The sequence below is a fragment of the Castanea sativa genome, chromosome 6 (genome assembly GCF_040712315.1).
Source record: "Castanea sativa cultivar Marrone di Chiusa Pesio chromosome 6, ASM4071231v1".
In the NCBI taxonomy this organism is placed as follows: Eukaryota; Viridiplantae; Streptophyta; class Magnoliopsida; order Fagales; family Fagaceae; genus Castanea; species Castanea sativa.
Window position 1 is genome coordinate 17,049,164 of NC_134018.1, and position 72,089 is coordinate 17,121,252.

The 72,089-nt window shown below is 36.8% G+C and overlaps 3 protein-coding genes and 1 long non-coding RNA gene across 5 annotated transcripts in view; 2 read left to right on the forward strand and 2 right to left on the reverse strand.

Moving 5' to 3' along the window:
* The window catches only part of LOC142641775 (uncharacterized), a 9,634-nt gene extending 6,280 nt beyond the window's left edge, over nucleotides 1–3,354 (forward strand). The window contains exon 5 of one of the 2 annotated variants that reach the window (XR_012845464.1): nucleotides 2,940–3,354. This is a non-coding gene — a long non-coding RNA (uncharacterized LOC142641775). The other variant, XR_012845468.1, reaches the window with a different exon arrangement.
* A 780-nt stretch (nucleotides 3,355–4,134) lies between these two features.
* On the reverse strand, nucleotides 4,135–12,512 carry LOC142641776 (G-type lectin S-receptor-like serine/threonine-protein kinase At4g27290). The gene is made up of 7 exons (XM_075816253.1): nucleotides 11,180–12,512; nucleotides 10,862–10,978; nucleotides 7,711–7,868; nucleotides 7,430–7,640; nucleotides 7,063–7,300; nucleotides 4,566–4,716; nucleotides 4,135–4,462 (listed from the first exon to the last, which is right to left on the reverse strand). Exons 1-7 carry the CDS (start codon nucleotides 12,495–12,497, stop codon nucleotides 4,169–4,171), a joined length of 2,487 nt encoding a protein of 828 aa, XP_075672368.1. The 5' UTR covers nucleotides 12,498–12,512; the 3' UTR covers nucleotides 4,135–4,168.
* Nucleotides 12,513–27,444: 14,932 nt separating this feature from the next.
* Nucleotides 27,445–33,641, forward strand: LOC142641432 (cytochrome c-type biogenesis ccda-like chloroplastic protein). The gene is made up of 13 exons (XM_075815872.1): nucleotides 27,445–27,463; nucleotides 27,556–27,646; nucleotides 28,216–28,350; nucleotides 29,292–29,347; nucleotides 30,121–30,251; nucleotides 30,366–30,451; nucleotides 30,568–30,599; nucleotides 31,309–31,470; nucleotides 31,789–31,861; nucleotides 31,958–32,058; nucleotides 32,651–32,743; nucleotides 33,089–33,135; nucleotides 33,405–33,641. Exons 2-13 carry the CDS (start codon nucleotides 27,556–27,558, stop codon nucleotides 33,475–33,477), a joined length of 1,080 nt encoding a protein of 359 aa, XP_075671987.1. The 5' UTR covers nucleotides 27,445–27,463; the 3' UTR covers nucleotides 33,478–33,641.
* Nucleotides 33,642–36,041: 2,400 nt separating this feature from the next.
* LOC142641689 (glucan endo-1,3-beta-glucosidase 11-like) lies at nucleotides 36,042–37,295 on the reverse strand. The gene has a single exon (XM_075816167.1). It carries the CDS (start codon nucleotides 37,253–37,255, stop codon nucleotides 36,116–36,118), a length of 1,140 nt encoding a protein of 379 aa, XP_075672282.1. The 5' UTR covers nucleotides 37,256–37,295; the 3' UTR covers nucleotides 36,042–36,115.
* Between the last annotated feature and the right edge of the window lie 34,794 nt (nucleotides 37,296–72,089).

Here is a 72,089-nt window from a genome sequence, read left to right on the forward strand (position 1 = left end):
GGTGTGGCTTCAAAGTTGTTCTTCAAGCTCTGGTTCTTAGCTGTCAACCCGAGAATTACGGATAGTTAGTTATAGAAGTTGTTATGAGTTTGTTAGAACAGAATTTGTTAGAAGGTTCTAGTTTTATCTAGTCAATTGTATATAAATAGAGTGCCTTGTAATGTATGAGTCAAGGTTGCATAATCAAAAAATATCTTAATTCAGAAATCTCTCTCTCTCTCTCTCTCTCTCTCTCTCTCTCTCTCTCTCTCTCTCTATATATATATATATATATATATATGTGTGTGTGTGTGTGTGTGTATTACTACTACAACTGTTATTTTCCGCCATTGTTGAACCTTTTGCAAGCTCAAATCTTTCAATAATTTTTTTTTTTTTTGGTTGTCATTGTATTTCCATTTTTTTTAATTTAGAATCAATGTCACTTATTTATTTATATATTGGTAGATATATATATAAATTTGATTTGGATTTGTTCATTTTCTTCCTTTTCAAGATTTGGGTTTTGCTTCCTCAAAAAATGATTTTTTTTTTCTAATGGAATTTCAGCTTTAAAAAACCCCCAAAAAAAAAAGAGTAAGAATAGCATGAATGACTAACAATATTATTTGTACTAGTCGCAGACCTGCGCGATGCACAGGAAAATATGGTATGACTAAAATTAGTGATAACTAAAATTTTATTTTATTTTAAAATAAAATAAAATATTTTTAATATTTTTTTAATTCTGCTGTTTGCCACGTGTGCATTTTTCGTCTCTGATGTAACGGCAAGGACCAAAACGGGAAGTGTTTTTCAGGATAGGGACTAAAAGCGGTAAAAATAAAATCTAGGGACCAAAGTGAGAAACGCCTGAAAATGTAGGGACGAAAATGTGATTTTCGCCTATTTTTTATTGGATAATTATTGAATTAATATATTAGATTGTATATTATTAAATATTCAATATGTGTTATTTGAACTTATGTTTAAATTAGAAATTTTTTGTAGTGTAACAAAATATATTTTGTAGTCAGGTATTATATATAGTGAGATATATATGAAAACACAATGCAATAATTTTTTTTTTTTTTTTAATTGATAGTGTGAGAGCTATTAGATCAAGTTGTAACTACATATAATTTGTTTATTACTATACAGATGTATGTGATTTAACTCTTATAGATATATTTTTCTAAAAAATATAGATCCATGTTTCTTTCTTCCTCACAATTGAAACTTAGTGAAAAAGTAAATAAAGATAACTATCCATTAGATCATTATCAATAAATCATATATAATAAAGTGGAAATATAAAATAAAATACAAAAAGAAAAAAAAGGAAAAGCTCCTTAAGTATCTATACATAAAAACATTAATAGCATAATGATGCAATAAGTAAATTATTTTTTATCTTATTCTCTATTTCGCATTTTTAGTAAAGATGATCAACTAAGCAAAGTAAAAGCTTACCAAGAAAGTAAAGATTAACTAAAAATTTGATGGTGGAGATGATAATTATTTGTAATAAAATTACCAAAATAAAAATAACAAATAGATTTGAGAAAAACATATAAGATTTCTAAAAGAAATTTTACCAAACACATGGGATGCAATAATACAAAATTACTATCCTGAATATTTTTTTTTACTTTTTTGATACTCTACAAATAAAAAAACATTATTAACTTTTTGTCAGAGCATAGACTATAGAGCGATTACAAAATAACAAAAAGTCAGGAACTTCTAGCAAAAGGGTTTCTATACAAAATTCCAGTAGAAGGGAGAGTAATAGGCCCTCCACTTTTTTTAAGACATAGGGGATTATGAAATTAAAGACCATACATCTTTTGCCTACCTTTTTCTTTTTCGTAAATTCACATTACCAAAGAAGTATATGAAGCTAAAAACATTGTGAATATATCTCTGTTCAGCGGAAGTCCATTGGTAGGCACATTCAAATTTTTAGCCATGTATATTTTGTTTTGATATAAACTCAAATTTCTATTTTTTTTAAAAAAATACATATTAACCCAAACTAAAATTCAACCAAAGCTATAAGAGTGATTTGTGATAGGAAATTTAAAAAATATAACAAAAAAATAAATTAAAAAAAAAACCATCAACCTAAATTAGAGTTATAAGAAAGAACAATAATTGAGAGAGAGAGAGAGAGAGAGAGTATACTCACAGTTTTTGTGTGGAAAAAAAATGGATTGAATCAAATAAATAATATCAAATTTATACAAAATAAGATGGTGAGAAGAAGGGTTAGAATATAAGAAAGAGAAAATGATAAAGAAAGTTTAATGGTAAAGTAAAGAGTAGTAAGGAGATAAAGAGGCAAAGAGGGAGGGAAAAGGTTGAAGGAAGAGAAGACGAGTTTTTTTCTTTTTTCTTTAGAGTAGGAAGATGAAAAGTTTAAATATTCAATTACTTGAAATTAGAAAGAAGAAAACGAAAAGTTGAAATCAATTTGGATAGCTGAATATAGTTAAATATTTGCATCTAATGAATAGTAACGTTTGTAATGAATAGTAAACATGTTCATATATCCACTAAATGATAATGAATTATTTGATTTTAACAATTACTTGAAATTAGAAAGAAGAAAATGAAAAGTTGAAATCAATTTGCTAAATAGTCAAATATTTGCATTTAAAACAAATGAATAGTAACATGTTGAATAGTAATGAATTGCTTTAACAAGTTTGTCCATTAACTATATTTAATTATTTTATATAGAATAAAATAGAAAAATCATAAAGGAAAAAAAAAAAAAAAAGGTATGATATGGCTGATGAGGTGGCTCAATAGGAGTACAGCAACATTAAATTCTACGTCTCAACTTTTAGATATATATAGATTTGTGAATAAAATGTTTGTTTGCTTTTGTGTTTCAATATGACATTTACAATCTAACACAAATGAACCTCTCAATTATGCATTTCAATGTGAAGGTATATATATATATAGTGCCAATAAAGATACTTAATAGACCTCCTAGAGTTGAGGATGATCACGAAGATGGGTGCGGTGCCACTGGACACGTTGGATTGCGTGGACACATGTCCATATCCTGATGTGTCCAGTGGCAACTACCACTGAACACAAGCCATTCCCCACAAAAATAGTTTAGTTTTGTCAAAGAATGTTGGAAATAGTAGCTTTCAAGTTGCGACACTTGTAAATGCTATTGCAGGTAATGTCCTTTACCCTTTGCTTTATGTGAAATATGTTGCTACTATAAGTACTTTTTTCCCTGTAATAAGTTTGTAATATTTTTTTCTTTTCCCTCTCTTTCTCTTGTTTTCATGACGAGGATTTTTCTCATTTCTATAATCATTGCTTGTCAATTGAAAGATTCATTTATAATGTGGAAAGTTTAGACTAAGTATGCGTTTGGATACGCGTTTCATGCATATCCAACGTTTGCGTTTACTTTTTTTCTTTTTTCTTTTGAAAAGTGTGTTTCAGCCTTTTTGTGGGTCCCATGCACTATTCACAGGACCTATAAACCTCTTTTTTCAACAATTTTTTCATTAAAAATATGTCTCACGGCACTATTTTTATATTAAAAATTATTTTGCTATAGTGTTTTTAGTTTTCAGTTTTCAGCAAAAAAAAGGTATCCAAACGCATCCTTATTTATCATTTGTATCACTTTTCTGAGTTTGTTTGTGATAAATTAACAATTCTCTAAAAAACTTAAACTATTAGAAAATGGTAAATTTAATCATTTAACCATAGATCTAACACTCTCTCTCATATGTGGGCCTAAATTCCCCCTTCAATAAGTGAGGCTCAGAAATAATAAAAGGTACTAGGAAAACACCAAATTTAATTTGTTTGCTTAAGTGCCAATAGGCAACCTGTTGATCTCCTAATCCTTACCTTTTTTCACGAAGCTCCATTACCACTAGATTTAACCAGCCACTTTAAGGGGGAGAGATTTTTAAATGACAACTTTGAAGTCTCAATCAAATTACTTCTTTCTTCTTTAAAAAAGTTGGTTAAATGGATTATAAGTAGTCTGAAACCTCTTAAATATTGAAGAAGCCATTTTAAGTCTTTAAGGTTCAAATAAGACTCATGTCACATTCTTGGAGAATATAAATGTGTACAATTTGCAAAATGTAAAATATTAATCACAAAATATGTAATATAGTCAAATTGATATGACGCTTGACTATCGACCATCTAACAAGGTAATTGTCATTTCATTGGCTGAGGATGATTGATTCTTGCTTGATGAAGGTGATTTTTTTCCCACATAGAAACCCGGCTCTTTGGGTTCTAGTAGTGAACTCTCACTATGCAACATCATAACCACAAATGACATGTTAGGCCGATCCTCATGATGTTGTTGCAAACATAAGAAACTAATATGGAGGCAACGTTCAAGCTCCGACAGGATGCAAGAGTCCTTTAAGCAAGTATCAATTAGCTCCAAAGTCCTTCCTTCTTTCCATGATTTCCAGGCCTAAAACATTTGAAAATATCTTGTAATTGTTTGTATCATAATATGTATACAAAAGAAATAGAGAAAAAAAAGGAAAAAAGAGTTAAATCTTTTGAGAACTCACATGTCCAACAAGGTTTAGACTATATTCTGGATGGAAAGACCCTCGATTTTTCTTTCCACATATTATCTCCAACAATAATATTCCAAAACTAAAGACATCAGATTTTACTGAAAATAAGCCATCAATGGCATATTCGGGTGCCATATAACCACTGTAAGAATGGAAATCTTTGATTAGAAAATTTTTCAATAACAAAACATGTTAGATATAGGCAAAATTACACTATTGGTCCTTGAATTTTACCTTGTAATAGGAATTGGTCCCTCAAGTTTTAAATGTACATTACCAGTCTCTCATGTTTCAAAATGAGCACTATCAGTCTTTTACAAACTTGGACCAACCAAAATAAAACAAATCAATTAAAAATTCAAGTCAAATCCATATCTGTAAAAAAAAAAAACGAAACAATCTCTTTTATATGTCATTCATCCCTCATATCTTTCCTTCCTCTATCCCAAATAAATCACAACCTTCTCTCCATCATCAACCTCTAACCCTTCGCCATTCCTATATCTATGGAGCTCTTTGGACCAAATGAGAAGGTCTTGTTTGGGTTGAAGAAGGAATTGAGTTTGTTGATTGTGTCAGGAAGTCAAAGTCGGAGCATATCTCAGTGAGGATGCTATTGGTCTCCTCGATGACTCTATGACTAAACCCATAGGTTCAACTATGGAAAAGGGTGAAAGAGGTGGATATCCATCATGATCTTTGATGGCCATGATCGATGAAGGTTAGGATGTGTAGGTTTGGGTGAAGTGGAGGATGATAGAGGAGATGATTGGGAGACTCTATAGACACCACATTTCATTTTGGCCTTTATCTGAGAGCCCCAACCCCAATGACAAAGAACTTAACCACTACAAAAATGATCAACATCATATATGAAGCCCAACAACAAACAAGCCTAATTTGTGGCCATAAAATTCCCAAGTCCTAACCCAAAAATCTTTTTCTATCCCAATTTGCAAATTTTCCCAAAGTGGCGTATGCTAGGAATTGGTGGCGTATGCACCAATTTACCAACGTACGCCAATATGGGACAGCAAGCCCCATTTTACTCTTTTTCCATTTTGGTGAGATTTCGGGTTAACCAACCTAATCAACGGGTTGGCTAGATGTCCCATTGAAACCTTACAGCCTAAAAATTTCCCTAGAAAAATCACTCGAAAAATTGGAACCCATCAATCCAAACCCACTACCAACCTCCAAAACCAGCCACCACACCCCAATTAAAATCAACACAACCACAAAAAAAAAAACCCACAGCAACAACCCAAAAAAACCACCACCACAAACAACCAACAACTTAAGAAATTCACTTCTTAAAACCCATCCCAAAAACACAAACAAATCCAAAAAACCTTAACTCACAGATCAAGGAGACATTCGGCGGCATGGCGTGACGAGGTGGGTGAGGCAAGGTCGCTAGTGTAGTGATCTGAGGCCAGCAAGGCCATCGGCTTGGCGAGGTGATGCTGCTGGTGTGGCCAAATGAAGTGACCGGGTGGTGAGGCTGAGAGAGAGAGAGAGAGAGAGAGAGAGAGAGAGAGAGAGAGAGAGAGAGAGAGAGAGAGAGAGAGAGAAGAGAGAGTGATAGAGAAGAGAGAGACTAGTCTAGAGAATAAAAAAGAAGAAGAAAGAGAGAGAGAAGAAAGAAAGGAAAGGAGAGGAGAGAGGAAAAATTATTATAAAAAAAAAAGAATTTTATTATAGCATTTGTGACAGTATTGTTCCAAATTTGGAACAGTACTGTTCACCCATGCCAAATTATTTGGCATTTAGAATGCCTCATGTAATAGGTTTTCTAGTATTGGTGTGCCAAATGCCAAATATTTAGGCACACTTGATGCTAGTGCTCTTATATGAGCTCTATTTAATCTCAGATTTAGTAACAATATATGACGGCCAACTATGACTAGGAAGGCTTGGGGTGTTCCACCTCTTCCCATCATGTACCCTAACTCACGACTTAGTCTAGTAGGTAGACCTTCATCAAGTCATTCTTTGGTTCCTTAACCTACAATTAGGCGGCAACTCCTCCATCTCTTTCTTTAAGATGTTTGTGTACTCTCGAGCTAGCGCTATCTTTGGGTTCCAATTGCTTTAGGGAGATAGAGTATTGCATACCTTGCCTTCGCAAGAAGCAATCGACATGGACACAAGTCAAAAAGGAGGTATAACCCATGGCACTCCATAGACTCTAAAGTGAACAGCGAAAGAAAAATAGCATTCTGTTATTTTTGGTGAGTTGGAGATTTTATAGTTTTTTAATTGAAGTGGTTGCTTTTTATTGGAACAACTTAGTTAAAGACACCAAATTATTTTTCAGTTAGCCACATAGGCAATAGTACTAAGTACGGTTAACAAAACTGACTAACAATACTTATTTTTTAAACTTGAGGAACCAATAGCACTCACTTGAAACTTAAGGTACCAATTGTGCTCACAATGTAAACTTAAGAGACTAATAGTGTAACTTAGCTTAAAGAATACTTACTAAGTTCCAACCACTCTATTTGTATTTCCTTCAATTTGATCTCCACCAAAGGACCTAGCCATGCCGAAGTCAGAAATTTTTGGGTTCATCTTACTATCAAGTAAAATGTTACTTGCTTTTAGATCTCTATGTATAATCCTCAATCTAGAGTCTTCATGAAGATAGAGAAGCCCGCGAGCAATCCCACAAATAATGTTGAAGCGCATAGGCCAACCTAAAGTATTAGATCTCATCTGATCTGTCAAGTTTCTTATTTATGTTAATACTAAACTTGAATAATGAAACAAGAAATTGAAATTTCTTTAAAGAACAATAAAAAATCTTCATGAAGTTTGGCAATAATTATAAAGTTTTGAGAAGTTCAAACCAAAAATGAAGGAGTCCAAGCTTCCATTGGGCATGTATTCATAGATTAACATTTTCTCCTCTCCTTCAATGCAATAGCCCAAAAGCCTAACAAGATTTCGGTGCTGTAATTTGGCGATCGACATAACTTCATTTTTAAACTCACTCAATCCTTGTCTAGAATTTCGTGAAAGCCTTTTCACAGCAATTTCTTGTCCATCTGCTAGTATACCCTAAAAAATCACATTTGTAAATAGATTATATTGATGTTGAATATGATGTGAATTGGTCTATTAGAGTTACCTTATATACGAGTCCAAAGCCACCTTCACCAAGCTTGTTATTGCTTGAAAATTTGTTAGCGGCAATAGCTATTGTAGCTAGGCTGTAGAATGGGAGCTCAAGGTCTTCATTTTGGCCATCAATATTCTGGTCTATCATCCCTTTATTCTTCATTTTCTCTTATAAGAGCAAGATGTGTTTCACATTAAACATATGAAATAGAATATGGCAACTCTAACTGATTAGTTTGGATTGAATGCACGTTAGTCCAGCCTAAACTATAAATTGATCATAAGCCATTTTAACCATCACCAAATGGAAACCTTGCTCTCTTCACTATGCTACTCGAATAGTGACAAGAAATAGTTTAAATTACATTTTATGATTTTGATATCAAAATTGTAATTACCGTTGTCACTTAATAGAAAATGTAATACTCGAATAGTGACAAGAAATAGTTTAAATTACATTTTATGATTTTGATATCAAAATTGTAATTACCGTTGTCACTTAATAGAAAATGTAAGTCCTCCTCCTTTGGTTATAGCCAACTCATATAGGTTAGAATTAGATGAGACAATAATGTTAGAGCTTGGTAGGTGTCGTCAAAAGATTGAAAATAAATGACAACGTTTTTAGTCTATGTATATTTGACATGAGATGACATGAAGGACTACATATAAAGAGGTAGAATGCAAGAGGTGAAAATGATGTTAAAATACAAAGAGTTTTATGTGTATATGTGAGAGATGAAAAGTCTTGAAATATTGAACCAAAAGATACAAAGAATATTTATTTTTTAATTAGAAAAATCTTGAAACATTGAACCAAATGAAACAAAAAATCAATATTTAAGTTGTTCTTATCTCTGATGTGGCACTTGAGAATATTTCAATTCTCTTTGCATAAAATGCACCACTTGGCAAATTCTCATGTTTTCTCACATGAGGTCTTTACTATTATATATAAATATATATTAATAGGGAAGTTAAATCTTTCATTTCAAACCACAAGCGAGGTGTTTCTGCTAAGCAATTGACACCTTATGCCCTAAAAAGGTCATCATTTTTTACTCTTAAAAATTGTGTTACTTTGATATAATGTTAGTATTACACACTTTTGTACACATTCAGGTTAATACGGTATTGGAGCTCCTATTTTAATCCCTACATTTTAAACTCTTTCTCAATTAGTTTCTATCGTTATCTTAGTAATAGAAATTGTCTATGTAGCACATAGTGTATAGGTGGCACATTAAATGCTGCTAAATACTAATATACACACACACACACACACATAAAGATGAAAACACTATTTTGGTCCTTACATTTTGGGGTCACAATCAATTTAGTCTCTACATTTAAGAATGACAACGAGTCGAGTTCAAGACTGGTTTCTTTATACTTGAACCCGCCCCGCGGGCCGCCCCCGTTACCCGAACCCGCCCCATATAATAAAGGAGCTTTTTTAACCCCCAACCCGCCCTGTTGAGTTCCGCAAGCCCTATCTCGTCATGCCACTTCAGGACCAATCTAAAGGCCCCTAAACCGAACCCAAAAATGAATATACACCCAAAAATGAATAAAAATAATTATAACATAAGCTTCATTTTCTTATATATGGAAAATAAATAATATTAAACAAATTTATATCACATTTAAATAATGCCAGCATTTTAAATTTTTTTTTTTTGAAAAAAAAAATTAATTTCTTGATTCTAAAGGAGAAAAGAAAAGAAAATTTGAACAGAAAAAAAAATCATAAACCCAAAAAAATAAAGAATAGAAGAACCTGAACCCGGAAGAACAACATGAACCCAGAAAAATTAATTTCTTAAATTAGAATTGAAGATTTGAGGTCAAAAAGTATCAACTTTGTTGGGTTTGCTGGTATGTAACTCATAGCTTCTTGGATTGACTTTGCAAACTATTGTGATTCAAAAAATTAGAAGGAAAAAAGCAAAATTATCCGAAGAGGAAATCCGAAGAAACGGTTAAAATCGAAGAGAGCACAAGTCAGATCGCTCAAGTGGGTCCACGAATTTCAGTGGTAATGGTTGATTTTCAAAAAGAAATATTTGCAATCTATGAAAGAAGTAAGATTTCAAGCAAAACCAAAGCAAGAAAACCCAAATCAGAACAAAATACCCACAGCGTGTAGCAGAGTTTATTCGCTTAACTTTGTGGACCTGTGCTTTCCCATCTCATAAATTAACAACAACAAAAAGGTACAGTTTGACCAATCTGATGTACGGAGGGATTCAAAACATTGCATCAAATGCTTTTCTTCTTCCTAGTTTATCGTTCAATTTGGCGAGCTGGCTTCCAAGGCAAAGGTTTTGTTTTGCTCTAAGTGGGTATGGATGAAAAAAAAATAGGGTATAACACAGAATATGTTCTTCCAAAGATGATGTTGAGCTTGGATTGCTGGGTTATTTTTGTGTTTAGGAGAGTTGGTGATTGGTAAATATGATTTTTGTGTTTTGGTGTTGGTGTGTTCGGTAACTTTGGTTGCTACAAAAATGCCAGAAAAGTTGAGAACATTTTTACAATTTTTTTTTCTTTCTTTAAAATTGAAAATTTTATTAATTAAAATTATTTTTTAAATTTAAATGCTAATGTGGCTTTATTTGAATGTCAAATAAATTTGTTTAATATTATTTTACTTGTCACGTATACTTAAGTGAGCCAAGAGTATAATTTGTTTGCCATGTAGGCATATTTTATTACTAAGATGAGGGTAATAACTAAATTTACTGCAAGTTGAAAATAATATAAACTAAATTGATTGTTACAAAAATGTAGAGACTAAATTAATTGTGATCCCAAAATATAAAGACCAAAATAGTGTTTTCCCTTATAAAAAATGTTAGAGTCATAAGATATCTTACAAATTTCTTTACAAACTAATAATACGGTGAGTAGTAATTGGTAAGTAAAAAAATTTGAAAAAAAAAATTTTAAACACCAAAAATTTTAATTTCTCAATTTTTTAAGATAGAAAAAAATTTTAGGAATCCCAAATTTTCTTGTATTTTTTTGAATTCTGACAACCAAACAGAATCCTGGACTAGTGACATGTTTGACTTGCTCAAAAGCAATCAAGAGCAAACTCAATTTTTCTACTTCACCGTGTTATTTTTTCCAAAGTGGGTCAAAGAAAGTAATATTACCTCTGAAGTTTTTCCTTTTGCAAATGCAGTAGGCAATCAAGAGCACCCCGAAAACTACGGCAATGGCAATGGCAACGGGAATGACTTTTTTTTTGTTTGGAGAGACTTCCTGGTTGACTTAGCAATAGAAAATCGAAAATATTTTAGATGCAGCAGACTCTAATGCCATAAAACCAATGGAAAAAAAGATGGAACGACATGGTCAAAATCTCTTAGTAAAATCTCTTACATGGTCAAAATTCTGTTGTATCTAACAAAAAGAGAAAGGCATTATTTCAAAATACGAGTTAAAGAGCAACCAAGACAATAGACCCATACCTTTCTTTGAAGCAGGCATTCGAATATATACATCCTGCCAAGTAGCATCCTGCCAATTAGCATCCTGCCCGCCATCTGCAACCTTTCTAATATCAAGTAGATCTCCATACCAGATGGCGCAGCCACTTCCTCCATCTCTAATGTCAGTGTTCGAATAAGCCATACAAGAACAGTTGTTCAAACATTTGACCTCGCATTCGCTAAGATTCATACTTTCGTTCACCCAAGAATACGTGGTATCTGGCAACTTAAGCCCAACAAATTTAACAAACTCAATTTTATCTTTATCCACGCAGCTCAAATTCGTAGTGCGTATACATCCCTTAGCCCAGTTGTCTGGGTTCCATCTTTCTGGTGACTTAGGCTTAAATCCCTCTACGCATTGGCAGATAGGTGAGTCACCAATGATGCAATTTCCATTAGCACCACATAAATTGTAACTGTCACATTTGTCTTGTGGTACAGAAAAGTACGGGATCCATTTTTTATCTGCTTCGATCCATATGTAGCGCTCGTACACATAAAAAGTTTGGTTCAAAACTGCTCTTGTGATTAGAGACTTGTTAATCGTGTGGTACATGAAGTATAACTCGTCCTTGTTGGAGACAGCAGTGAAGTTATAGACTGGGTTGGCCTTTAACCATAGTGCACCACTGAACCTAATGCCATTCCATGGGCCAGTCCGGCCGTATATCTTGGAGCCATTCTTCATGACTATCTCAGGATAATTATGAAGTTCAATCCCACAACTCAGTTCTCCAGGAGATGGATCATCTGGACTCTTCCATGCAGTTAGGCGCCTTTCCAGACCGGTCCTTAAGTCCCATCCAAGTTTCATCCCTGGTAGCCATGTATCAGAAGGATAGTCAAAGCTTTGCCACAAATAACTTTCTGGGTTTTCTTCATTCTTTTCTCTTAATACTAGATTTCCTGAATCTAAAAGCTCAACAACTGGACTCCCTGCCTCTTTTGTGGAATTCGCCGACCAAACAACAGTCCTATTCTGGCTGAGAAGAACAAGACTACCTGAACTGTTTAACATCAACACGCCAGACGAGTCTCTAATTGGATTGCCCCGGTTTGCTACCCAAACAACCGTTCTAACTGGGATATTGTTGTACCAAATTCCCAAGTAACGGTTATTGGAATTTCCTGCACTGAAGAACCCCAAGGCAAAGCCTCCATCTTTAGAGACCAGTTTTGTGCCCTTACTGTCACTGAGGGATTGGGACTGGGTAATGCTGTCAACAGCATTAGAGAACACAAAGTAGAAAAGAAATAAACTGGAACTCAAAAACACAAAAGCAGAGACGTCCATTGCTTTCTGTTCTTGGAGCTCTTAGTAGCCAGTATGTTGATGTTTAGACCCATTAATATTATAATGAGCAAAGACTAACGTCAACATAGAAGGTCATGCGTGCATTGACTCGAAAATTCTACATTTTGTCGTGAACAATAATTTCCACATTATGTAAATTCTTGTTTGACTATTTTTTGACAAAAGTAAATTCTTGTTTGAATATTTTGGGAAGCGTTTGTTACGCACATTTTCAGATGTAAAACAGTATGGGTAAGTATACTGTATACATGTGGAATTTTAGCTGAGTGGGTTTGGTACAATGCCTCAAGTAAGAGAAATTTTTTATAGAGATTGTAGCATTCTTTGTCCCTGAAGCCACGTGTCACTCATATTTGTTAGACCAATTAAATACAACCCACTTCGAAAATAAAAGAGGCTTTTACATGAGTTGCTGCTTCGCTATGACTCGTATCTCTACATGATCATACCAGTGGATCGACCACTGGTTTAATATGAGATCACTTCAAGCTGTTGTGGTCTGGACCGTCTGGTACAGGATTTTTGCAATGGCCAATATATTTAGCCAATTAAATAGTTACAAATTGTTTCAACCATGGAATCACCATAATCTTCAAACAGAATCAACCATTTTGAACAAAGTTTTTAAATCATGAGTCAAATAATCAATTTGGGTGCTCATTTTTAAAAATAGTAGAATTGATGGAAATTTGGTTTGAATAATGACTTTAAATCCACGAGGGGTCTCTTGAATTTATAAGATGATTGAGTTCTGGAATCCACCAAATAAAAGCAATAAATAAAGTATGAAATTTAAGGAAGTGTTTGGTACTGTGGTTTAAACAACAGTTTTCAGTGTTTAAACAATATTCCACAAATTTTCACACACTTTTTCACCCACACATATTTTCACAAAACAACAATACCGTTATTAGAAATCTCTTACTAAACAGACTCTAATTAATCTAAAAACTGAATTTCCTTAGATGCTACAATGCATTTAAATAGCTAGTAAAAAAGAAAACCTAGGATAGCTATAAGAAAACACCCAAAAAACCCTAATTCGCACTAATCACGTAATTAAGTGGCAAAGTAGTAATTTTTACCAAAAATAGAAAAATTTAGACAATTTCAAAAATTGAAACTACTATTTTTAAGGAACATCCCCAAAATAGACGGGACTGTATTCTGAATTTCAAATTAAAAGTTATTAAGGAAAACAAATATTATGTATTATGTTAATAATATATATATTTAGAAACTAGTGAAAATTTAGTTGTTGCATTTAAACAAATCTTAAGCGGAAACATTAGGGTGGAGCTCATTTCGAAAAACCTGAAGGGAGTTTGGTTTAATTTATCCTTCTTCTTTTTTTGACGAAATCCTCTAGATCCTCTCTTTGTTAAGCTAAATACAGATGGCAGTGTGGATGATAATGTTGGGTAAGCATTGGTGGCATATTGGATCACGGGATTCACCCTTATCATTTGAGCATCAACAAATACACAAACTGAGTTATAAACCATTAATCATCAGACTTGGTCTCTTCACATAACTTGACAATTGGGTTACAAGAGTGTCATATCGGAATTCAGAAACTGATTTTGTACTAAAATTTATCAACTCTAATGGTGTTTTTCCTCTTATTTAGGCATCGTTAGTTTTGGATTAGCAGGGAGTTGTGGATGGGCCATAGAGTACGGTACCTTAAGGCATGTACCATGGGAGAAATTATACAGTCCTTTGGTAGATCACGTCACTTGTCTACCATTTCACTAAAAGACTCTCACTTGTTTAAAATTGCTGAGTCAGTAATCAATTTCTGTTTTAAAAAATTTTATAACTCAGCAATTTTAAACAGGTGGAAGTTTTTTAGTGGAATGGTGAACCACATCACTTGTCCACTATGAGAACCTTATAATTTCTCGTACGTTGGGGTCAACCAATGTGACAACCTTCAATAATTTTAGAACTAGACTCTTTCACGTACTCTTATCCCACAAACGCAATATGCCATATAGAATAATTATGGAAAGAAGTATGGTAAAATTTGTCATCCTAGAATAACTGAAATCATGACTTATTTTCGAGTGTGTAAAGATGTGCAACAAAGTAAAGATGTGCAACAAAGGTGTAATAAGGAATCAAATTCTATAAAGACTTGGGTTTACACCTCCAATAAAGACATGTCATCTATATATCTATATATAATATAAAAGCGAAACTTTTAACTTTTATTAACCACTTCTTATTACGTCACATGGCTACATAAATTTGTGCCACATATACATTTAAAAAAAATTAACAATTATGCCTTTTGATTTTTCCCGTTAAGTTTTAGTTTCCACTCACCATTTTAGATAAGATGTATATATTAAAATAAAAAATTGTCTTTGAGTAGAAAAGTATTAATACGGCGTAGGAAGAGAATGAGAAATCTGAGAAAAAAACTCATAAGTTTCTTGTGTTTTTAAGAAAGATGAAAGAGAAGAAGTTACCAAATGAATATAAACCACTATTTATACTTAAAGGATTATGACCCTTCGATAGGCACATTTTCATTCAATATGCACCATTTCGGTCAAAAAACACATTTTCATTCAATAGACATATTTTCAATAAATAAACATGTAGGGGCATTGGGCCCAGTAATTTACCAAGGATGGCCCAACGAAGTCTTTTGGGCTAGAAACCCAAATCCGAAGACATCAAAATGATCTTGGAGTATCTGAATGTCCAATTACGTCCGAGGAGTAGATTTGTCCTCGGATTGTTAAGCCGAGGACATAGGAAGAGAGGTTTAGTGTCCCCGGGCTATGTTATAAAGAATCCTATGACTACGGGAATACACAGTACACGTGGAGGAAAATAGAAAGAGCGGTAGAATATCTAAGGTAAAGCTGCTACCACCGCCCATACATTAAAAGCTCTGTAATTGATATACTGACGGCATAGATGGAAAGATGGGACCTGAGCATGAGGTTTGGAACTTGGTCCCTGACCCCAGTGGACTCTAGGGAAAAATTGATGGGACAAGTATCCTAAACTAGCATTGCAACGATGAGGTGGAAGATGATGAAGAGAAGAAGAGGAAGTATAAATAAAGGGGAAGACCTATGAAGAGAAGGGGGCTTTTTCGGTGAAGTAGAAGGTCAATAGTATATGATAAATCGATATTTGTATCCAACATTAGAAAAATACCATTATAAACCATCCTTGGATTGTGTCCGAGGAGGAGCTTTCAGTTATACTCTTGCAAATAACTCTTTATTTCGTGTCATTGGGCCTGAAGCCCGTTCTTTTCCTTGTTATCTAAAACCATCTTTAGAATCTAGATTCTAAACCCATCCTCTACAAATTTAATTGTAAAAAAGGCCCTTCAAGCCCATTTCCTTTCATTCATAGATTGGGAATTTGAATTGTGTCCTTACAATTGGCGCCGTCTGTGGGAATTTAGTCTTTAAGGAAATTTAGAACAACATGGTAGGATCAGGACCACAACGCAGCACGGAGTTCGTAGGCTCCCAGCGTGAGGATCATTCCTTGCATCCTGATCACAGAGAGAACCGGGAAGGTAGTGTACATACTATGCACACTATCAGAAGTGCGAGCCGATCACAAGGAGGAAGCAGAGTTCCTCACGAGAGGAATGCTAGGGCCATGCAGAAGGAGATCGACGGCCTAAAGAGAAAATTGCGTCACGAGAGGCAAAGGCGAACTCCTTCGGTCTCTGACCCCTCTTCGGAGGGATCCGAGGATGACAATTACGGGCAGAGATCCAGAACTCCCCCGGGTGAATCTTTTTCTTCCGAAGAGGACAATCTGCGTGGGAGGCGTGGCAGAGACTACTCCTCTAGGGGCTTGGGAAATGACGCAATGGGTAGGGCGTTGCACCAAATCTCCAAGTCACCCTTCACGCGCAAGTTGGAGCAAGGGAGGTTACCTCGGCGCTTCACACAACCGGCCTTCATTATTTACAATGGTCGGACGGATCCCGTGGAGCATGTGAGCCATTTCAGGAAAAGAATGGCAGTACATTCCGAGAATGAGACCTTGATATGTAAGATTTTTCCCTCTAGTCTGGGGCCCGTGGCCATGAGATGGTTTGATGGATTGAGGGCAGGCTCCATTAGTTCTTTCAAAGAGCTTACTAGAGCGTTCGGTTCTCGCTTTATCACGTGCAGTAGAGTTCCTCGGCCATTGGATTCTTTATTATCCATGGCCATGAGGGAAGGGGAAACCCTGAGAACGTATTCGGACAGGTATTGGGAAATGTTCAACGAAATTGACGGAGACTTCGATGATGTGGCGATAAGGACCTTCAAGGTCGGCCTACCGACGGAGCATGACTTGAGGAAGTCCTTGACAAAAAAACCTGTTAGAAGCGTGCGTCGACTGATGGATCGCATTGACGAGTACAAAAGGGTTGAGGAAGATCAGCAGCAGGGAAAATGCAAAGCAAAGGTTATCCCACAAGAAAGGAAGGATTTCAAGTCGGACAGATACAACAACAGTAGGCCTGTAAGGGATTTTTCCAGGAAGGCTAGTCACATGCCCCCACAAGTGGTCAACACCGTCTTTAAAGAGCCAGTGCAGCAGCTGTTAGGAAAAATAAGGCATCAGCCTTTCTTCAAATGGCCAAATAAAATGGCAGGGGACCCTTTGAGACGCAACCAAAATCTCCATTGCCATTATCACCAGGAGAAGGGTCATACCACCGAGGACTGTCGCACTCTGTGGAATCATTTAGAACAGTTGGTTAAGGAGGGAAAGCTGAAGCAGTTCCTGTATCAGCCTAATAGGCGAGGAAACCAAACAGGAGTGGCAAACCACGACGGCCCTTCGTCGAGACCTCCTCTAGGCACAATCAATGTAATTTTTGCGGCACCTGGAAGGACTGGCTCAGCTCCTTTCAGGGTAATTTCTGTGGCTCGAACATTGGCCGAAGAATCACAAGATCAGCCGAAGAGAATTAAGGCGAACGTCCTACCAGTTTTAAGTTTCTCTGAAGAGGACAAAATGGGGACTATCCAGCCTCATGATGATGCATTGGTGGTAACCCTGAGAATAGGGGACTATGATGTGAGGAGGGTAATGGTTGATCAAGTCAGTGGCGCAGATATCATGTACCCTGACCTATTTAGAGGCTTGAAATTAAGACTTGAAGATCTTACGGCGTATGACTCACCTTTGATAAGCTTCGAAGGAAGAGCTGTCATTCCGAAGGGACAAATTAGACTACCTGTACAATCAGGCCCAGAGGTGGTAGACGTAGATTTCATCGTGGTTGATGCCTATTCTCCCTATAAGGCTATTGTAGCGAGACCTTGGTTGCATGCGTTAGGGGATGTTTCCTCAACCTTGCATGTCAAGGTCAAATTTCATTCTAGGGACTAGGTGGTGGAGTTACTTGGGAGTCAGTCTGTGGCTCGACAGTGCGTCACGGCTGCAATTCTGTGTCGACCTGGGCCGGAGTCCTCGGCCTCGGCTGACGAAGAAGCATAGCAATCAAAGTCATTTGCCGCAGCCATGGTAGATGAAGCGGCATGTGAAGAATTGGAGAAAATTCTCATAGACAATGACCCTGAGAAGTTCTTTCAGGTAGGAGTTCAATTACCACAAGAAGAGAAGGTGGAGCTAATTTTGTTTTTAAAGAAAAATATGGATGTATTTGCGTGGAATGCGTATGAAGCCCCTGGGGTTGATCCGAGCTTTATATGTCATCATTTAAAGGTCAATCCAGCTGCGGTACCGAGGAGGCAACCACCTCGGCGGTCCTCTAAGGAACATTCTGAAGCTGTAAAAGAGGAAGTGCTCAAACTCAAAAGGGCAGGTGCTATCAAAGAAGTGTTTTATCCTGAATGGTTAGCCCATACGGTGGTGGTGAAAAAGAAGAATGGGAAGTGGAGAGTTTGTGTGGACTTCACAGATTTAAACAAGGCTTGCCCGAAGGACTCATTCCTAATGCCTCGGACTGATCAATTGGTTGACGCTACTGTTGGGCATCCTCGGATGAGTTTTCTTGACGCTTTCTAGGGTTATCACCAAATACCTTTGGCCGTAGAGGACCAGGAGAAGACTGTATTTGTTACTCCTACAGGAAATTATCATTATAAGGTAATGCCCTTTGGTTTGAAAAACGCAGAGGCTACTTACCAGAGGATGATGACGAGAATGTTTGAGGCACAACTGGAAAAAACTATTGAGGTATACGTGGATGATATGGTGGTAAAAAGTAAAGAAGTTTCTGCGCATCTGAAAGATCTGGGCAACACTTTTCAAAAGCTAAGAGAGTATAAATTGTGGCTCAATACCTCTAAATGCTCTTTTAGTGTGGGATCGGGCAAGTTTCTAGGATATATGGTGACTCACTGGGGAATTGAAGTGAATCCTGCACAAGTTAAGGCAATAAACAGCTTACACCCACCTCGGAATCCTAAAGAAGTGCAGAGGCTAACAGGTATGACCGTTGCTCTCAACCGATTTATATCTCGGTCCGCGGACAGATGCAGACCTTTCTTTTAATTATTGAATAAATGGAAGGGCTTTGAATGGACCGAGGAGTGCGCGGTGGCTTTCCAACAGCTTAAAGAATATCTCTCGCGACCACCCGTTATGTCTCGACCAGAAGTTGATGAGGTTCTGTTTGCATATATTGCAGTGGCTAACCATGCAGTTAGTTTGGTTCTTATCCAAGATGATAATAATATCCAGAGATCGGTTTATTATGTAAGCAAGTCTCTGCATGAGGCCGAGGTAAGTTATTTGCCACTGGAGAAAGCTATCTTGGCGGTGGTACATGCTACATGAAGGCTTCCCCATTACTTCCAATCTCATACGGTTGTTGTCCTTACACAACTCCCTCTTAAATCAATTCTGCGAAGTGCGGATTATATGGGAAGAATTGCCAAATGGGGAACTGTCCTAGGAGCTTTCGACATCAAATATATGCCTCGCACCTCTATAAAGGGGCAAGTCATCGCGGATCTTGTGGCAGAATTTGCTGAGCCTTCGTTAGAAGAATATGAAGAAGGATCAGGCATGGGTAAAAAGTCAGTAGGCATGATTTCATGCAAAGAGCCTCCATTATGGAAAGTACATGTTGTTGGAGCAGCCAATCAGAGGGGATCTGGTATAGGGCTAGTTTTAATATCCTTAGAGGGAATTACTTTTGAGAAATCTTTGAGATTAGGATTCTCGGCCACTAACAACGAAGCAGAGTATGAGGCCGTCCTCGCAGGGATGAACATGGTTCATAGAATGGGAGGAAAGACGGTGCAAATGTTCTCAGATTCACTATTGGTGGTAGGACAAGTAAAAGGGAAGCAAGATGCAAGGGATTCCAGAATGCAAGGATACCTAACCCAGGTCAGGTATATGCAATCTAAATTTGAGTTTTTTTCACTATTACATGTATCCAGATGTGGCAATACCCATGCCGACTCATTAGCCACACTCGCAACGTCCTCGGCACAAAGTCTACCACGAGTTATCCTTGTTGAAGATCTGTTGAAACCCACTGGGACGGATGGTAACTCCACTCGAATTCTTCAAATTAGGACAGGGCCTAGTTGGATGGATCAAATTGTAACATTTCTCAGAAATGACATCCTGCCTAGAGAAAAAGCTGAAGCAGATAAAGTTCGCAAAAAAGCCACTCGTTTCTGGTTATCCGAGGACCAGAAATTGTACAAACGTTCATTTTCGGGACCATATTTGTTATGTATGCATCCCGAGGCAACGGAGCTACTTTTGGAAGAGTTACACGAAGGGATTTGCAGAAGTCACACAGGGGGAAGGTCTTTAGCTCACAGAGCCCTTACTCAGGGCTATTAGTGGCCAAATATGCAGAGGGAGGCGCAGGATTATGCGAAGAAGTGTAACCAATGTCAAAGATTCACTCCAAATATACATCAACCAGGGGGAGTCCTTAATCCTCTATCTAGCCCTTGGCCTTTTGCTCAATGGGGCTTGGACATTGTTGGACCCCTCCCCAAAGCAACAGGAAACAGGCGATGGCTCTTCGTCGGAACTGATTATTTCACCAAATGGGATGAAGTCGAGCCATTATCAAATATCAGAGACATGGAAGCAAAAAAGTTTGTATGGAAAAATATCGTTACCAGGTTCAACATCTCTCATACTCTCATTTCAGATAATGGTTTACAATTTAATAGCAAAGCCTTTCGAAAATACTGTTGTGATCTGGGCATCACGAATAGGTATTTCACTCCGGCTTATCCCCTAGGAAATGGGCAAGCCGAGGTTGTCAACAAAGTAATAGTGAGTGGGCTCAAAAAAAGGTTGGGTGACGCCAAGGGGAAGTGGGTGGAAGAACTGCCACATGTCTTGTGGACGTATCGAACTACACCACGAAGATCCACAGGTGAAATACCCTTCGCCATGACTTATGGAGCCGAGGCAGTAATACCCTTAGAAACTGGGTTCCCAACCCTGAAGAAAAGCTCTTTCGTTCCAGATAGCAATGATGATCTACTAAGGAGAAATTTAGACTTAGTTGAGTAACGACGAGAGAACGCCATGGTTCAACTAGCTTATTATCAACATAAGCTCAAGCAGGGGTATGATTCTCATGTAAAACTTCGACCTCTTGGACCTGGCAACTTGGTATTAAGGAAAGTTTTGGGCACAATGAAGAATCCTGCGTGGGGAAAATTGGGGCCCAACTGGGAAGGACCTTATCGTATTACTTCGGTCGTAGGAATAGGGGCTTAAAATCTGGAAGATTTGGACGAACGTGTTGTACAACGTCCCTGGAATGTAAATAATCTACAAAGGTACTATTATTAAATAAAAGGCACTTCGGCCGTTTTTTGTTAGAACTACATTACGTTCATTGTCTTCGTTCATTTAAGTATCAAACTGAAGCTTGGTATGCCTGGATCCTCGGACCACATACCTCGTCTAAATTGATATTTCTTACAAAGTGTTAAACGAAACCTTAGTTATGTCTGATCCTCGGATCATCTACTTTGGAAAAATTAACATTTCAATTGTTTCCTTTAAGTATCAAACTGAAGCTTGGTGTGCCTGGATCCTCGGACCACATACCTCGTCTAAATTGATATTTCTTACAAAGTGTTAAACAGAACCTTAGTTATGTCTGATCCTCGGATCATCTACTTTGGGAAAATTAACATTTCAATTGTTTCCTTTAAGTATCAAACTGAAGCTTGGTGTGCCTGGATCCTCGGACCACATACCTCGTCTAAATTGATATTTCTTACAAAGTGTTAAACAGAACCTTAGTTATGTCTGGTCCTCGGATCATCTACTTTGGGAAAATTAACATTTCAATTGTTTCATCTAAGTATCAAACTAAAGCTTGGTGTGCCTGGATCCTCGGACCACATACCTCGTCTAAATTGATATTTTTTACCAGGTGTTGAACAGAACCTTAGTTATGTCTAGTCCTCGGATCATCTACTTTGGGAAAATTAACATTTCAATTGTTTCATCTAAGTATCAAACTAAAGCTTGGTGTGCCTGAATCCTCGGACCACATACCTCGTCCAAATTGACATTTTTTACCAGGTGTTGAACAGAACCTTAGTTATATCTGGTCCTCGGATCATCTACTTTGGGAAAATTAACATTTCTTTTCTTTTTGTTAAAGTATCAAAACTTTGTATGCCTAGGTCAACAGACCATATGCCTTATTTCATATATTTGATATAGATCAACTAGAAGTCTGAAAATTAAGAATCAATTACTTAAAGTCTCTCTGACATAATGATAAACGGATAAGAAATCCATGAGCATCACTTAATGCAGTTCCTGGCATATTAAGCCTGCCTAGGGTATCAATTTCGATCCAGATTATGGCTTTAACTTTAGTAAGAGGAAAAAGATAGTACTTTTGGAGTAATATGATCAAAACAAAACAAAAAGTGAGGGCCATCTAACAAGGAAAATAGCATTCACGCTTATATTAGATTCAAATAGTACTTTTGCAATTACAAAAAACTTGCGAAATTACACTTAAAAATAAAATAACAAAAACTGTGGAAAAGCAGTCACTGTTTCAGCTTAATCTTCAGAGGGCCTTTAGGGTCTTGAGGAGGTGGAAGCTGCACCAAGGACTCATCGGCAATTCCTTTGCCTTTGGGATCATCCTTCAAAGTTATCGGGTTAGCTTGGTCACCCAGCTCATCCTTTGAAGATTCCTGAAGATCACTTAAAAGTTGTATGTCTTCTAGTACCTTTTCTTGTACTGGATCAACTTGTTTAAGGGTATCTTCAGGAAGAGCTAAGTCTTCAGCCAACTCGCCTCTCTTATCCTCAGGTGATACCTAGGCAACTTCATGGACAGTTTCAGGAATGTCAGAAGCTTGAATTGCAGGAGGATAGTAGACATTCTCTCCTTTCCAAAGAGTAGAAGAGGCATCAACCCCAGCTTGGGAAAGTGCCTCATTCCACACTTGGAGGCAGTAGTGCCTACATACCTCGAGAACCTGAGCCTTGAAAGTTTCCGTGATCTCCTTCACACCTATATCATAACCTTCTTGTTCAGCTCGGTCCCTTGAGATCTCGGCCTCTTCTTTTGCTTCTTCAGCTCTTTTATTCTCTAGAAGGGCTTCCTCTTTGCCCTTGATGGCCTCCTCCTTAACCCTCTCAGATTCCTCCAAATCTTTTTTGAGGTCCTCAATAAGCCTTCGTGCTGCAGAGAGGTTATCGTCGGCTTGTCGGAGCATTAGTCGCTAGTCCTCAGCTTGTTTAGTTGTTGTTTTCAAATCAGCCTCTAAACCTGCTTTTTCACTCTCTGCCTTAACCAATTTGGATGAAACCTCCTGCAGCTTCTTCTTCTGAAGGTCCGAAATCCTTTGGGCGGTTTCGGGCCTTAACTCATCGGCCCTCAGAGATTTATATGAGCTGATGGCAATCTCTTCTGCCTTATGGGCAGATTGAACGGCCTGTGAACAAAAAATATAAAGCTTATACATGTATATATTTAAAAACAAAAAGAAAAAAAATACAACCAAAGTTTAGGAGAAAAACTCACCATTGCAAGCTCCTTTCTCAAGATCATAAAAACATTATGGTCTCTTTTCTTTCTAAGCTCACCCATGTCCTCGGGGAGCAGCAGTGCCTGCTCCAATGCATCTGCGACGCATGCAGCTGTCCCTTCATCAGAATTTCTGATGGACGCGTCCACGGTGATAGCCTGGTCATCCATAGACATATCAGGGAGCCATAAAGGGGCGCGCATGGCCACCTGTGATTCGGTTCTTTTTCCGACCTGGTCTGCACCGTCCGGGCCTGCTTACCAACATTTTCAACCTCGGGCTCCTTGAGAAGAGAACCTTTTCCTGCCTCCATCACTTCCTTTCCCTTCGGCTGATCCCTTTTCCTTTTAAGGTCAGTTGTGGTGGTGCGTTGAGTTTGGGAAGGAGGGGGAGGAGGAGGGAGCCTAGTCTCAGGGCCTTTGTCGGCACCCTTTTCTTGGGTCCTAGGGCGCATCTCTTTAGGAGGCTCTTGGGCCCTAAGGCCCTTGTCAGCACCCTCAAGAACGTCTTTTAGGCTGGGCTTGATCTTACGTTGAATGCCCATACTATCAGACTGTTGAGTAGTGGCTTGCAAAACTTGTGAGGAGGTGCCGAGGATGGGAATTGAATCTTCAAGAGAGTGGGGTTGATTAAAAACCTCGAACTCGTCTTCGGAATCAGATACCTCGACTACTTCTTCTTCTTCTTTAATAGTAGAATGGAATGATGTAACTTCACCAGGGATGGATTGTGTGGGGAAAGGGACTATGGGAATCCCAACTGGAACAGGTTGTGGTGGTTGGATTGGTTGGGTGACCAAAGTACCTTGAGGAATAGGAGTCCCCTCCGGTAGCAGGAAACATTCAATGGCAATGCTAATCCGAGGAAGACGAGGGTCGTGGGCTTTGATCACGCACTTCGGAGCCTGAAAAGCTTTGGAAATCGGAGTATAGCCGAGGATCAGATGAGCCGCTCGGAGTTGGCCGTCAGTATGCACAAAAACCTCGACTTGTAGGATCCTGTCCAACCGTCCGAAATCGACAAGATTAGGATAACGGTCCGCTGCGTGTGGATCTGTAGAGTTATCCAAATAGAAAAGGGGACGCAAATCTACCCATCTTTGAAAAAGGGGGGTGTGAAGAAAACTAAAAAAGAACTACGCCGAGGATGAAAGATACAAAGAAAAAGAAAAAGATGGGGAGGGAAAGAAACAAAAGAAACAAAGATCTGATAAGGAGGGGAGAGAGTATTGAAGAACTTACTTTAAAAAAGAAGAAGGCACGGTCACCTCGGACAGGGTATTTGATAAAAAGAGAAGGTACGGGAAGATGGCAAATGTGGCAGGTACGTTATAAGGTTACTGTAGTGTGAAGAATTTTGAAGGAAGTTAGTACTTATATATCAAAAGGAGTTATGAAGCGGGTGAATTCCCGCCTCAACACAGGAATCGCTCTCAACCGTTGGATATATGTCACATCTTTGAAACATGGGGGACATAAGAGGCGCCAGTAATTAATTCGGGGGCGTTTCGCATACCGAAGCATCGGGAACACGCGACGGGTAATTCAAAAGTTATTTCCCCGTCAGCAATATTGCCAAAATTCCGCAAGATAAAAAGGTGTTTTAAGTCGAGATCCTATTTTCCTCCCGAGGTGAAGAAATAAAGAATCTCGAGGGGCTATTGTAGGGGCATTGGGCCCAGTAATTTACCAAGGATGGCCCAACGAAGTCTTTTGGGCTAAAAACTCAAATCCGAAGACATCAAAATGATCTTGGAGTATCTGAATGTCCAATTACGTCCGAGGAGTAGATTCGTCCTCGGATTGTTAAGCTGAGGACATAGGAAGAGAGGTTTAGTGTCCCCGGGCTATGTTATAAAGAATCCTATGACTATGGGAATACACAGTACACGTGGAGGACAATAGAAAGAGCGGTGGAATATCTAAGGTAAAGCTGCTACCACCGCCCATACATTAAAAGCTCTGTAATTGATATACTGACGACATAGATGGAAAGATGAGGTTTGGAACTTGGTCCCTGACCCCAGCGGACTCTAGGGAAAAATTGATGGGACAAGTATCCTAAACTAGCATTGCAACCATGAGGTGGAAGATGATGAAGAGAAAAAGAGGAAGTATAAATAGAGGGGAAGACCTACGAAGAGAAGGGGGGCTTTTTCGGTGAAGTAGAAGGTCAATAGTATATGATAAATCGATATTTGTATCCAACATTAGAAAAATACCATTATAAACCATCCTCGGATTGTGTTCGAGGAGGAGCTTTCAGTTATACTCTTGCAAATAACTCTTTATTTCGTGCCATTGGGTCCGAAGCCCGTTCTTTTCCTTGTTATCTAAAACCATCCTTAGAATCTAGATTCTAAACCCATCCTCTACAAATTTAATTGTAAAAAAGGCCCTTCAAGCCTATTTCCTTTCATTCATAGATTGAGAATTTGAATTGTGTCCTTACAAAACACATTTTCATTCAATAGGCACATTTTCGGTCAATAGTCACCTTTAATATATATCCAATATGAAACGTTATGACCTTTCAATAGACACCTATTGGTATATCCAATTTGAAGAGTTATGACCCTTCAATAGGCACCTTTTGATATATTCAATATGAAGGATTATGACCCTTCAATAAGCACTTTTGGTATATCCAATTTGAAGGGTTATAACCTTTTAATGGGTTCATTTTGGTATAAATATTATAACATATTTTGTATATACCTATATATACAACACAAACTAAACTACAAATGCAACATTCTATCTCTTATTCCTTCCCACAAAAAACTAATAAATAAAACAACATTACTCTGCCTAGCTAATAAAACTTTGTGCTTTTCTTTCAATATCATTTTTAAAAAAAACATTTATTTTTTCTTACTACTCCAACTCAAAAATAATAGCTATTTTTTTCCTTAAAACTCATCCAGTAGTTATTCATGTGCATCGCACAGGTTAGTGATTAGTATCATCGTATTACAAAAACATAAATACATTTGATCACACATGATAACATCTTAATAATACCATATTTCAGGTTTTAAGTAAAATATTGATGTAGTATTATTAGATTTGATAAGATGTATTGAGTTTTAAGTATAAGATGTAGTATCATTTAAAAAATATATGGATTTTTTACTCATTCTTACCAAATTCAAACTCGTACAATGAACACTAATTTTCTTTTTAAATAGGGATAATAAACACAATTTTGGCAAAGAGGGGAAGAACTCCCTTGGACAGGATATTCCTTTAAATTAGTTGGAGTTTATCAAAAAATAATGGCCAAAATAGAACAAAAGCATTGTTTATCGAAATATATATCAATCTATTACTGTTTTAGAAATATGTAATAATTTATCACTTTTTGGGTACTTGAGTATGAGAAACTCGAGTTTTTCATGGTACTCAAGTTCCATCAAAATTTTTCGACAAATTTAAAGGCTATTTTTTTAAAGAACTTGATTTCTATCATGAAAAACTCAAGTTCCCTAAACCCAAGTTCTCTAAACTCAAGTACCCAAAAGTAGCAAATCTTGACATATTTTCGAAACAGTAATAAATTGATATATATTCCGATAAATAGTAGTATTTGGTCATTTTGGCAAAAAATAAAAATAAATAATAATAATAATCCTCTGTTTACAACAAAAGAAACCAAAAAACAAAAAAGATTTTTTTTAAAAAAATCTAGTGTTGTGGGGACCGTTATAAAGGCGTTCAAGATTATGATCTCACCCGCATTAACGGCTCATCTTCGCTCTTTTTAACGAAACACTCCCAATTCCCAAACTCAAAGTAATCTCTCTCTCTCTCTCTGCAAATTCCTTTGTACTTTGTTTGGTTTCCGAGAAAATCGAGTAACAATGAAAAGAAAATTACGTCATAAAAAGGCGTTCAAGATTATCTCACTCGCAAATTCCTTCTATATTTTCTCTTTTGGGTCTTGTTTTTAAATTTTTTTTATTCTCATTAACCTTGCCTCAGCTAAAAGTAAAACACAGCTTTAAGTTTCATTCAGTTTTCCTATTGCAGATGAGCTTGGTTATAAATTACTGCGGCAGTTATGGTATTAGTTCTTGCAGAATTTCAAGCTGCAAGCAAGCCCGGAAAAGCAACACTCATGGTGCGCCAATTGTGTCTTATTTTTCTCTTACTTTTCATTCTCTCTCTCTCTCTCTCTCTCTCTCTCTCTCTCTCTCTACTATTGGGTTCTTTAAATTACAGTATTGGAGGCTTTCAAGCTACAAAAAACTGCTTTTTACATGCCAAAGTTTTGGGATTTTTAGGAGGTGGAGTGGAGCCCACATGGGAAAAACTCAACCAAAAAAAAAAAAAAAAATTTCTTTATATTCCCTTCAGTATTTGGTAGCAGTGTTGTTAGCTAACTTTCTAATGCCAAAATTCACCAAACTTGATATCTTAAATGGGTTTATGGAACTTTTTCTTTTCGTATACAAAAAAATTCATTTTTGGAGTCAAGATAGCCTTTTTGTGTGTGAATAAAATGTTAGTGTTATGGTGATTTTACAGTAGGAACCTACGTGTTTGAATTAGTTTCTATTAGTGAATAGCATGAATGACTAACAATATTATTTGTATTTGTGAATAAAATGTTTGTTTGTTTTTGTCTTTCAATATAAAATTTACAATCTAACACAAATGAACCTCTCAATTATACATTTCAATGTGAAGGTAGATATATAGTGCCCATAAAGATGCTTAATAGACCTCCTAGAGCTGAGGATGATCACGAAGATAGTTTAGTTTTGTCAAAGAATGTTGGAAACAGTAGCTTTCAAGTTGCGACACTTGTAAATGCTATTGCAGGTAATGGCCTTTACCCTTTGCTTTATGTGAAATATGTTGCTACTATAAGTACTTTTTTCCCTGTAATAAGTTTGTAATCTTTTTTATTTTCCATCTCTTTCTCTTGTTTTCACGAAGAGGAATTTTCTCATTTCTATAATCATTGCTTGTCACATGAAAGATTCATTTATAATGTGGAAAGTTTAGACTAATTTATCATTCGTGTTTGTTTGTGATAAATTACCAATTTTTCAAAAAGCTTAAATTAGTAGGAAATTGTGAATTTAATCATTTAACCATAGGTCTAACACTTCCTCTCATACGTGGACCTAAACTCTCCCCTCAATAAGTGGGGCCCAACTTATGGGATTTGAGCATTTTAAATGGGAGGTAGAGTAATGCAAGAGATCAAACTCATGATCTCCTGCTTTAATACCATGATAAATTACCAATTCTTCCAAAAGTTTAAATTATCAAGAAATCGTGAATTTAATCATTTAACTATAGTTGCAACAGTTTGATTCCTTTGTTTAAGTAATTCAGACTCACCAATGAATTATGGCTCAAATGGAATTTCCTTACCTTGTAAGACTGAGTTGGAGAATTTGGTCGTTGCCTCGTGGGTTCATGATCTACCAAGTGTCTAACTTTTACCCCAAAAAAAGTTGTAATTGTCAAAGTACTACCTGAACCTCAACAATTGAAATAGCAAGGCATGAGTTATTGTATTCCTAATGTTTGTGTGATGACACTAAGCAGAGCAGATTGCCAAATTTCCATTCTCCATAAAAGTCTATTATATCAGATTAAAATTCAAGTATAAATTATATATACTGAATTTGTATATCTTAGTTCCCCTTCCCATTTCTTTCAAACTTCTCATTGAATTATAGCCTTTGCAAATAGATGTTTGGTTTAGTTGGTTGCACAGGTGAATTTCTCTTTTATTTTTTCTGTTTCAGCAGTGAATTTGGTTGCAACCGAGTCAGCAAGGGCTGTAAGTACAGAGAATCTACTGGTGAGAATCTGCTGTGCTTTGTCTGCAATAATTTCCTCTAATTCATGAGCTCTCCCCTCTCTCTTTCTGGTGTTTTCTTCATTATCTTTTTATATTGAGATGCTTAGGAAATTCCATACAATTTGAACCAAAAGAAAGTTTTTTTTTTTTTTTTTCTCTTTTTTGATAAATAATATGAACCAGAAGAAATTTGAAAGGATTTAATGAATTTTCCTTTGCCAAATAGATTTCTGGGAAGCATGTCATGTCAGTTTACTTACCCCTATGAAATTTCTCACCACGTATTTATTAATTTGATAGCCCTTGAATATTTTCTGCTAAATGACATAATAAGAAACATAGGATAAGTGCACACGTCACTCTTTAGTGTTCTCTGCCACTTTAGTTTAGGGTTGATTTTGGCCTCAAGTTGTTATGAGCCAAGTTTAACCTCCATTGCTTCTTGTGGGGACCTCCTAACAGTAGTAGGTGGGCTTGCCCTTGCACTGCATTCATACATTTTATACGTGGTTTCATGTGTGACTTGCCAAATTATGTCTTCTTGGTGACTAATATGTAATAACATTTTGTGAATTTCTCACTCTGCTTAATTTCCAACTTTTCATTTTATGCCAACATATCCAATTACAATTTAAATGTTTGAAAATTAATGTCTCAGATGGTTAAATACTGGTCTGCATGTTATATAGATTGTGATATCTTACTAAGTCTGCATTTAAGTTATGCTTCTTGTAAACGATATCAGGAACTAGAAATATTTTTCATAATTTTAGGAAGGAGCTGCTTCTGTTTATAATTTGGCTGATGGAGGTCTGGGAGATTGGTTTGGAGGCTTTCTCTTTTCAACTGGACAACAGGCTAATGAGGCTGTCCAAGACCAGTTATCAGCTCTCAGTTTCACTAGGTTCAGTCCTACACTTTTCCTTCATGTTTGATTTTTTTTTTTTTTTAATTTATTTTAAAGATTTTACTAAGCATTCTGAATTTTCTTTCATTTGCTACTTAATTGTTGTCACAGTTTGGCAGTTATCTTTGGGGCAGGACTTGTAACCAGCCTTTCTCCTTGTACACTAAGTGTCTTGCCACTGACCCTTGGTTACATTGGTGAGCATTTTATATTGCAGATCTCATGGCAATTTTTTTCTTTGAATGGTGCATAGTCATAAGTTTGCATCTTCTAATATTTTATGTTGATTTCTGGATTGGTTGAAATGAAACAGGAGCATTTGGTTCTGGAAAAAGTAGAGCAGAGGTATGGCTTGCTAAATGAGTTACCTTGATTCACATTTTTCCTTATATTACTTTGTTACCCTAGTTGTGTGTTGTGTAGAATCTTTGGATCATTGCTGAAATATTGAAATTAGCTAAGAAATATGATGACAAGTTATGCCTGTTAGGTTAATTCTATTTATTTTCACCCAACACCTAGAATTAACAAATGACCAAACGTAGATAAATATTTATTTTTCTAGTTGATTAGACAGCCAAGTATATTGTTGGTTTCTTAGTTGTTATTGATGGAAAGGATGAAAAGAAACAGTAGAGAATGAAAACGTTTATATATCAGCACTTTACGAGTAAATCTCCATCAGAGACCTCAATTTAATTGTCATTAGCAATTTTTTTAATATCTTTTGAGAACACTGATTAATCTTCTAGTTAATCAAGCTTTTTAAGCAAGATAACATGTCTTCTAATACTTATGTTTCTTTATATTAAATGCCAAGAATCTCATAGTTCAATTGACACCTCCTAATATTTCCAATGAAGACATCTAGGATTCAAATCCTCCACCACCATTGTAACAATAAAAAAAAAATTCTTTATATTAAAATTTTCCTGTTCTCTTTTATTTACATTTATTAGTATTGATCTTTTTTACCTACCTATGTGATTGCAACTCTATTGCATTTCATCTGATCATTAATATGTGTTCCCCCCCTCCCCCCCTCCCTGACCAGATTTTTGGGGATTCCATTGCATTTGCATTGGGATTAGCAACCACTCTAGCAGTCCTAGGCATAGCAGCCTCATTTGCTGGAAAGGCATACGGACAGATAGGGCAGGGATTACCTTTGGCAGCCTCTGGTTTAGCTGTTCTTATGGGTCTAAATCTCCTTGAGGTATTGATTCATGTTTTTATAGCATTTTGAGTCCTGCTGCCTCATAATATTTGCTAGCTTAACTTGATTACTTGTCGAACCACTTTAGTCTTTGAAAAGGCATTTGTAGGTATTTTATATAGTATTATTATGTTGTGTATATAAATTTTTAGTGAAGTGATCAAGTTTAGGAAATAATCCTTCAAAACGGCTTCAATGTTTTTGAGATGTGATAAGGGAATTTGATAGTTTAACCTCTTAGAAGACTTTGTTTGACTCGGCTCTTTCCTGACACTACCTTTTTCTTTTTATGTGCTCATCCTATGTCTAATTTTGCAGATAATTGAATTACAGCTCCCCTCACTTTTTAACAATTTTGATCCCCGTGCTGCAGCTGCTAACTTCCCAACAAGTAATCGGCCTTTAACTCTCCCGTAGTTATTCAAGTAATTGCTAAATGTCTAAATACTCTTACAAGTTTCAAAGTTGAATAAATTTGACATGTTAGGTGTGCAAGCATATCTAGCTGGGCTTACGTTTGCTTTAGCTGCCTCCCCTTGCAGTACACCAGTGTTGGCCACTCTGCTAGGATATGTGGCTACATCCAAGGTACTTTGAAATTTGTTATTCTTTAATTTTCTTTAAAGCTTTGATCCTTCAGACTGTAGATATACTATGGTGGTCTCGCATGGTTAGTATTTGTTCTCTCTCTCTCACACACACACACACGCATTGAGGAAGCTAGTGATTAGTCCTTTAGCGTCCTTTTTGCATATTTGCCATATTGCTATGTGTTTAGCGTAACTGAACTCAGATTCATTAGCTCATAGACTAGTGATAAGAGTTATGAGTCTAAGTGCTGCTTCAGTATTGCTTAGGAAGACCAACTTTCAAGCTGATGCTAGTGGATGGGGTTACTGGAGGTCTTTTTACTCCTTGGAAGAACCTCTTGATTTGGTGGAGATTCTTAAGTTCATTTTGATTCTCTCGAGAACCTCTTATGTTACTCGAGGCAATAGAAGATATATGTAAAATGTTACTATTTGAGATGAATAATCTTATCCCTCTCTTTAACATGCAAATATGTCAAAGAAAAAAGAACAAAGACTTTACTCAAAATGTACTGCACATTGATTCTTTGTATACTGTTAGCCAGTTTTATCTTTAAATTTGTTCAATAACAGGACACTTACATTAACAGGATCCAGTTATAGGAGGCAGCCTACTTTTGACATACACAACTGGCTATGTTGCTCCTCTGCTTCTAGCTGCTTCTTTCGCTGGAGCATTGCAGGTAATATGCTTTCTTCATTGGATAAGTCATTTCAATTCTAGTGCATGTGTGGAAGGACAAGCAAAAGTTTCCATCATCATTCTGAGTTTTCTGACATTGATATCATAATTATAAATAATAATAAATACATAAAAAGAAGAAGAAGAAGAAGAAGAAGAAGAAGACATTGATGTCGTGCACAAATGTGTATGCCAGCATATGAAGTCATAATTCTGGCAAATGCCTTGAACCATATCTATAGTAACTCATTGCATCTGTACTACACTTTGAATTATTCAAATCATACTAAGACACTGTCCTGTTCGAAATTTCTTTTAGCAAATATTAATGCTAAGATATTTGCAGAGCCTGCTTTCATTCCGCAAGTTCTCAGCATGGATCAACCCGATCAGGTAGTTCTTGGGTTCATCTTATATGTCTTACTTCTCATAATGGGTAATACTCATTCACCTGTGTCATCAGTCACATGTTCACAAGACTGGTGGTAGACACTGTTATAACCCCCTTAATCACTCCATAAATGTCACTCAACCCACTTCATAATCAGCACATTAAAATGATGTGCAACTATCACACATCCTTCGCAAGCTGTTTTCTCATTGATCAGATTCTTGCTGTTTCGTTGTTTCTGATATGGCTTTTGAATTGGTTGTTTTTTCAGTGGGGCACTTCTGTTAGGTGGGGGTGTATATACTTTTTTGGATAGGCTATTCCCAGTCACAATGGCAATGTAGAGTACTGGTTGATGTACAGGAAAGAAACAGAAATATATAGATAAAGTAGAAACTGTCGAGCATAGGCAATATATTCTGCTGTTTGTTTTCTTCCGTCCAGCCTCTTAATTGTCATAAAATCATGTTTAAAAATGAGGAAAAGAATCGCTCCCCCATTCTAGTGATTTGATAACACGAATAGCTTGAAAATGAGTTGACTACGATGGTAAAATCAGCGCTCTTTGCAAATTATTTAGTAAACACTCCTTTTGTAAAATCATCTTTTGAAGAGATGATTTCTCATTTTGTGGTGTCTGACTTGACAATGCTAAGTTGGCAAATAGTCCACGTTGAATCTGTGTTTGGTTCTGACGGAAATTGATTTTTGAAAAATATTTTCCACATTTACAGATGTTTGAGGCAACATAAAATGTTAGTGTTTCAATTGACCGTAAAATAAAAGTATTTATGGCAGAAATTGGTTTACAATTTCATTTTCTATAAACAATTTTCCACCTCACCCAAAACTTATCAATTGAACTTCCATCCCCTACCCTCTATTGTATACCACCCCCCCCCCCCTCCACCACCACTAACATCTCCGGTATCCGATGGCCAACAGCACTTAGCACTGCAGGTCTCTGATCAAGAATTTTTTTTTTAAAATCTAAAATTCTCCCCTTTTTATTATATTTCTGTGTGTGAATTAGGAGATGAGAAAATATGTTTTTCATAGCATTTTCAAGAACGTAACCAAACACACGATAATATATTTTGAAGTACTTTCAAGAACATTACCAAATACTTAAAAATAATTTCTTTTCTAAAAATTATTCTCCTGAAAATATTTTACGGCCATCAAACCAAAGACTGCCAAAGTGTTTTTTGAACTGATGATTCTTCTTTAATAAATAAAATTGTTTTTCTTTAATAAATAAAATTTTTTCTTAACTCCTACCGCGTATGTCACCCTACTTAGCCAAAAACCTACTAAAATTGACTTTTAAAAAGATGATTTCATGAAACCATCTTGAATCCAAAGCCAAATTTAGTGTTAAACAATACAATCATCCTTTCAAGAGAATAATAACAACAACAACAATATTTTCAAAAAAAAAAGAAAATTGGCGTTAAACTTCTCTTCAATAGATAATTAAGAGGATAATATAACAGGTACTCATATAGTGACACTTGATCCAAAATTTTAACTAGTAATTCTTCTCATTAATATCTGATGTGGGACTTTATAATTATCACACTATTCACATGTATATATTATATTCATTGCATGTTGACTTTGTTTTAAAGGACTTTTTTTATTTTAAAGAATTGTTTTAAAAGGTTTGAAATAGTATTTTCGCAGTTTTTTTTTTAATTTTTTAGTAGGATTAGTCAATAATAGCAAATTGAATTGTTAATCACGGGTGAGCGCAGTGAGCCCAAGTCTTAACATAATGAAAAAGGGTTCAAACTAGTCTAAAAAGGACAAAGCCTTTTGGATGGGTGGAATGAGATTTTTTTTTTATTCTTATGTTAGTCACGGGTGAACCCAAGTCTTAACATAATGGAAAAGGTTCCAAACTAGTATATAAAGGACGAAGTCTTTTGGATGAGTGGAATGAGATTTATTTTTATACTTATTTAATTTTTTTTTTTTTTTTATTTAAAACGCAGTCGAGAGCCAATAACTTGATAATTAACACCCTGTCCATATGATATATAGAGATACCAAAAGCTTAAACCAATGAACTTGAACCAAATGTTATTATATATAACTAGTAATTCTTCTCATTAGTATCCAATGCAAGACTTTACAATGCTACAAATCTCCCAATCACACTATTCACACATGTGTGTGTGTATATATTCCAACACTTCTGAAGTTTATATTCATTGCATGCTGATTTTGTTTTAAAAGACTTGAATTAGGGTCCGTTTGGATATAGCTGAAAACTGAAAATTGAAAACTGAAATACTATAGTAAAATAATTTTTAAATGTGTAAATAGTGTTGCGAGACTCATTTTTAATGAAAAAGTTGCTGAACAGTGTCGTGAACATTGTATGAACAATGTCGTCAATAGATGAACAGTAATTTTTGTCCCTTAAAAGCTTAACGCTGTGCAGGAAAGGAAAAAAAAAGGGCTGAAACGTGAACATAGACGCATTCAGCCGAATCCAAACAAACACTTAGTCTTAATTAATATTTTTCGCTTGGGTTTATTTTTTTAAAGTAGGATTAGTCAATAATATCAATTTGAATGTTAGTCACGGGTAAGCCCAAGTCACATAATGGAAAAGGGTTCAAACTAGTATAGAAAGGACAAAGACTTTTGGATTAGTGGAATGAATTAGACAAATTACATTCTTAGTCCCTGTAGGTAATTTTAACTAGTTGGTTTAAACTTTAAAAAGGTTGTAGTTGTAGAAATCTATAGAAAAGCAAAAGAGAAAACGAAAGTAAAACCGAGAAAGAGAAATTGGAATATAAAGTATAAACAACCACAACTTAAACAATAGTCAAAATGTAAGAACCTACACTTGATCTCTATTCATCCTCTCCCCCAAAAAATAAAGAGTAAAAGATAACAAACTAATCAACCTTAGAATTTGTATTCATATACTTTGACCTTCTACATTCTTTATCAATCCAATTGCCTCTAGAGAATTGCAATTGATGCTATGCAGAAGAATAACAATATAAGACTATTATATCTTTCAACAGCAGAAGAACTAACAGTAACTCCATCAGTGAGTCGAACGGAAGTTACGGAATACACAGGCATTTTATCGGGTTGGAACAATCCAAAATTCCTCTCAGATGTTTGTCCAGGCTTCATGTTTTCATTAAACAATGCAAAAATATATATGTCTAAACTCGACCCCAATGGTGTCACTTTGTTTTGAGCAACCATCTTTATCAAGTTGCTATTGTACTTGGCTGCATTATCAAGTGTAGCACCAACTTCATCAGCATCTCCCTTCGATGGCCAACCAGTCTCTGACTCACAAATTGAGACCCCCTTATACCCCAACAAAGTTATTGCAGAATAAACCGCATCAATTTGTGCAAATAACATGTTGTCATATAAGAGCTTGGTAGTTGGATCCACAAACCCATTATTTGGCTCAAAAAGAACATAATTAAGATCAACATCACTTGGGCTACTCTTGTATGCAAAAAAGGGGTACATATTGATGTAGAAAGGTGAGCCTGTCTGCACGTGAAAGCTCAAGATTGCTTGCATATATACCTTATAGTCTTGTTTAAAGGCTCCAGCAGATGGAGGATAAGTAGATCCCATGATGTCGAGAGAGTGTGCGGTAGTTACGTTGATACTCTTGTCTAATCCTAAAGAAACCAGTGCAGCATACACGCTTTTCATGGCTGGTACCAGATTGTTGCTCAACTCCGCATTGTTCAAAGTTAACACTTCGTTACCTACCATGATGCCGGTAATCTTCGTTGCCGGCAAGTATGTTTGGACATTCGATTTCACCCAAGTCAAGGCTTGCTGTGGATCACCCATCGATGATAATAAATTGTTGCCAATTGCAACCATGAATTCAATGCCGGTGTTGGCGAATGCACTAAGAATTTGAGGATTTGCATCGTAAAGCTTCGCCTTTGTTGCACCAATGGAGTTGATGAGAGGAATAACATCTGTGGGCTGAGGAAGATTGTCTCCAAGTTGACCATAGTTGATTCCGAGGGAAGCTGCAGAACTCAAAGTAGGACTAGAAACAAGAACAAAAAGAACCAAAGAAGAAAAGAGGGATTTAATTCTAAGGGACTCCATAGCCGCTTTTGGAAAAAAGCAAGCTAAGAGAGACAAAACTTTGTGTGGACTGTGCGAGGGAACTTTCTTTTATAAACATTCAAAGAACCACCTACCCCAGCCGCCTTAACTTCTTTGGTTTCTGTTTTCAATTCCTATTTGGAAACAGGGATAGAAAATTGAATACACGTTGATTTGTTGAATATTCAAATTTGAATATATATTTATTGCATTTAAGGAAATCTTTTCAAGTAGGAAATATGTATATCTCTCTCTCTATTCGTGGGGAGAAATTATCCTCAAACACGTTTTGCCTCCTCACAGAAAATGATTAAGTACTCTTGGAGTATTATAAATGTGTAATTTTTCTTCTCACATAAATGGCGGATCTTACTATGAATTTAATTAGTGAGACTCACCATTCATGAGAGAGGAGGAAGTATGCCTTCATGGTATTCTGGGAGTTCATAATAATTTTCCTTTTCTCACCGCAGGTGTTCACGGGCCAAAAAAATTGACTTTTGTTTGTCACTGCGTGCGGTGCGGCATGTGTTTCCACGTCAAAATCATGCCTGGCGGCGAATTGAGGAGAAAGGAAAAATAACAATAAACTTTTGACCACGCTGAGGATAATATATGTCCAATTCTAAAAGCAGGCCATGCCTCTGGTCTTCACATCAATAAGCAGAGATTTCTTTTTTTTCTTTTTTTTAATGAGGTTGTTTAATAACATGTGCATGATTGTTTGGAGTCTAGATAGCATGTCACAATTTTGTATGTGCTAGGTCGTGTTTGAATTCACTTAGTGAATATCATGAAAGACTAACATACATTAGAAGAATAGAGAAAGTCTATAGACAGCAACGCAGCAAGAAATTTTGTATTGAAGGGGCCAAGCTAAATGTATAATAAAAATGAAATCCAAATAATCATAGACACATATACATACATATGTTACCTATTTATTTATTGTTTATACATTAAGAATGTTTATAATTTTGAATATTTTATTATGTAAACAAAATATTCACATCAATTATGTCTTAAATTTTTCTCTAAAAAAAATTAAGTCTTAATTCATATCTTTAGGGAAAAAAATGAAGAAAAAATAAGTTTTGACATGTCTAAAAATAGACAAGTTAACTATCTATATATATATACAAGTTAATTTAATAAAAATAAAATATAGGATAAATTATATGTTTGGTCTTCGACCTTTACGTTATATTTCAATTTGGTTTTTAACCTTTTGAATATGTCAATTTGGTCCCTAACTTTTTAGTAGTGTGTCAAAATGGCCTCTAACATTAACTGATAGATGAAAAATACTGATGTACCTAACTGCTAAAATTAAAAAATAATTTTTTATACAATTATCATGCCACGTGGACTAAATAAAAAACGAATCTCACGTGGCATGAATCTGGACTCTGGCACCTAAATTTAGACTCTCTCTTGCTGTGAGTGTGAGAGCCACACACTTTGGCTTACCGTGTTAGAATTTAAAAAGGGTCCGGTTAATGTGTGCCCTTAGGGCACACATTAAACCTTCCACTTTTAGAAACATTTTTTCGAGAATTGAAAAAGCTGTCAATACTTTTTCAATTCCCGAAAAAATATTTCCAAAAGTGATTTATTATTGTGTGCCCTTAGGGCACACATTAGTAAAATCCATTTAGAAATATCATCTCACGGCTCACCAATCAAGTATAGACCTTGACAATGCAGTCATTTTACTTTTTGTTCTTTTCTCTTTTCTCTTCGTCCTCATCAAATTGATTAATTACAAGAAAAATGTTGTAAATTTTCTGCAAATGCAACCCAATGAACCATACCCTATCGAGATGGATCTCAAGAGAGGAGTTCTCTATTTTTTCCATTGGATCTCATCTGTATTCTCAGCTACAAAAAGTCATTCATATGCACAATCCTTTTTGAAAAGTTGTTTGCATCACCAGTAGATTAGCATCAAGTTGGGTTTTGCCGCCAGTCTTCACCATCGGATATCGCTGCCATGAGAGCTAAATCACCAATTTCTTCTATTATATTAGGGATTTTGATATTGAAGATACTACTTCCTAGTGAATCGTGTTACTATGTTAGGGATTTTGATCCTAATTTGAGCCTCACGTCACGTGTTTGGACGTGAGCCACTCACTAAGCTGGGTGTGTTTTTTTTTTAAGAAAAAGTTTAGTTAATGTAGACATGGTAGTTCAGACGGTGGTAATCTTACGTGGCATTAAAAAAATATTTTATTTTAACCGTTAGCCACGTCAGTATTTTCTATCAATTACTTAACAGTAGAGACTGTTTTAATACAATACCAAAATATTAGGGACCAAATTGATATATTTGAAAGATTAGTAACCAAATTAAAAAATAGTGTAAAGATTAGTGACCAAATACTTAGTTTACCCTAAAATATAATTAAATTACGTATAGTATACATTTAATATATTTTGATTTAATGAGCTATATATGATATAAGAGTAATTAGAGAAAACAAAAATGCATTAGTCAACTACAGATAATTATAAATGCATTACATGTTTTTAGTAAAAATCTAGAGGGGCCATTATTTATATTTATGTCCAAAACTATATATTTTTTACCAAATTAAAATACAAGAGTGGCGGAGGATTTTTGAAAAGTCAAGGTACCCATCTCCCCTTCATTCTTATTTATAGACATAAAAAATTTGACATCTGCTAATATGGCAAATTGTTAAAGGTAAATAAAAAAGTAATGTTAATGATGAGCTTAGATGAAACTAATAAAATTTACCAAGTCATATATTGTGTAATGTTTTGTGTATATAACATTGATCATTAGAATGTCACAATTTTTACTTTTAATTCTCTTTCCCATGTTTTTGTGAAGGCTAATTTTCCATTTTTATCACTTTAGTGTGAAGCATTAATTAGTAATTTGAAGAGTTTTTACTAATTTATCATTTCCTTCCATTTCTTGTACGATTCATTTATTTAAATAACTCATACTCACCACTAAATGCAAATTTTGTGTTCTATCAATTACAATTTATTATTTCTCAAAAAAAAAAAATTAAAACTTATTAGGTATATGTTTGGCTTTCCTTAAAAAAACCAAATTTTAAAATGAAAAAACAAAAAATCAAACACATGGTACACCATAATTAGTGAAAATTAAAGTAAAATACAAAGAAGTGAGATAAGGGATTATTAATCTCACCAATAAGGTTCAAATGGAACTATCTTTTTTGTAAGAATGAGGTGGAGTGGTCAGTGGTCAGTGGTCATGGGCTCATGATCTACCGAGTTTCTAAATTTTACCAAAAAGATGTCATTGTTAAAGTACTATTGTCACCAAAAGACCGTGAGGTGAGCTAATGAGAGAAATCCAACTATGGAAGGTACTCATGGAGCTCACGTCCAAGCAGAGCCTCAAGTGTTTCAATACCTGGTTTGCAGTCCATGTTCGTCGAAGTGGGAATGTGGCTGCCCATCTCATGGCAAAAAATGCTATCACAGATTTAGATTGTATTGTATGGGTTGAGGATATCCCACCCATTATAGCTATGCAGGTCATGAAAGATGTATCAAACTTAAATGTTGTTTCGTGTTATTGAAAATCTTAAAAGTTTCCAATCAAAAAAAAAAAAAAATCTTAATTGAGTCCCAAATTGCCAAGGCAGTGGGAGTTATTGTGCCTTATTATATGGAGGTTTTGGGCTCTAATTGATAAGATGCTTTTTCAAATCTTGAAGGATGAAACTATCACTCTCATAGAGGATAATATCTTGCTAGTGATGAGTTGGAGCGCGATAGAAATGTCCAAGTCCAACTATGCCTGCCTGCTTGAGTGGTGGGTAGGTCCCACACAGGGATATGTGAGAGTGTATCCAATCAAAAGACATTTTAATTAAGTGAGATGAGACGAGAAAGAATCAAATTTTGATTGAGTTTCATATTGCCTAGGCATAGGCCCCACACAGGGATATGTAGCCCTTAAGGGAGTGCATTGTAAGGACCCAATCAAAAAACATCTTAATTAAGTAGGATGAGACAAGGGAGAATCAAATCTTGATTGAGTCCTATATCGCTAGACAATGGAAGTTGTTTGTCCCTTAAATGAAGTTCTTGGACTCTAATTGCTAAAAAGCCTTTTAAAACCTTGAGCTTGAGGGATGGGGGTGAGCCGTGTGCACCGTATACATTTTGCATGGCTGGAACTAACTTACTCTCACTTCATTGTTCATACAATTAATATAGACCTAATTCGAAGGGACTCAATAGCTTCTTTGCTGCGAAAAATAAAATATATTATCTTATATAGTATTTATTTATAGAGATAAAAGAGCCACCGGCCATGAGTCCATGACCCACCCATCCGCCGCCTTTCTTTCATTTCTCTGTCTATATATATATATATATATGTCTTGCACGCAATATGTGTTTTTTTCACCACGGGCCATAAACATTGACTTGTTGATGCGGCTTGTTTTGTTTTCCTCGTCGACATGCCTTGGCTGCAAATAGAGAGGCGATCGACAAGTAACAATACATGGCAGTGGTGGCCACAGAGAGGATATTCTAATTAATTAATGTCCAAGCATGCGATGCCATTGGTGCCAACTCTCAAGACCAATAAGCAGGATTTTCTTTTTTCTTTTTTTTTGACCAGACTAAGTTGTTGAGACATAGCATGCATGTATGGAAAGTCAAGATAGCATGCCACTGTTTCGTATGCGTTAGGTTATGGTGATGTTACGTTCCGAAACTAACGTGTTTGAATTAGGGAATAACATGAAGGACTAACTTACATTAGAATAATGTCACAGTTTTTAATTTCTTTTCCCATGTTTTTGTGAAGAGAAAATTTCATTTTTATAATTATTGCGTGTCATAGTGACACTTGAAAGATTCTTTTGTAATGTGGAGAGTTTAATTTACTAATTAATCATTCCCTTCCCCGGCCACCTTTTTCTGTTTTTGTATGATTTATATATATAAAAGTAATTCAAACTCACCAATGAGATTTATTTCACACTACGCTTCCTTTCTTTGCCAGAACAATGTGGAAAATGTGGTCTTGGGTTGATGCGTGACAAACTTAAACCAAAAAAACAGATGTCATTGTAAATATAATAAATTGTTTTTTTTAAGGGGAAAAAAAAAACCAAAATAGTTTGTATATTCTTTCCTCTATCTTAAATAAGGCTTTAAAATATTGGGTTAATATAAGTTCAACCTAATTAAAATTCTAAATTGCTTTAAAAAATACTGTAAGTATGTCAGATTATTATTGACTATTACCAATCTCGCACATGGTAGATGGTGGCAAAAATGGCCAAATAGCACTAATTGGCAAAATATGCAACAATTTACCCCTGATTGGAAAATATTTTGGAGAATATCACTGTTTTGAAACTCGAGTACTTCTACATCTAACTCGAGTTTACAGAAATCAAGTTCCATAAAAGATGTGCAATAGTGGCACCCGATGATCTAGATTTTAGGAATTAAAAATGCCAGGAACTCGAGTTTATAAAACTCAAGTTACATGTGATGTAAAACTTGATTTCACTAAAATTGAGTTTTGTGTAAATATTAATGTGGAACTTGATTTCAGTGTAACCCAAGTTCTGTGTAAATATTAATGTGGAACATCATTTAACTCAAGCTTCTATAAATCGAGTTATGTGTAAATAATTTTGAAAGAACATTATTGAACTCGATTTATTGAAAATCGAGTTTTATGTAATTTTTATAAAAAGAAGATGTTGGATCTATCCATCTCCCTTTCAGTTACTTTCCCCTTTTTGCAGCTCATTCCAAGTCTCTGAGCAACCTTTTTGCCTGGTCACCATTGAAATCAGTCATCTCTCTCTACCTCTCATCTCACTGAAAACCCAAATCCCACTATGATAAATCAATTTGTCCCCTCCCAACAAATCTGATCCATTTGATCTAACACCAAAATGTACAATTCTTAAGCGAAATGGGTTTCATTTTATTTTTCTTGTTAATGTTGATGCTAATATGAAGTTGATGCTAAAAGAAACCACTGAAATTGTAGTATTGTTGAAAAACAAATTAAATTTTATGTTAATTTAGGTGTATTCTGTTAAAATTTGGATGTGTATGGTTGAAAACTAATTTTTCATATTACTGAATAATTAACATATTTTATTCAAATAAATCTAATTTCAATTTGGATGTATATAACTCAACGTTATGTTGCAGCAATTTAGATGTATATAGTTATAGTAAAGTTAGTTTGGCATGTTGTTGTATTAAGTGACAATAGTTATATAAAATTGGGAAACAAACAATAACGCAAACTAATTACTTTAGACAGAACTTTTACTGTTGTTAGATTTTATTCAATAATTGGAATTCGATGGATTCAACATCATAGATAATCAATGGATAATGTTTGGTAACATTAAAATTTAACCAAATAAGACAGAAATAATAAAATATAAGTTCCCCTAAAACTTTTTGTGCAAATGACAATGTAGAAGAACTTTTGACAAGGTCTTTTGGTAGTTAACATAATTGCCAAAGTTACAAAAGTTCAGCGTACATAATCACCTTTTGTTACACGTTAACTATTAGGATATGTGCCATTTAAATTCTATTGTATGATGTTATGTATAACATTATGTTGTGATTAATAAAGTTATTTTATTATTATCTGAAATAATGATAACATGAATATTTGGACATTATCATATAGTCCATGAGATGCATAGTATGTGATTTAGTTACAGAAGATATAAATCACAAGTTCTGTGTAAACTCAAAATTTTAGTTCGTAATCGGTGATGAAATTGAGCATTTCATCTGCGAAAACTATGACATATCAGCTAAGATGATTTATCTAGATCATGGAAGTGGAGACTTCTAGTTTTTTTTTTTTTTTTTATAAACCAGAAAAATACAAGAGAGTTCAAAATATATAGTGATCAATTGGCATTTCAATGGCCAGCTTAGCTAGGAAACTAACATTACCTATCACAACCTTAGGGACACAAACAGAATAATAGATTAGACCTGCTTGAGCTATACTACATCCATCCTCCACCAAAACCTTCTCCTGCTAGGTTGGTCTACATTTTCTATTAGAAACTAACACAAGTCTCCAACTATCACTGAGTAACAAAATAAAGTTGTACCCTAAGTCCTTAGCCTTTATAACAGCATCAACCATTGCCTCCGAGGTTAAGAGAGCACCTCCTTTCTCTGTACAACTAGACACCCTCTACAAAATCACCTCCCCTTGTAGATTTTTGGCTTTATAGGCTATACCAGCTCGGTGAAGCTTCGTAGCTCTTACTCCAGCCACTTTGACTTTTAATTGCCAAGGCTTCAGAGGAATTATATTCCTTCCAAGCTGAACTAAGGTTTTGTGTGTTGCAACACCATGACTAAAAAATGCTTCCTTGTACCTGCACATAAGAGACTGAGAAGTTAGAACTACTTCTAGTGGATTTGAAAGTAGAGACTTCTAGCTGATATGTTTTAAGTGTTAAGACATATTGAACTGGACCACTATGAGATTTAATATTCTACTAACGACTATCAAATGAATAATAAATCTCACGACTTCTATTTACATCAACTCTTAATCCTAAGAGAATAATGAACATAATCATGAAATGTAAGTTGCTTTTATATATCAGGAATGAGATCTAAAGTCACGATCAAAATCTTAGTATGTTGGGCAGCCACATTTAGTGTTGAAGGAACCTATATTCTCAAGATGGAATTCATAATCTCTTAACAGAGATATAAAATATTCCCTTGAGATAAGTTTAATGTGTTTGGTTATTCAGAATTTTAGGGCTAACTACTTTAGCAAGAACTTACTAAAGTATATATTTATGAAATTGGATTTCATAAAGATATGATGAATAACTTAAAGGATTAAACCGGGTACTTAAGGATTAAGATGTAGTAATCTTCAAAGTAGTAATCAACATTCATGACTTTATATTACTACGAATATTTTATAAAGGGGTTGTATAGATAATATAGTCTAAGGATATAATTTAATAATAAGGCCTAGAGTGTAATTATATTTATATAGTAGTATTAAAGCCCATTGGAATGGCCCAAAAGGTTAGCCCAATTAGATAATCAGTTATAAGGAGAGAAACATACAGAATTTTATAAGAGATAATGAAATGGTGTGTATATGAGTGTAAGCCACTCTCTTATTTCTCCCTTGAACACATACATATAAACTAATTGAGAGACCACACTTCTTGGGTATAAGTGGAATTGGAGTGAAGATTAAAAGCGTTCCTAAGTACTTCTAATATTTGGTTTTGAATTTCACCGCACCAAGGTACACTATCTTATTTTTAAATTCTAAAATTTACATAGTACATGTTCTCAATTGCGAATGAAGTAGATCCGTTAATTTTTGATGTGTATGTTTTGTATGCGATACAAGCATGTGTTTTTCCAACATTAACATCTTATGTTCATATGTAGAAATTTTTGGAAATTGTCACTGCATGATTTTGAAAAGTCTAAAATATTGTTTTTTAATCATCTAAGTTTGTAATTTTGTGAATGGACTTGATGGCTTACTCTTGTGCCTTTCCCTTAAGATGTTTTTTAACCTTCTGAATTGCATGGAAACGGTGTAACCGCCTTTGCATTTGATTGTTTTGTCTTTCAAGGCATGCACGTCCTAAGTACCTTTGTCGATTCCTCTTTAGGTAACTCGATTGAATGTGCTTTTGAAACTCTTAATCTGTGCCATCTACAATACACCTCCAACTCAAATCATTTCTCATACAGTTTTGACTATGGTTGTTCTTCTATGGTGGCTTCTACAATGGTGTTATGTACACCTAGTTGTCTAGGTTTGCTGAGCATGATGTGTCAGACACTACCAAGTCTATCATACATGTATATTGAAGCATTAACAAAATCTCTCTTCTTTCCAACCCATGTTAGCCCTTAGTGGTTGGTGTATGTTTGTAGATAGCTCTATTAAAGTTTCTGATGATGCACATGTAATACTAGATCCAAACTTTTTTCTCACTGCACGATGTGATCTTGAAGTGTTGGAACTCATTTCTAATTCAACATACGTTACTAATGGGTTTGAAAGAAACCATTTACATGTTCGGCAAATTTATGACTCCATCTTATGGTCTTCAACGCCAAAGTGTTTGTGTGGTCCTGTCAACCCCTCCATTTTCAAAATGTTAAATGTTACATTAACTGTTCACGTTGTGTGTAGTAGTAATGACATGTGACAGGGTTGTCATGTCTATCATTAACAAAAAATTTTATTAGAGTCTGAACCTTGTCATGTCATGTGAACCTTTAATTCAGTTGTCATGTCACTCTATGCATTGTAGTTTAACATAGAACCATTTATGATGTCACTATTTAATGGAATGCATGGGTCAAATGCGTGTGAAGAGAAAATTTCATTTTTATAATTATTGTGTGTCATAGGGTCTTTTTTTTTTTGGTAAAGAGGAAATTCATTAACGAAAACTAAGGAGGAGCAGCAAGTTCAGGGCTAGCCCTGTTACAATACATTCCATCCTTGTCCAAGCTTATAAGCTCAAGCAGACCCACAGGCGGGTCTTGGTACAAAATAAAACTACTAGCTTGCATTGCACCTGTCCTAACTAAAAAATTAGCACAAAAATTTGCTTCACGATAGCAATGCCCGATCCGAACTTGGGCTAACTAGGAAATCAACTGCCTGCAGTCATCAACAATAGGCATAACAATCCGATTAGCATAAGAAGAGTTACTAACAATATCAACAATAGCTTTCGCATCAATCTGAATATCAACAACAACAAAATGCATATTAATACACAGGTTAAGGCCGTTGCAAAGAGCCCAAAGCTCCGCTTTAATACTGGTGGTGACCCCGATGCTCCTAGAAAATCCTCCTAGCCAATCTCCATGCTCATTCTAAATGATTCCACCGCAGCCAGTTCGTCCCAGGTTTCCTAAGGCTAATCCATCAGTGTTTAGACAAACCAATCCATGCGAAGGTTTCTCCCATTTGACCTGTATAAGTTTTTTGCTACCCAAGAGGCTAGGATTTAAAGCACAATACAGAAATTCAAGCGCAAGGAAAACAACTTCACTGTGAACATCATACCAAATGTGTTGGCTTCTGAACAAAGCATTATTCCTTTGTTTCCACAACAACCAAATGACAAAAGGAAAAATAATTCTCCATGGTGGCTTATTGCTCACTCTACAATTATTATCTTTGCAATTTTCTTCAAGCCAAGTTTGGAGATTTCCCTCAAAATAGTTGTTGTTTGATAGGACTCCCAACCTATTCCATGTAGTTTTGGCTATCTCACAATCCCTAAGTCTATGAAAGATTGTCTTGGCTTCCCCTTGACAAAGAAGGCATCTATCTAACTCACTAAGGTGCCTTTTCACAAGGCATTCCCCCACACCAATGCTATTATGCAAGCATTGCCACATGAATGCCTTAATTCAAGGTAGAGAATCCACCTTCCATACCCAATAACCCATGCACCTTGTGGCTATTGTATAGGCTGATTTTAGTTCAAACTCTCATTGATTATCTCCATTCCAAATCAGCCTATCTTCCTCAAGTGATGACCTCGTAGAATAGGGCATGGCATTAACTTCCATGAGAATATTACTAGGGAGTTGGAAAGAGATTTTTTACCAATCTCATCCATGCGGTCCAAACACATCCTTGACTCTTAGCCTCTCTTCTTCTTCAACAAGAGGACCTTGGATTAAAGCCCTTAAAGGGTCCTTTGTAGCCCATTTGTCATGCCAAAGGCTTAGATTGCTATTTCACCCCAAAACCCAACGTATCCCTTTGTTGAAGACCTCACTACCCTTTTGTATAGCTTGCCAAACTCTGGAACAAGGGAGCTTGTCCTTGTTTCTAGCATTTAACCTCCGGCTAGTGCAATATTTGCTCTTTGGCACCTTTGCCCACAAGGCATCCTTTTCCATCCAGAATCTCCAATTAAGCTTTGCAAGAAGAGCTTGATTCCTTCCCCTTGCAAATTGAATCCTAAGGCCCCTTTCTCTTTAGATTTTGTCACTTTGTGCCAACCTACCCAATGAGTTCTTCTTGAGGATTCCGACGATCCCCAAAGGAAGTTGCGATTATCTCTATCAATATCATTCAGCAACTTCTTTGGTAAGGCCGTACATTGCATGACATATGTAGGAATGGCGGATGTAGAGACTTGAATGAGTACCATTCTACCTGCAAGGGATAATAGGTTGACTTTCCACCCCGCCAACTTCTGCTTGACCCTTTCCAAAATGAAGTTTAGGTCCTGATTGTTGCCTCCACGATGTTTTAGAGGAAAACCAAGGTACTTTCCAAGGTTTGGAGTTGACCAGAACCCCAATATGTCACACAAAGATTCTCTTGTGTCCACATCTATGTTGAGGAGAAATACACTCTAGACTTGCTCTCACTAATGGATTGTCCTGACCGAGCACAAAAGCTATCAAGCACATCCCTTATTATGGAACAATTCACATGGTCTGCCTTCACAAAAAGGACCAAATCATCAGCAAAAAACAAGTGAGAGAACGCCATCCCACTTTGAGAGCTTTTGACAGGAACCCAGCTCTTTTCACTACACTTTTCTTCAATGAGGTGCCCAAGGACTTTCATACAGAGTACAAAGAGATAGGGCGATAGTGGGTCACCTTGCCTGATTCCCCGTGAAGGAGATATGGGCTCAACGCTTCCACCATTAAAAAGGATAGATGTGGATACTGAAGACACGCAACTCATAATAAGGTTCACCAGATTGTGGGGCAAATTGGCATTAACCAAAACTTCTCTAATGAAAATCCATTCAATTTTATCATAAACCTTTTCTAAGTCCACTTTAATTGCCATGTAACCTCCCCGCCCCTTTTTATTGCTAATAGTATGAATCAACTCCTGGAAAGATGAGAGTTTTGGCCCGACTGAGCAGGATTTAAAAAGCTTTGGCAAATAATCCCTCACATTCCTTGATTGAAATGGAGAAAACTTTGCATAAAGAATTAAATGTTCTCTTATGTCAAGAAGATGAGTTATGGGTGCAAAAGTCTCGCATTAACCGGCTGATTAAGGGTGATCGAAACACTGCTTTTCATCATATGTCTACAATTATGAGGCGAAGACGCAATCGAATTTCTTGCATTAAGAATGATATGGGCGAATGGATCCATAGTGAGTTTGGGGCTATGAATTGCATTAGAGAAGGGTTTAGCAAGTTGTTCACAACTTCCTTTGATGCCTCCCTTTCCACCCTCCTCCCCCTTCCAGGTGGCAAGCTATTTTATCTGAGGAAGATAAAGGCAGCCTTAATATGCCGATTTTAGAGGTTGAAATTAAAGAGGGTTTGTGGGTGTTGAAGGCGTACAAAGCCCCAAGCTCGAATGGGCTCCATGCGGGTTTCTTCCAAAGGTTCTGCCTCACTATGAGGGAATCAATAACAAATGAAGTGATGAAGATTAGTGATGGAAGTAAAATGCATGAATACCTCAATAAGACCAATATTGTTTTAATCCCAAAAATAGCTGGCCCAGAAAGTTTGGGGAACTATCAGCCCATTAGTCTCTGTAATACTGTGTACAAGATTGTCACCAAGATCATTGTAGCCAGACTTGAAAGATTCCTTTGCAATATGGAAAGTTTCTACTAATTAATCATTCCCTTCCCCGACCCCTTTTTCTATTTTTGTATGATTTATATGTAATTCAAATTCAGCATTGGTAGAAAAATGAGTTTTATCTTTCATTTTTATAATTATTGCATGTAATAGAGTCACCAATGAGTTTTATTTCACACTACACTTTCTTTCTTTGCTAGAAAAATGTGGAAAATGTGGTCGTTGTGGGTGCATGAGTGTCGAACTTAAACCCAAAAATAGTTGTCATTGTAAAAGGACTACCTGCTAGGCTTAGGCGTAAGGCCCCAATTAGTCTATTAAAAATAAAATTTTAAAAAAGCCCCTAATGTAAATATAATAAATTGTTTTTTTAAGGAAAAAAAAAACCAAAATAGTTAGTATATTCTTTCCTCCATTTTTAAGAAGGCCTTAAAATATTGGGTTAATATAAGATCAACCTAATTATATTTTAAATTGCTTTTAAAAATATATTGTTAGAATGTCCAATTATCATTGACTATTTCCAATCCCATATATGGTAGATTGTTAACATTATATTAGCAACTTAATCCAATAATCTCCTACATGACTAAACTCGAAACATTGTTAACATTACTCTCTCTCTCTCTCCATGTATTCTTTACAAAATTATATTAATAATACTTAGTAAAGTTATTTATGTAGGAAGAAGTTTTTCAAAACTGAAAAAGATAAAATACTACATAAGATCGATTGTTACAAAAAGATCAAGTGGATTAGTTGTTATAAATTAAAAAGAGATGTTAGCAAACCTTAATACAAAAACTTAATTATTAATTTTTTAATTCAAGAAGCAAGAAGAATTGTTTTAAAATAAAAAACTTTATAATATAAAAGGTTAAATAATATTATTTAATTGAGATTTAAACATAGAAAAATGTCTAGCTTAAATTTATCATCTTAGGCCTTAAACTATATAGTCTATTTTTAATATTGAGTCGGCCCTCATTATTACTACCTGAACCTGTGTACATGCAGACGACTAAATTTCTTAGTTCGAAATAAATCAAACAAGTAAAATAGTTTCACAAATACGAATTTATATTGATGAATTTGTGGTACAATTCTCTGTAATTACAAAAGAGTGATCCTCTGATTCGATTTTCTTGAAAGATTTATTGATTGTAATTGTGGTAATGTGATTTTGATTTGAACACAAGATATCCTTCAATTTGGCTGAGGAATGGATCGAAGATCTTTGAAACGGAATTACAATAAATCTCTGGCTATGAGCTTGTTAGAAATTCTTTGTTCTTCGTGTTCTTCGTGTTTGAAGGTTTGTGGTAGAAATTCTTCGGGGCTTTGGAGGCTTGAATCCGTAGAGCTTCACCAATTTGTGGTTTGTTGAGGTTTCTGGAGGCTTTTGAGCTTGATTCCAGTGAACTTTGAGATCTGGACGAGTAGTTTGGATGATTTTGCTTCGAATGTTGTTTGTATTCGAGGTTGAAGTTCTTGAAATTCTTGGAGGCTTTGGGGTTTGATCCTGGCAGAGCTTCTGGGTTTCTGAACTCAATATATCTTCTTCCTTCTCTCTGTTCTCCTAAATGTCTTAGGAAGGCTTCTATTTATAGGAGTTTAGGGGTGGGTGAGCGACACGTGGCGGAGTCTGATTGGTGACACTTGTCACAGCTTGATTGGTCCGCTTATGTCATCGCTTACACGTGCTGGATTGCTTATGTCATCGCTTACACGTGCAGGGCTGCTTGTGTCATTGCTTACACGTGTTGATGCAGTTTCATGCCTTTATTTCAATGACACTTGGCAAATTTCTATTGGAATCCGAATAGTGATGGCAAAACCTAGCAGCAGTACGTGGCGCCTTGTAATTGGTTGTATTTTGTGGACTTGGTAATATGATGTGTCAGCTTATGATAGGTCGGGAATTTTCCCTCTCTACAAATGCCCCCTCGAGACTCGTTCATGCACACAGTTTTTTTAGTGTGGTGAATGAATGAGTCTTGAAAAAAAGTGGATTTTTTTATACTTGACTCTTCTAGTGAAATAGTTGAAGGTGGTGGAGCTTTTAACAGGATGAAGTAATTGTAGAAGAGTAGACCCACCCATATGAAAGGCTTTGATGAGACCGAGAAGGGGTCTGCCAGTATTTGAATGTACTCGTGTGACCGAGCTTTCTCAGCAAAGGTTAAGTCAAAGTAATTTCAGAAGAGTATTTTGGATCGTTGGTGGTGATCACAGAGTGTTGAAGATGGAGAAGAGGCGAGAATGTTGGCTGGGTACAGCATGCAGAGCTCTGGAGCTAGCCTCTTATTTTTAAGGACTTCTGGTGAAGTTATATCTGAAGGGTATACTTCGGATCACAGAGAGAACATGTGGGAGTGTGGTTGAATGTGCTTGTGTTATCGCATCATTCAGGTTAAGTTGAGGTAATTTCAGAAGGGATTCTGGGATTGTTGTTGTTGATGGTGAAAAAGATGGTGATGAAGCAAAGTGAATGGGTGAGACATACGACACCATGGCCCTGACCCCGCATGTTGGGGACTCTCTGGCGTAGATGTCTTTGGGAAGTACACCTTCAGATGTGGGACTGGCTGCATGCTGAATGAAGTCCGACGGCAAGTCGTTGAATGCGCATGTGTGACTGGACCATACTGACGGACATTAAGTTGAAGTAATTTCAGAAGTATATTTTCTAAAATTCTTCAAGCTGATCTTAAGTTGGAGTAATTCCAGAAAGTGTGCTTTGTGGTACCGGCAATGATGACCTTTGGACCCCATGCTGGTGGAAACATGGAATGAGGCTTTGGTGACCATTCACCGACACCAAAGGCTAATTTCTGATGAGCTGGTACCTTGGAGGTCATCACAAGTGTTGGATGGGAGACAATTTGTAGGATACCCCAACACTTTTTACCATCTTCACCTGATGCAACTTTGTTGGGAAAGCACAACAAATGAAAGATGGAGCTAACTTGTGATCCTGGTTTTAGAGACCAGCCAAGATGCTGTTTGTTCCGAACCACTGCTTCTAATGGGAGACCAAATAGTTGAAGAGAGACTACGGAAGCCCTATTTTTAGGAACAGGTGTCTCTGCTGGACTTGGATTTCCTGGCCAACCAATTCCACGGAGGCATAGAAGGTCGATGCAGACCTTGTTATGAATAACTCTATGAACAAACGTGGTCATTATGTGAGGAAACAAAATTTGTTTGAATCCTAAAATAGTGATGATGTTGTGAGAAGGGTTACTACTGAACCATGAAGGGGTTGATTTCAAACTGATTATGAAGCGATCTTGGTTGCTAGGTATTGAGAATGACGAGGCCATAGTGAGAACTGGCTGTGAGAAAGAGGATTTGAAAATTTGAAAGAAGCAAATCTTCATTTCATGACTCAGTGTATGTGTTTTTTTTTTTTGATGGATTTAGCGGATCCGGCCCTTCTATTTATAGCGAAGAGATGAAGAACGGTAGTTGGGTAGTTAAGAACGGCGGATGAGACTTTTTGGTGGGAACGGTGGATAAGAATGGTAGGCGCCGAATGGGAACGTTAGGTTGGAAACTGGTAGGCACCAACGAAAATAATAGACTGAAGTAGTGACCCAATGTAATTTCAATTTTGAGACATACTTGTGAGAGTTCGTCTGTTTTTGAAAGGGGAGCTTTGATCAAGTCTGGAGGATAATTTCGAGGGAATCCAGACCAAATGGATGGATCTCAAATTATGATCTTGAGAGCTTAAATTTTGGACACCGCTAGTACTTTGGAGAAGTGGGTGTAGTTCCTAAGTCCAAAACAAATACCGAGATTTCAAAATCAAAATCTTTGCAAAAACCTGATAGGACAAGTTTTGCTTGAACATCTTGATCTTCGGTCAAAATTTACATCAAAGCCAATAGTTGTAGAATCACACTATTTGAGCAATTTTGGATTCTCAAATGAATAAATAGACCCCAAAATTGGAAAGTACACGAAAAATTGAGCAAGACAGGTCAATCTTAAAAATTTTGACTTTTGGTCAAAATTTGTGCAAAAGTCAATTTTTTAGAAATTGGACTGTTGTGCAATTTTTGAGTCTCGGTTGAAGAAATAGACCCCAAAATTGGAAATTAAGCGAAAAATTGAGTGGGACAGGTCCGTTTTGAAAATTTTGACTTTTTGGTCAAATAAAAGTTTTTTTTTTTTCAGGCGGTCCAGATCCGGGTCGATTTTCCGGGTCGAACCGATTTGATGACGTCATCCGTGACATCATCGGATTGCACCTGGCGTGTGTGACGCGTGCCCGCGCGTGTGGCGTGTGTGGGAAGATAATCTGGCGCGTGTAGGCGCGTGGAAACGAAGGTCCGGCGCGTGTAGGCGCGTGGAGGATGATGGTGGCACGTGGGAGCGCGTGTTCCTTCATCGGAGCTTATGGCGGCGCGTGGCGACGCGTGACTTGGCCTCTGAACCTAAAATTTTTAGGTTTTGCATATCTAAGGCCGTTGAAGAGCCCTGTGTGGTTAGTTTTGTGAAATTGTGCACAGATTTGCACAGTTTTGAGTGAGAAACCCGCGGGTCACTTGAGAATTTGTGGTCGTGTGTGGCGGCACATGGCCGGGTATCTGGACCTGAAATTTTCAGGTTTGGTGGATCGAAGGCTGTAGAAGACTCCTGTGGTGTCAGTTTTGTGAAATAAGGTCTGGATTTTCACAAATTTGGATGATAAAGTCGTGGGTCTTTGTTGGACTTATGGCTTTTTTTTTTTGGTCTAATTTTGTGGTGGCCGCCCTGACAGGATGCAGAAATTCTGGTGGCCACCCTGACAGGATGAAGAAATTCTGGTGGCCGCTGAATGTTGATTCTTTGGGTCATCTTTGTCAGAGAACTTTGAAAATTTGGAAGATAAGCAAGCATTTTTGGACTCCTCCTTATTTGTTTGAAGTCCTCCGAAGATTTTATGGCCTCCTGTCAGAAGATTTGAAAATTTGGAATAGAAGCTTTGATTGTTGAACTTTGTTACTTCCCCCTTTTTTTTTTTGTCTGTTTATCTCAGAAATTTTCTATATAAAGCCATACGGGCATGCATACATTTATTCAAAGCATAATCTTCTGAATACAAGTGTAGAGATTTTTTTTTTTAATTAATTATTTATTTGTTATTAAATTTTTCACTGATTTTTTTTTTTTTCAGGGAATCATGATGCTTTATTTCAAGGATTCGAAGATTGGGCAAGAACCAGCCTTATTTATTTGTAAAGAGAAAGATGACAAGGATGCAAAGGCTACAACTTTGATTGTTCGTCCGCCCATAATTGGAAGATTTTCAGAAAGATGGGGTCGTAACTCTTATCTTCTCAATTTGCCAAAATGGTCACAAGTTATTCACTCTGATAGCGGCTCTAATTCGAAGATAGTTACTCTTCTTGCTTCGCATCACAAAAATGTTGCCAAGTCAAAGCCGTACAACACTTTGGGACGAGAGATAATCGCAAAACGCGCCAATTGGGATTCTTCCTTTAGCACGAATGGAGGGTTTTCCTTTTTTTTTTTCTTTATTGGGATTGGCTAGAAGATGTGCTTGGTCGGTGTAAGCACCTTCTTGATGCGGTCCACCTTTACAACGCTGTCTTTGCCTCTCTATTCACATATGATTATGATGAGAATCTCATGAAGGCGTTGTGTGAGTGTTGAAGTCCGTTTACCAATACCTTCTACACCTCAGTTGGAGAAATTTCTATCACACCATGGGATCTTTCCATTCTTGGTGGACTTCCTTGCACAGGTGCATTTTATGATGAAGTGGTACCCAATGCATAAGAGCTAGATGGAACCAATGACGAAGGACGACCCTATCTACCGCACAGCTGCCGCTACCTTTTCATGGCGTATCATCACCTTCAAAACCGGTTGAAAAGGCAAGGGAAAGTAAGTGTTCGTGACTGGATTACTTTTTGGTACAGAGGAAACAGCAAGTACCCAGCTCCCAGAAAACCAGCGAGACGGGCAACCATTCCCAAGTGAAGTCAGAATCCCTTTGGCGAGATAAACGAGCCTGGACCATGGTCTGATAAAGAACACGGGGTCTTTGCAGATCTTCAAATTGAGGGCGACTTAAAGGAGGAGACTTACCTATCGGCACTTCTTTCCTGTTGGCTGTGCATATTTGTCTTTCCTAACAAGGATCTGAATAGCATCCGTCCCGGCACTTTCAAGATTGCTAGTTCTATGGCCAATGGTCGTTCATTTGGCCTTGCTCCACCAGTACTGGCTAGCATTTATCGTGGACTTAACACTATTGCTTCCTCTCCTACTCCGAGCAAGTCTGGAGCTAGTTTTGCTATTCATTATGTTTACGCCTGGGTGGGTCATTTTTTTAGAAGCAACCGCATCGTTCATGCCAAACTATCCCATCCTTTGATGATTAAATACTCTGGTGTGGGTTCTGCCTCTGTATTCAGTGAATTGTCCGCATGAAAGCAGATACGAACTGCCACCGACTTCTTTTGGCACGGGACTACTTTTAATAAAAGCTATGACTAGACATTCGTTGACAATGATCGTTTATCCATTCAGAGATTCGACTACTTTATGAGCCTTCGCTCAGGGTATTTGACATTTCGATGTGAAGACCAACACATTGTAGAAGCATATAGCCCCCACAGATTCAGTCGGCGCTTTGGATTTCATCAAGACATTCCAAGTGACTTAAAGGAAGAAATTCATACAGGTTCTTTAAAGGATCTGTACCAATTCTACCAATCTTTCACTTGCCGCAACATAGATTCCAAGGTACTCATTCTGGCTTTTGCGTCATACTTTGGAAGCCGGGTCAGACATAGCTACAAACGATGGTGGGAAGGAGTATGTAAAACTGATTTTACCAACGGAACAAATTTACTAGTTGAAATTGCCTCCTCTGTTAAATCAGTGACGTCCAACAAGCCTCAGAAGGGAAAGAGGGATCTTCAAGATTCAGACATCCCACAACCCTTGTCAAAGTTTGCACCAAGTCAAAGCATCAAAGGTTCGCTTGCTATACCAGTTAGGGATGCCATTGAAATTTTTGAAAAGGAGGTGTGTGACGACTTCGACCCCAGTTGGAAACATTCGAAGAATCCAATGAAAGGTGTTGATGCGGAGACTTCTACTGATCATGCACGTCTTCTTACACATAGTCAGTCTTCTACCTCAAAGCCATCTACGAAGAGTTCAGATCTCAAGAGGCGTAAGTTTGCTGATGCTGGCACGTCATCCAAATTTCCGATTGAGACAGAAATGACACCTCTCTCACCCTTGCAACCAATCGACCCTCCAGAAGCCTCTATATTTCATGCCAAGGTGCATATTTCTTCCGTGCGTAGGACAGGAGCTTCTATGCTGGGAGATGTTCTTTTAAACAGGCTTTCGAATCTTTCTATAGACAATAGCCTCCCATAAGCCGAAGCACATGAAATTTATAGTGAGATTGCCATTCTTGGAGTGGACCCTCAATACTTGCGCGAAAATGTTGACAAATATTGCAAGGGTGTTGCAGACTACTTGAAGATGAAAGAATCTCTGACTACACGACCAAGTCCTGCTGTCTTAATTCAACGTGAGACTGAAGTTGAATTCCTCCTTATTGAGGCATTGCATAAGAAGGCGTCTTTGAAGACCGAGCTTGATATTGTTACTTTGAGGATGGCTAACTTGCAAACCGAGCTTGGCCAATTAGAACAATCATTGTCTCAAATCGAATCTCATCAAGTTGAACAAGACGACGTTGTGCAAGCTTTGGAGGAACAACTTGAAGAAGTCAAATCCGCTCCCGTTCTTGAAGACCAAGATATGGAGGCTTTAGAGAAGATACGAACCTTGCTGGAAGATCGCCGTTCTAGTTTGAAAGACTTAAAATGGATGTCGTAATCTTTTGTATTTCAATTCCTTTCATACGTGTCATCATGCTTTCCCCTGTACCACTTTCCTTTAATCAATAAAGAAGACTTATTCCCTACTCTTTTCTTTTCATGTTTTAACAATGAAACTTTTTTTTTTTTTGAGTGACTGAACTTAGAAAAAAGGTACTAAGTTGCCTACGTACCCTCGAGAGCGATCAAGTCATTACGTAGTTCAATAGAATTTTTTTTTTTTTGATTTTTTTTTCTTTGTTTTTCTTTTGTTTTGTTGTTGTTGTTTTTTTTTTTTTTTTTTTTTACAAAAAGGGAGGGCTCACGTGCGTAATCCTCGCCCTACACCCCACGACATTTCATGGGTACCAATTGTGCAATAGTGGGTATCACCTCTAATCGAACCCGAGACCTTGGCCTCAAGGGCGACATGGGCATCCAACCACTACGCCACACTCACAAATGGTGACATAGAGTGGGATTAATTTCTCTTTATTTGTGCACTTTCAAAGGTAGTGGGAAAACATCATGTACCCTTGTAGTGCTGCAGTGGGTAGTTTAAGCTCTTACCGAGGAGCATTTCTTGATTTTCAAGCATAGAAGCATTTGAGGAACTTCCTATTGATGGGGCCGATCCTTACACCTTCCTGATCAATCAACTTGTAAGCTCCATTAGTGTAGACTTCTTGTACAACATAAGGTCCATCCCATTTCGAGGTGAACTTACCGCCTATACGATGAGTCATGATGATAGGTCTTCGAACAGCGAGGACTAAGTCACCAACTTGGAATGATCGTGGTTTAACTCTTTTATTAAATGCGCTTGACAAACGAGCTTGATAGCACTCAAGGCGTTGTTGGGCCTCGAGCCTTTTCTCATCCAGTGCCTCCAACTCTTGTAACCTAAGCTTGGCATTTTCCTCTTTAGTTAACCCTTCTTGAATGGCGATCCGTAGTGATGGGATCTGGCGTTCTAAGGGAAGGATAGCTTCTACTCCATAAACGAGAGAATACGAGGTCGCTTGAGTAGGCGTTCGAAACGTTGTTCGATATGCCCATAATGCTTCTCCAATTCTTTCATGCCAGTCTCGCTTAGTTTTGGATACCACTTTCTTTAACAAACTGCCAAGAGTTTTGTTAAAGGCTTCGGCTAATCCATTCGCTGGAGCATTGTACATAGAAGAATTGTACTGTTTGAATGCAAATTTCTCGCACAACTCTGTCATCAACCTATTCTGAAACAGTTTGCCATTATCGGTTATGATATATCGAGGGACACCATACCGATAGATTAAGTGAGTTCGGATAAAATTAACCACCGTCTCTTTCTTTACTTCCCTAAGAGGCACAGCTTCTGCCCATTTTGAGAAGTAATCAGTTGCAGCCAAGATGTACAAATGGCCACCAGATGATTTTGGTAATGGTCCTATTGCGTCAAGCCCCCATGCATCAAAAGGCCAAGAAGCTACAGTTGGGTGTAGAGGTTACAGTGGCCGATGGATGAAGTTTGCATGATATTGACAAGCTTCGCACTTCTTAGCATACTCCATGGAATCTTGCACCATCGTAGGCCAATAGTAACCCATTCGCTTGATCCTGTAGTGTAACTTAGGACCTGATTGGTGTGCACCGCATATTCCAGAATGAGCTTCTTCTAAGGCTTGTTTAGCCTCTTCCTCTCCTAAGCAACGGAGAAACAAACCATCAAATGAACAGTGGAATAGAGTTTCTTTATAGTAAATGAATCGAGCAGCCCTTTGCCGAACTTCGGTCTTGTGGCGTACATCATCTGGGAGTTTTCCATGTTGAAGGTACACAATGATTGTTTGTCGCCAATCTTCCTTTTCGACAAGGCATACAGAAATGACGTTGGCTTGCTTTTCTTCTTTTTCTTCTTTAACCACGGAAGGCACCACCCACCTTTGGGAAACAGCAACTTTGGCTGTCTCTTCTTGGGATAATGCTAAGGTGGTAGCCAAATTAGCTAAAGCATCAGCCTGTCTATTCTCCTTCCTCAGTATATGCTCCAATGTACTTACCTCAAAATTTGCGAGCAACTTCTTCGCATATTTGAAATAAGGGACAAGGTCCTCTTTCTTGACATCATACTGCTCCAAGACTTGGTTGATAATTAATTTGGAATCCCCAAAGATCTCGAGTTGCGATATACCGATTTCAATGGCCATTTGTAGACCAATGATCAATGCTTGATATTCGGCTACATTGTTAGAGCAAAGTTCGCTTAATGAGAACGAATATAGAAGTATTTGTCGTTGTGGAGAAACAAACACTACACCTGCCCCCGCTCCTTCTTGACGTGCAGCCCCATCGAAAAACATCATCCATGGTGGCATTACTTCAATGTGAAACACATCTTCGTTTGGGAAATCATCAGAGAACTCCCAATCAAATGGAACTGGGTGATCAGCTAAGAAATCTACCAATACTTGTCCTTTGATGGCTTTTTGCGGAACATATACAAGGTCGTATTGTTGCAGCAAGACTGCCCATCGAGCTATACGACCCAAAACCACTGGCCTGGAGAGGACATATTTAATCAGGTCCACCTTTGCTATCAAACGGACCGTATGTGCTTGCATGTAATGTTCCAGTTTGTCTATGGCAAAGAAAAGAGCAAGGCACATCTTTTCAATAGGAGAATAATTTAATTCAGCTCCATTGAGAGTCCGACTTAAATAATAAAGGGCACTTTCTTTCCCTTCTTTATTTTCTTGTGCCATAAGAGCACCTAGAGACCTTTCTTGTGCCGCGATGTACAACACCAAAGGCTTTCCCGGGATAGGAGCACCTAAAACTGGAGGATTAAGCAAGTATCTTTTGATGCGCGCAAAAGCATTGCTACAAGCCTCATCCCATTGAAAGTGTGCATCCTTCTTCATTAATCTATTGAAAGGTTGACATCGACCTGCCAAGTTTGAAATAAATCGTCGTATGTAAGCTAGTTTTCCTTGCAAGCCTCTAAGTTCTCGCAGGTTCTTGGGCTCTGGCATTTTCTGGATAGCTTCAATTTTGGACTGGTCAATTTCAATACCGTGGTGCCTCACAATGAAACCAAGAAATTTCCCGGATGTTACACCGAAAGCGCATTTGCGAGGGTTCATTTTAAGCTGATACTTTCTTAAGCGGTTGAACACGGATCGCAAATCTACCAGATGGTCTTCCCTCCTTTTTGTTTTAACCACCAAATCATCGACATAACACTCCACGTACTTATGAAGTACATTATCAAAGATCTTTTGCATGGCTCGTTGATAAGTGGCACCAGCGTTCTTTAATCCAAAAGGCATCACTTTGTAACAATAAATACCTTTAGGGGTACGAAAAGCTGTGAACTCTTCATCCTTAGGATTCATTCTAATTTGGTTGTAACTAGAAGAGCCATCCATGAAAGATAAGGCTTCATGACCAGTAGTGGCGTCAACCATGATCTTAGTGATAGGCAACGAAAAATCATCCTTTGGACATGCATTGTTCAGGTCACGGAAGTCAACACACACCCGGATTTGTCCATTCTTCTTTTTGATAGGGACGATATTAGCGATCCACTCCGGATACGTACTTCACGGATGAAGCCTGCCTCAATTAGCTTATTGACCTCAGTTTCTATTTGAGGGATAAGCTCCGGCCGAAAGCGTCTTTGAGCTTGTTTTACTGGGTGCACGCCCTTCTTTACTGCCAAATGGTGTAAAGCAATACTTGGATTGAGCCCAGGCATTTCTTTGTAAGTCCAAGCAAACACATCTTTATATTCTACCAGGAGCTGGAGGTATCCTTCTTCTTCTGCAGGAGTGAGAAGGGCACTGATGAAAGTTAGTCGAGGTTCTTCAGTAGTTCCTAAATTGATCTCTTTAAGTTCATCAACTATAGCCTGTACTCCATCTTCTAAGGCTAGGGGAGCTTCATCGACCTCATTCTTTGCGGCTTCATCATCTGACAGTGTATCTTCTTCTACTGTAATGTGAAACGAGGATGATACTTCTTCATTTTGCTCATTGTGGACGAGTGACTGACTCGTGTGTACAATCGTTCGCCTTTTGACTTTGAGAGCTCCTTCAGTGCTGATATCCAAGATAAAGTTACGCTTCATGCGTGAAGGAATACTACTACGTATCTCATCATTAGCTTTCTCCTCCTTTTGGTCCTCAGAGTTTATTGAACTTTCAGAGCAAGTATCAATGGGCCTTTTTGTTGCCCCCAATCAATTAAAGACTGATCCACACGCAAAAGTGTCCCGACTTTGCGTTAAACAAGCCGTATTCAACCTGTCGAACACTGTAATTCGTGACGATAAAGCCTTAATGTGATCGAAAACTGAGATGCGTGATGAAGAGTGATCTTTTCTTTGATTCAAACTTTCATCAACCTCTACTGTTATGTATTGGGAACTTGAAGCATTGCTTCTTTTATTGATCCATATTTGAGCTAGTGGTTCTAGAGTATAACCTATTCCGATCTTTGGGATAGGAATTTCATGCCCCTCAAGTCGCATTTTCCCTTGCGTTTTACTAAGGCCGTGCATCTTTTCTCTGGTGGCTTCTGGAATTAGTTTCCCTAGGCCGCTTTGTTTTGAGAAATCATAGCCTGCTTTGGCTAATAGCCTATATGCCTTTGGGTCAAACCATTCTTTCGTCCGTTTACTTGGTAGAATACCATGCTCTGTCAGATTTTGTGAAGACCTCACGAATCCATTTAGTGGCTTTGAGGGCAAAGGATTTGTGGATGAAGTTAAAGGCATTACATGATTTTCTTTCAATATGGCTACATCCTTCATCGTGAGCTTTGTAGGAGGTCTTTGCATGTCCATCGTAGATTAAAGGCATTCCGTGAATGGTGATTGTCCATTTTTGCGGCGTGACAATGGTACATAACGGAGGAATGGAGGGTTATTGGAAGTCGTAGAACTTTCACCTGCTCTCTCTGAATTGCTAGTAGACTCACTAGACTGGTTATTCCCATATCGTGGATCTTCCTTTAGGGAAGGAATATCCTTTCTAGTGATGAATTTAACATGCTTCTTTTCACCCTGCTTGCTTTTCATGGACAAGACTTCAACTGGGAGAACTTCATTAGGGATATTATCTTCTACATAAAACTTCGCGTCAGCAAAGTGAGCTTCAGTTTCAGAAAAAGGCTTCAAGTCGGCATCTACTTTCTTTATTCCACCTTGAAGATACTTGAAACATTGGTGCAAAGTTGACGGCACTATCCCGTTCCCACGGATCCATGGACATCCTAACAACATGTTGTAGGTTGTCTTGGCATCAATGACATGGAACAAAACATTGCTTGTCAATTCTCCAATAATTAACTCCAAGTGTATCATGCCGATGGCGCGTTGTCCTCCTTGGTTAAAACCTTGTATGACCAAGCGACTGTGTGATAATTCCTCCATAGCAAGACCAAGTCGTCTCATTGTCATTTTCGGTAGTATAATAATAGCTGAACCTCCATCAATGAGAATGCGATCAATTTTTTGTTCACGAACATAACCAGAGACATAAAGTGGACGATTGTGAGGCTTAGGGCCTAACAATAGATCCTCGTCCGTGAAAGTCAAGTTTGGAGAGCACGCGAAACATTCCTGTGTTTGTTGAAGCGTATTAGTACAAGGAATGTAAATCTTTGGCTCTTTAAGAGCTTGGATGATCCCCTCTTTTGGTGAGGTGGAGGATTGCGAGGGTTCAACTTTATCAACTTGAGATTTGAGTTGTTCTAAAGACGACAAAGTCTCATTCGAACTACCATGGTCAACACCTTTTTGTTTTTCATCAACTTCACAACGAGAGACTGCGTGAACAGCCTCCGCTGACTTGTTTTGAAAGAATTTTATGGGGAAAAATTCTTCCAATGTGACAAGACTTCGAAATTTTTGGGTTTGTGCCGAATCATCACACATTTCCGTTCTTAGTCTTTCTTTCCTTTTATCATTCTTTCTTCTTGACTGCGGCTGAATTTGGTTTTGTGCTCTTCTGGACTCTTGGGTGATCAAATGAAGAGGGAATACTCGTCTCTTCTTCCATCTCTTACGAGTAACCAACGTCCAACCCTCTTCCTCATCCATTGTTGACTTTTTATCATCATTTGAGTTATAATCAGATGCTTTTTGTGAGAGCTGAACTTGAACAGGTTCCAAAGAGCCAAATCGGATGAACGTGATATTCGCCCTTTGCTTAGTAGTCTGAGACTTGCAACTAGGCGACCCGTTAGCAAATGTTACAAGGTTTGACTGAGCAACATCATTAACATCTAAGTCGATTTTCCTTTCCTTGGCTAGCTTCATGATGAGTTCTTTAAGAACAAAGCATTTTTGGATCGGATGACTTATGATGCGATGATACTTACAATAGTTCGGGTCATCAACCTTTCCTATTTCTTCCAGTCGTTTGCATTCTGGCAATTCAATTAATTTCAAGTTGAGCAGTTGTTCTAGCATTTCGGGTATATCAGCGTCAAGGAAAGGATACACCTTTTGTTCCCATTCCTTGAGTGATGAGCGACGCGTCTCGCGTCGTTGGCCTCCCTCAGGCCTCTTCTCGTTAGCCTTTACATTTCCCGTTGAAATTTTGACTGGGGCAGAGTTGACATTCATGGAGTGTCTGACTTTACTTTTCGTATTCCTGTCATTTTTCCTTATTTCTCGCCTTTCTTTCTTTTCTTCAAGTACGGGAGGTTTCATATTTTCATGGCAAGAGATACTCAATTCCATGTCGTGCGCACGAGTTGCCAATTCTTCGAATGTTCGGGGTTTTACCCCTTGTAGGATGTACAGAAGTCCCCAATGCATGCCTTGGATGCACATTTCTACAGCAGATATTTTAGACAGTCTATCCTTACAATCTAAACTCAAAGAACGCCACCGACTGATGTAGTCAACAACGGGTTCGTCTTTCCACTGCTTAGTATTGGTAAGCTCCATCATGCTTACCGTGCGGCGCGTGCTGTAAAACCGGTTAAGGAACTCCCTTTCCAACTGATCCCAACTATCAATCGACTCAGGTTCTAAGTCTGTATACCAATCAAAGGCATTCACTTTCAGTGAACGAATAAACTGCTTTACAAAGAGGCCTCCTTGAGTCCCTGCGTTCTCATAGGTTTCTACAAAGTGAGCAATGTGTTGCTTAGGGTTTCCCTTGCCATCGAATTGCAAGAACTTGGGGGGTTGATACCCATTTGGCATTCTCATATTGTCAATGCGCTTCGTATAAGGTTTTGAATACATGAGAGAATGTGTGGAAGAACCTCCATATTGTGCTCGTATAGTGTTCGTTATCATGTCCTGCAATTGTTGTACAGATATCGAGGCCATTGAGGCGGAATGTCCTTGTTGAGAAGTGCCTTCACCTCCTTTTCCATTATCACCCCTAGTGTTTTCTCCCTTCAAGGTAAAGCCAGGAGGGTGCTCAAGGTCTGGATTTAATTCACCTGAATCTTGGACTTCCAGTTTGTTCATCAGGGTTGCAATTTAGACATCCTTATCTTCAAGTGCCTTTGTGAGAAGGGTGACCCTTTGTTCCATTTCAGCCATCTTTTCTTCCACAGTAGAGGTGTTGGTCATCATCACTGGCATGACCTCTAGATATGATGGAGAAAACGATAAGACAGGATGAGTCAAAGGCATTTTGTTCCTTAGGCTTCTCATCACGGGTGAAGAGTTGATAGAAAAGGTCTTTGTTGGGGATGATTCATCATTGATCTCAAAATCTTTCGAGACAGATGAATCCTTAGCGGTAGCTTTCCTTTTTGCAAGAAAGTCTAGAGAGATGATATTATGAAGCTTGCTTTCTTTGGTTGATTGGGGTTGCGGTTGATCAAGAGCTTTGGATCGGCTACGAGTGATTGGGCCGACATAATCATCCGCAACGGGAGCATCCATCACCGATTTTTGAGCATTCTTGTTGGAAGCCATCGAAGCTAGCAGCAAATCGAATTTTTTTTCTTTTGAAGGAGAAAGAGATGAGAGGCAGAGAGGTCCTACTGGGCGTGCCAGAATTTGTAGACGACTAAATTTCTTAGTTCGAAATAAATCAAACAAGTAAAATAGTTTCACAAATACGAATTTATATTGATGAATTTGTGGTACAATTCTCTGTAATTACAAAAGAGTGATCCTCTGATTCGATCTCCTTGAAAGATTTATTGATTGTAATTGTGGTAATGTGATTTTGATTTGAACACAAGATATCCTTCAATTTGGCTGAGGAATGGATCGAAGATCTTTGAAACGGAATTACAATAAATCTCTGGTTATGAGCTTGTTAGAAATTCTTTGTTCTTCGTGTTCTTCGTGTTTGAAGGTTTGTGGTAGAAATTCTTCGGGGCTTTGGAGGCTTGAATCCGTAGAGCTTCACCAATTTGTAGTTTGTTGAGGTTTCTGGAGGCTTTTGAGCTTGATTCCAGTGAACTTTGAGATCTGGACGAGTAATTTAGATGATTTTGCTTCGAATGTTGTTTGTATTCGAGGTTGAAGTTCTTGAAATTCTTGGAGGCTTTGGGGTTTGATCCTGGCAGAGCTTCTGGGTTTCTGAACTCAAGATATCTTCTTCCTTCTCTCTGTTCTCCTAAATGTCTTAGGAAGGCTTCTATTTATAGGAGTTTAGGGGTGGGTGAGCGACACGTGGCGAAGTCTGATTGGTGACACTTGTCACAGCTTGATTGGTTCGCTTATGTCATCGCTTACACGTGCTGGATTGCTTGTGTCATCGCTTACACGTGCAAGGCTGCTTGTGTCATTGCTTACATGTGCTGATGCAGTTTCATGCCTTTATTTCATTGACACTTGGCAAATTTCTATTGAAATCCGAATAGTGATGGCAAAACCTAGCAGCAGTACGTGGCGCCTTGTAATTGGTTGTATTTTGTGGACTTGGTAGTATGATGTGTCAGCTTGTGATAGGTCGGGAATTTTCCCTTTCTACAGTACAATTGAAATATAAGCTAAGGTATAGCTGCCTAATGTTTGTGTGATAAGATTATAGGGAGCAGATTGCAAATTTCCATTCCACGTACAATTCTATTATATCAGATACAGACATACAAACATATATACAGAATTTGCGTATCTAAGTTCCCTGTACCGATTTCTTTCGAACTTCTAGTTGAATTATAAGCATTCACAGATAGATGTTTGTATAATTTAGAGTTAAAGAGAGAAAAGGACTACTATTTAAGCTGCAATAATGACCGAAAATTAGACTTGAGAGAGAGAATTTGTGCTGAGATTTAAGGAAGAATATACACTTGGCCATAATACGGCTTTTCATTCCCTTCAATCATGTACCTAAGTATACACGTGTCAAAGGTGTATGAAACTATGAATAGCCATTTCTCAAATCGTGTCCTCTCAAAACCATAGCTTTGAAACCTAGACCGTTCATTGAACCGTAAAAGGGAGAGATTCAAGGTTTTTGAGGTTGAACCGAGGTTGAACTGGAGTTGAATCATGATGATGTCATAATTAATTTAATAATCATTAAAAGCCTAAATATAGATATTAAATTTATAAAACTAGCAAAATTGATTAATATATCCATATATGTGAGGGAAATTTAATGATTTTTAAGCATATATTTAATAATTAAATAAGAAAATTAATAAAATAAAATAATAACCATGAAAACATTAAAATTTATGATTAATTTTTGAACTAAAGTTGAATATCTTTAAAGGATTTTAATTATAATTTTTTTTATCCCTTGTAAGAAATGGATAATTTAATTAAGTAGAATAAAATTGTGTTAAGTTGTTTTTATATATAAAAAAATTGCTAAGGGGTTGGACCGCACGGTTCTTGCCACCGGTTCGTGGGGTCCAACCCCGGTTTTAGAAGTTCACGGAATTAACAAAAAATCCAGTTATTTATGCTTAAAAAACCGGTTTTCATCTCGGTTCTCGATTTTTCCGGTCCGGTCCGGGTCTGAAAATTGTGCCCAAAACCACTTATCCTTTTTACCTATGTGATCTGTGGGCTTGGCCACAAGAGGAATTTGTTATTATATGAACTGTTGGAGGAAGCTATTAATGCATGAATTTCAAGAGGCTAAAGAGTCTCAGCTCTTTCTTTGATATGAATTATGAGAACGTACGGTCTTTAAGGATTTTCTCTATGGGTCCAACAACCTTCATGAGATTCTTTGTATTGTCCCTAGATTTGTTTTTATACTCTACCTTCTTTTAGTGAAGAAGGTAGGATTGTTTTACGAAGTGATAAGAATTAAGAAATGATTGTTTGTGCAGGTGCCTTGAATTGTCATTCATTTTGTGGGAGTTGATTGTGTGCCCCCAAAATCACTCTCTCGATGGTTATCTCACTTGCAAATGTGGCCTTGAATGTAGTAAAGAAATATGGGGCAATGGCACAATCCGTGTAGTGAAGCAGTAACATGGGTCAAAAGCCCAATAGCTTAAGAAAAATAAATAAAATGGACTAATGCTTGTTTGAGCCCAATATTCCTTGCATAATAATTGCTTATTATTTTCTAGTCAAATATATAGTTTTGCATGGCAAAGACCCAAAAAGAGCCCTCAACAAGGATTCAAAAGAGCTAAGGTGTTGCTTGTCAAGGTCGAAAAAAAAACAAACAAACTCCAACACTTTGTAAGGCACATTGTCAAGTAAATTAGTGAAGATAACGAAAAGACTGAGTTGGCACGTTTTCAACTACTAAGGGTGTGTTTGTTTGAAAGTGAAATAGGGTGAATGGAAAATTATGGAAAGAAAATAAGAAAGAAAACTTTTTTAATGTGTCTTTGGTTGGGTGAGGAGGAAGGAAAAATAAATGATAAAGCCAAGTGTTTTCTCCCTAGGCCCACCAAAAAATTTTCTTTCTAAAATGGGAAGAAAACTAAGAGGGAAAATACCCCTCACGTTAGACATCACCTCCAATGTGTTTGTTTTTTTTCCTTTGATTTTTTCTTTCTCTGTTTACTAACGTGCTCGGCTTTTTTATTTATTTATCTTTTCTTTGAATTTTTTCTTTCTCTATTTACTGACGTGCTTGGCTTCTTTTTTTCCTTTGGATTTTTTTTTCTCTGTTTACTAACGTGTTGGCTTCCTTTTTTGTTTTTTTTTTTTCTTCTTTTGTTTTCTTCATCTTCTTCTTTTTTTATTTTTTTTTCTTCTTTTTTTTGTGCTTATATGTTTATTTTCTCATTTATTTTGGTTGGTTTTTGTTTTTGTTCCTTTTAAATTAAAAAAAAAAAAAACAGTTTTGGGTTAATTTTTTATGCTTTTTTTTTTTTTACTTTAATGAAATGTCCCTCTATACACAATTTTTTAAAAGTATAATGTGTTACTTTTTGTTTTATTTTGTAAAGACATAATGGTAAATTTATACAAACTTTATTTTCAATAAAACAACAAAGTTTTTCATTCCTCCACTTTTCCACCATCCCAAACAAACACAAATTAGGGAAAATAAATTTTTTTTCTATCCTCCCACCTTTCCATCCTCTCTCCATTTTCTATCCTCTCACTTTTTCATCCTCCCAACTAAACAGACCCTAAAAGTAAAAAGCTTTTTACATTTTAAAAAGTGCATAAGGACACATGTTAAAAATTAATAAACATTCAATTATGAATTGTAATGCAGACTTTTTTCAAAAATAAAATATTCACGTTAATGATTCATTGGTTTACACGCACAAAATCATTTTAATTGTGTGTACCTTTTTAGATATATATGTACAATTTGACTTTATTTTCTTTTCTAAATGTACTACATGATTAAATAAATCATTAAATGCATCTTAATCATTGTTCCTAAGGCATTTGTTAATAAAAATTTTAAAAAAAAAATTGATCAAATTTTAAGTAAACATATATTTTGGCCTTATTTTAATACAGTATTATTTTATCAAAAAATATACTTAAAATGTGTTATTACTTATTATCCACACAAAAAATTTATAAAAAAAATTTTTTAAAAAAAAACCTGGCATGTTAGGTTCATCCATAATGTGTTATTGCAAAAGCCTTTTTATCCAATTATTGTCATTACCATCATTAATTTCAGTGGAGAAGGCGATGGAAGTTGGAACCGAACAAGACCCAACTCCTCTAAATTTGGTTGGGCAGTGACCGCTTCAACGATTTATGGATAAATCCAGAGCTCAGCTAACAGACACTATCCAGAGAGAGAGAGAGGTATGCGTTTGATTTTGTGAGGCTAGGCCCATTATACTAGTCTTTGTGCAGCTTTTGTATTGGGCTCTAACTCTAAGAAACAGGCCTTGTAGTTAAACACTTTATCAAAGTAAAGTGCTGTCAGCCCAATCCAAGTGAAACAGATTGCAAATAAAAAGAAAGTAGACACAAAACACAACATTCAAGATCTTTTTATCCCTAAAAATTCAAACATCTTTTTAAGAGCTTATCCAGAAATCCTCATTTCGAAGCCCTCTTGGCCACTTCTACAGTGCCAACCGCCCAATATTTAGGTCTTTCAGTCATTAAAAGCATTCAAACAAGATGTAAAGTCAGTAAAGAAATAGGATAGTGATCACAGAGATTTTTTGTTTTTTGTTTTATTAACGTCAAAACAAGAGAGATAAACGGACACCTTTCACGCAATCATTAAATTATATATTAAACAATAATGACATTTCATCACCAACCACAAAAATATTAAAAAATAATGTAGTAGTTTTTAGCGCTGCTCTCCCTTAGTGAGGTGGTCACTTTACAAGTATAAATGCTTGTGGGGTGTGGGAGCAAGGGCTGGGTTTCAAGTATCCGAGAGGAAGCTTTACACACATATGCACTTAGATTATGTTAGGGTAGAAATTATATCTTATATAAGATAATAATATAGTAATTTTTACTCTGTAGCCGCTTAAGAATCTCTCTCTTATTTAGAAAAGAGAGGGAAGGGGAAAAATAATTATAGACGGTCACTTGTGTTTAAAAATCAATAAATCATAAAAGGATTTTTTTTTTTTTTAAATTATAGATGAATGAGAAATTTTTATTGGAATGAAGAGAGATTACACTCATCAAAAAAAAAAAAAAAACAAAACAAAACAAAAGAGAGAGATTACAAGAACCGGCTACGGTAATGACATTTACAAAACAAGGAGGGATGATACAAACATCAATTTATTCCTCACAATTAGTTTTAGTTATAGTTTTTTTTTTTTTTTTACATTCTAAAATGATGTCGTTTTGGTGAACTTAATGATGCTGATTAGACAAAATGACTATATTGAAAACGAATGAATGTTAGAGGATTGAAATTAAAACTGATGGCCAAGAACCTTGTAACTGGTTGCACCTCCTAATGTTTCCAATAAAAACATCTAGCGTTTAAATCCACACTCTCTCTCAACTATCAAATTATTCCTAAAAAAATGTTAAAAGATTATAAACAACTTAAAAACGAATCAAAATTAAATAGTGTAATTTATAATTTAGTCATGATAAAGTATAGCAAATGATAATTAAGAAACTTTAGCATAAAAGAATCACATTCAAATTTGTGTATAGTTTATATTATTGTATGATCCTTAAGTCATAGCTATTTTAAGCACTTAAAAGAAACTGTTTATTGACTAAAAGACAATATCACTCCCTTTCAGTTAATTGTAAGAAGATGCTGAAAATGTTTTGACAATTCTCTAATTTATCATTTAAATGTAATCTTAGAATTGACAAATTCATTTGGTTGAGAAACTTTACGGAGGAAAGTTATGAATTTGTTGAAGTAATAAGAAATGAGCTAACTTGTGAAATGATTACAAAAATATTCTTTTCCCCGAATATGTCCAATTTTAAACTTCATCAAGTTATCCTGCAAAGGCCAATGGAATACTTGTAATGTGCTTAGTAGTTTTGGGGTTGAATGGTTAGGTTGGTAAGCCTATTCAGTTGGAGAGATCAATTATGGGTTGGTATAAACTTAATACGAATGTGTCTTCTTTGAATACTCTGAGTGTCGCTGGAGGTAAGGAATTGAGTCATATGTTGGCGTAATGCCTCTCTGGTCTTCCTCGTGGAGCTACCCCACTTTTTGTGGCTTTTGTCTTTCCTTGTGAAGATTTTTCTTAGCTGATTTTGGTTTATCTAGCTTGCTATCTCTCTCACCTCCTTTATGATATCACCTACTCTCAACAACATTTTTCTCTCCTCTTCACTCCACTCTCAGATAACATTATAGTACCGCTCTGTTATGGCAGAGAGCTCTGTTATGGCAGAGACCTCTGTTGATGCAATTACTTCTCAAGCGGCCAAACTCAGTTGGCTTAAGAGTAAAGTCAATCTGGAAGTAGTTTCAACCTCCAGTAATACATCCAAGTGTTTACTCATTGGTAAGATTTTATCTAATAAAT

Coding starts and splice junctions, on each gene's coding strand:
- LOC142641432 (XM_075815872.1), top strand. CDS start 27,556: ATGAGCTTGGTTATAAATTACTGCGGCAGTTATGGTATTAGTTCTTGC. Junction 31,471..31,788: donor TGGGTCTAAATCTCCTTGAG/GTATTGATTCAT, acceptor CTAATTTTGCAG/ATAATTGAATTACAGCTCCC. Junction 32,744..33,088: donor CTTTCGCTGGAGCATTGCAG/GTAATATGCTTT, acceptor AGATATTTGCAG/AGCCTGCTTTCATTCCGCAA.
- LOC142641776 (XM_075816253.1), bottom strand. CDS start 12,497: ATGGACGTCTCTGCTTTTGTGTTTTTGAGTTCCAGTTTATTTCTTTTC. Junction 7,641..7,710: donor GCTTTGGACTCGTATATAAG/GTAACTCTAATA, acceptor GTGATTTTTTAG/GGTATACTAGCAGATGGACA. Junction 7,301..7,429: donor CTTGGACTCCTTCATTTTTG/GTTTGAACTTCT, acceptor GAAACTTGACAG/ATCAGATGAGATCTAATACT.
- LOC142641689 (XM_075816167.1), bottom strand. CDS start 37,255: ATGGAGTCCCTTAGAATTAAATCCCTCTTTTCTTCTTTGGTTCTTTTT.